Source organism: Oryzias latipes, chromosome 5 (assembly GCF_053564925.1).
Source record: "Oryzias latipes strain Hd-rR chromosome 5, Olatipes_Hd-rR_3.1".
In the NCBI taxonomy this organism is placed as follows: domain Eukaryota; kingdom Metazoa; phylum Chordata; class Actinopteri; order Beloniformes; family Adrianichthyidae; genus Oryzias; species Oryzias latipes.
The window spans coordinates 22,734,951-22,789,327 of record NC_136241.1 but is presented as its reverse complement, the minus strand read 5'-3'; the positions used below and the strand labels follow the sequence as shown (position 1 = coordinate 22,789,327).

General features: G+C 40.4%; 4 protein-coding genes and 1 long non-coding RNA gene across 8 annotated transcripts; 1 reads left to right on the top strand and 4 right to left on the bottom strand.

Annotated features, from left to right (window-relative positions):
* Positions 1-613: 613 nt before the first annotated feature.
* Positions 614-4,935, bottom strand: LOC110015143 (fibronectin type III domain-containing protein 11). Its single transcript, XM_020703372.3, has 4 exons — positions 4,829-4,935; positions 4,627-4,670; positions 1,670-1,800; positions 614-1,532 (listed from the first exon to the last, which is right to left on the bottom strand). Exons 2-4 carry the CDS (start codon positions 4,637-4,639, stop codon positions 744-746), a joined length of 933 nt encoding a protein of 310 aa, XP_020559031.1. The 5' UTR covers positions 4,640-4,670; positions 4,829-4,935; the 3' UTR covers positions 614-743.
* A 425-nt stretch (positions 4,936-5,360) lies between these two features.
* LOC144992191 (uncharacterized) lies at positions 5,361-6,123 on the top strand. The gene is made up of 3 exons (XR_013656063.1): positions 5,361-5,660; positions 5,771-5,897; positions 5,986-6,123. It is a non-coding gene; the product is annotated as an uncharacterized LOC144992191 (long non-coding RNA).
* A 2,028-nt stretch (positions 6,124-8,151) lies between these two features.
* On the bottom strand, positions 8,152-29,204 carry LOC101162116 (3'-5' exoribonuclease HELZ2). Of its 4 annotated transcripts, none has more exons than XM_011475228.4 (20): positions 29,064-29,204; positions 25,138-26,597; positions 23,679-23,856; positions 23,441-23,548; positions 20,527-21,035; positions 19,797-20,435; positions 18,340-19,138; positions 18,155-18,227; positions 14,648-18,002; positions 14,461-14,546; positions 14,188-14,325; positions 13,961-14,122; positions 13,723-13,867; positions 12,672-12,788; positions 12,394-12,586; positions 10,400-10,549; positions 10,119-10,328; positions 9,430-9,586; positions 9,151-9,318; positions 8,152-8,425 (listed from the first exon to the last, which is right to left on the bottom strand). In XM_011475228.4, exons 2-20 carry the CDS (start codon positions 26,493-26,495, stop codon positions 8,325-8,327), a joined length of 8,646 nt encoding a protein of 2,881 aa, XP_011473530.1. In that variant the 5' UTR covers positions 26,496-26,597; positions 29,064-29,204; the 3' UTR covers positions 8,152-8,324. The 4 variants fall into 4 exon arrangements, with proteins under 4 accessions (XP_011473530.1, XP_020559022.1, XP_078803638.1 ...); XM_020703363.3 differs by lacking the exon at positions 29,064-29,204 and adding an exon at positions 27,962-28,085; XM_078947512.1 differs by lacking the exon at positions 29,064-29,204 and adding an exon at positions 27,736-27,873.
* A 7,658-nt stretch (positions 29,205-36,862) lies between these two features.
* On the bottom strand, positions 36,863-40,137 carry arfrp1 (ADP-ribosylation factor related protein 1). Its single transcript, XM_004068920.5, has 7 exons — positions 39,837-40,137; positions 39,396-39,483; positions 39,215-39,297; positions 38,993-39,074; positions 38,858-38,928; positions 38,618-38,718; positions 36,863-37,532 (listed from the first exon to the last, which is right to left on the bottom strand). The coding sequence occupies exons 1-7, from the start codon at positions 39,927-39,929 to the stop codon at positions 37,445-37,447; spliced, it is 606 nt and encodes a 201-aa protein (XP_004068968.1). The 5' UTR covers positions 39,930-40,137; the 3' UTR covers positions 36,863-37,444.
* Positions 40,138-42,223: 2,086 nt separating this feature from the next.
* LOC101159095 (acidic mammalian chitinase) lies at positions 42,224-45,746 on the bottom strand. The gene is made up of 12 exons (XM_020703361.3): positions 45,652-45,746; positions 45,506-45,565; positions 45,340-45,366; positions 45,045-45,249; positions 44,880-44,936; positions 44,490-44,655; positions 44,294-44,418; positions 44,079-44,202; positions 43,812-43,994; positions 43,243-43,359; positions 43,026-43,158; positions 42,224-42,754 (listed from the first exon to the last, which is right to left on the bottom strand). The coding sequence occupies exons 2-12, from the start codon at positions 45,528-45,530 to the stop codon at positions 42,498-42,500; spliced, it is 1,419 nt and encodes a 472-aa protein (XP_020559020.2). The 5' UTR covers positions 45,531-45,565; positions 45,652-45,746; the 3' UTR covers positions 42,224-42,497.
* Between the last annotated feature and the right edge of the window lie 8,631 nt (positions 45,747-54,377).

The window sequence follows — 54,377 nt, the reverse complement described above, 5'->3', positions numbered from 1 at the left end:
TACTAAATACAAGAGAATAAACTATTATAACCTGCTGGTTGATTATTTAGGCAATTATTTTAAACCAGATAGGGATTTTTGGCCTCATTGAAGTAAGCAACAATTTTGTTTGGTTTGATCTTTCTTATCATTCACCCAATATTTTTACTCTTCGTCTATTTATCTTAACTGATGTTTGCTTCACTGAAGCTCCACATCTTTGTGGGTGATACTTGTTACATTGCATTGCGTGTTTAAATACTGTGCTGAAACCTGTTTGCATCTCTGACACGTAAATTGTTCGAGACAAGGCTTCATGTGAAGCTTTGCTTTGAAAACAGTGCCATCTTGTGGTCATGGTTGCATCAATGTGACGCTCCGGTTCCCGCGGAAACCCTGAATCGCTGAAGGTGATGATGTTGTACCCTGTTCTATTTTCATAACATCTGCTGCAGCAGATGATGGCAACCATGACGACAACAAGGAGAAGGAAAGGGAGCGCCAAAAGCTGCAGAGTCAAAAATGTTAGAATTTGCAGACCTTCATGCTATCAGAAATACTACCGAAAAGTTGTTTTATTCATGTTTTATTTTGAAAATCTCTTTTTTGTGATTGAAAGTTGATGACAAATTGGTTCTGGGTTTCTTTATTTTTATTTTTTACAGGTATTTATGAAGCTGACTGCCCACTTTTCCTGACTTCCAAACTGTCAGAGTCTAAACCCTTCTCAGGCGATCACTGTGGCTTGTCTTAAAACTTTAGGGTCATGCATTGATTGGTATCCCTTTAAGTCTTTGTTCTGCTGTGGAGCTCAAAGTCTTCAAGTGAAGGGTGTCGGTCCAGGGTACGTGCACTAATGTAAAGTTGGTGATCCTCTTCACAGTGAATGAGTAGTAGGTGTCTGGCTGTAGGTTCTGGACACAATGTTCATAGTTGCAACAGACAGCCTCCCTCCACAGCTTTCCTCCAGGAGCAGCACTTTTTACCGTGATTCTGAACATGCGTCGTGGCTCCTCAGATTGCTCACCTGCGATGTACCAAAACAGGCAGACAGACGTGGGAGTCAGCAGTGACTTTTCCCTGTGGAACATCACCGGACCTAGGGTGACCACTGACATTTGACTCTGATGGGTAAGGGAGCCCCTCGTGTGAAGGAGGAACAAGCTGTTTAGGGTCAGTGGCTCAAGGTTACTCGCCATTCTTGCCTCAAAGTCTCTAAGATGCAGCTGGATCTGCTGAAGCTGCTGCTCTGCAGCGGCTATCTCATCTGCATCCACCTCAACCTGTTCACACTTTGCAACAAAGGCTTCCAGGTTCTTACGGCTGGTGATGATTTCCTGGAAGAGCATTTCTAAATAGGCCAGAAGGAACACTATCTGTGACTTCATCCAGTCCTTCACATGCTGGAGCCTGCTGGAGCCCAAGTGAGACCCCAACATGTTGATGGACATTGAGGTGGATTCCTGTTGATTTTCCCATGGTCTCACATCCTCCTTCTGGATGACAAAATAGTAAGAGCTTCTCTGCTTGAGCAGCAGTCTTTCCTGCATCACCTGAAAAACAAGAATGCATCACTTTAGTAAAAAAAATGTGCTTGTGACTCCAAGTTGACTTCAGAAAGGTAAGGATCAGCTCTTATAAACCACCTGAACCTAAAGGTAAAAACTCATGGTCTGTGCATGACACTTACTGTGAAGGATGAATTGTCCAGCGTGGTGCGGAGCAGCTCCCAGATCCGGTTCTTCAGATCAAGCAGACTATCCATGTCAGCAACAGTCTCCTCCTCTCCGCTCTGAGGTGACAGAGCATGGGCTGGACAACCTGCAGCAATCAAGAAGCAGAAATCAGGTTTTTGCAAAGGAGACACAACCACTTTGCTACCGTTTTGATCACTTCCATGATGATGCACTTCACTGAAAAAAGAAGAATGTCCTTGTCCAGGAAAAGTCAAGTGAAATATGGATGTACATACACGGTACAGTAATTAAAGATGTAAACAAGAACATTATAGTTGCTTAAGCAGATTAGGGAATTTTTACGTTGGATGTAAACTTGTTATATTCCGCGTAATATAACAATATAACAATAATCTGCAAATAAATATTGTATCTTGTGAATAAACATGTAATGAAAATATGAATGAACAGATCAATTTGTGCAAAAATTAATATTTTACTCTACATATACCTATACAAACACAATTATGGGGATTTGCTCGTAAATGTGATAAATATCACAAAACTCTCAGCCTGTACTTAAACCTATTAAACCATTCATATCACGTTCACAATTTCTGAAACCCCTATCCCATCAACATGATCCAAACTTTTCTTAACAACTCTAAGGATATAACTTGGTCCATCTTTTCTGCTCTGTAGTTCATCATCATGGCTCTTCCTGCTAATTTCAAAATTCCATGAAATCCCAGAAATATTATTGACGTGAAATGTTTTGCTAAGTTTCCAAACTTTTATGTAAAAAATAACTCATCTGTTTGTATTCATTTTTTAACCCTTGTGCTATCCTAGGCACTTTAACATTGGGGGTTGGGTCATCTAGACCCCCAGACAGTGCGCTGTACCTTTTTTCTTCAGTGATTTGTGATCTTCACTGGTTTCCATGGATTACATGAAATCTTTCCACCTTTATCCACCTTTGTCATGGTAGGGAGAACACGTCAATGTAAGGGTAGGGTCATCTAAGATAGCACAGGGGTTAAAATAACTACTTGCTGTATTGAAAGAATGCAATATTTGTTGATAATGAATTCTTTGTAACACACTTACACCATGTTAAAAACGTGTGGATCAAAAATGTCATAATTGATGCTAGGCCTATCTATAACTCATTTAAAAAAGTTAAATTCCAAAATAATTTTAATGCAGGTTTTATTAAAGGTTTAAAAAAAACATCTTAATTCCCCAATATTTAAATTTTCTGTCATGGTTTTGGTATATTGGGAATCACAAAGTTAAAGTCCCACTTTAATCATCTTTTGACCCATTGTAAAACCATTACCAGTGGTCTTTTGATTACAATGATGCTAAAATAAAATAAAAAAAATAAGTACCTGGGTCATTTTCTACGACCATGTTTCTGCCGAGCTATCAAGCCGTACAGTTTGGAGTCAGATGCCTGCTCGGACTAGTAAAACAAAGACATGCGTGGATCTATTTAGTGGATGCTTTAGAAAGGATTGGAGCAGGGAGCTTGTGTCCTGCGGACCGTAACAACTATGTCACAGCTAGTAAGCTTCTACTAATGGCATTTTATCATCTACTTGTGATTCACAACAATTTTAATAAATAAAATACTCAAGTTTACACCAGTTTAAGCTTAATTTTCATTATGTCCGCCATCATCATAAAAATGCAACAAGAACATGCTAAAAACAACAAAAACACAATTTTCCTTTGAGTGGGTCTTTATACCAGTCTGTATGTAAATATATTACATGGAAATGTGTTAATAAGCGCATCTAAAAATAACCCCATTAATCTGCACATGAATACATTATTTTAAAGATAGACATCTTAATCTGAATATCAATATGTCAATCTAACTCAACATTCATTAATCTGTAATTATCCATAATATTTCCTACATGCTTGATTTGTGGATTTTTTTTAAACCTGGATAATCTATTTTGGGGTCACGGGATGCTAAAGCTTATCCCAGCTACTGTTGTGCAAAGGCGCGGTTCGTCCTAGAGAGGTCGCACACATTCTGTCACCTCTCAGTTCAGTCAAAAAATTAACCTATAACTGTGGGAAGAAGCCAGATTGTCTGGTGAAAACTCACACATTCATGGGGATATAGCAAACTCCACACAGAAAGGACCTCGCAGGGATTTGTACTAGAGTCCTCTTGCTGTGAGGTGAGGGTGCTGACCACTTTACCATGTGCAGCTCTATTTTGTAGATGAAAATGCTGATTTGTGCATTATTACCTTGATACCAGTCTGATGTTTTTTCCTCCTGCTGTCAGAGGTATTTCTTAATCATAGCAGATTTCACGTCAACATGAGCCAGGATGTTGACCTGAGCAATCAATTAAGTGATAGGAATCGTGGAAAACCAGAGTTCATTTTCAGAGTTCTCAGTTATTTGTTCCTTGACCTTGATGGCATGCCCTGTGATTTTGTGAATTTTTGTAAAGTTGTTAACAAAAAATTTGAAGACTTTGTATATTTTGATCACCACATGTGTTTTACAATGATAACTCAGATTTTGTGGCATGTGATTACTGACATAATCTATTTTCTTTTTTTTTTAATGAGTATTCCTCTGCATTTTAACTGTAAAGAGTTGGGGTATAAAGATTATTTGACTTAATCAATGAATCAATTTATATTCCTACGATCCAATCAGATCGTTCTGTCTGAGGTAAGTTGTTAATCAGATCAAATTGACCTATCACACTATAAAATAGATCGATTATAACCAATATTGGAAAATGCCAATTGTTTTGAGGCCTGGTAGGTTTATTTCACTATAATGTAAAAATGATTAAGTGACATCACAGTGGACAACACACATGTGATGGAAGCAAAAAATTATCAAACCATCACAACCACCAAATTATGATATGAATCAAACTGTTGATAAAATTAAGGATTATTTATCCTCAGGAGCATAACAGACATACCTGAACTTGTCATCTTCGTATCAGTTCCTCTCAGGATTTCTTTTCTTTTGAGTCAACATGCAAGCAGAGAGCAGTTTTGGGTTAAACACAGTTAAGCTGACAAGTTAGCAACAGTCATTGATGTGAGAGTCAGATTCAGTCTGATGGCTGAAGACAGAAGCTATGGAGGTAAACATAGAAGAGCCTACTTATAAAACCTTACCTGTCTGCTCTGTTGTTCACTCCAACTTCTGCTAACAGTCAAATATAGAACCTTCATGCTATGGCAACCAAACTACTCCTGGCTGAATCCAAGAGACATTTGAATGACAACATCATTTGTTCTGGCTCCTCACAGCTCAAGTAAGAAGACAGTTGTTCTGTGTGTGGGGGGAGGGGGGCATTTAAGGTTTTGATATTTTTGATCCAACATGAACAAAATTTTTTATTTTTATTTTATGTAACTGGCCAAATTTCAAAACATAATCAACTAAAAAACAAAAATTAGTTTTCTGTTGAACTTTAGCTCCTTCCGTGTAATAATATGTTTGTATGGCAAATCAAATAAAACTTTATTTAAATGAAGTGCTTCTCATACTTGCGTAGTTTGAAGCACTTTACAATTCAAAACAGACACAGAAATTCAATTAAACAGGACCAACCCACCCTTTACCCTTCCTTCTCCTTCCACACATCCCATGATGAACCCACGCAGGATGATGAAAACTTAAGGTTAACGTCTAACTTGGGAATCTATTCATACCATGGAGCCAGCTCAGCCACAGGAACATCACCACAGTGCCCACCCAGACCGAGACATCCACGGGGTCCACTCCACAACCATGAGGCTGTTATGTTGGACCCCAGCTACCCCAGACGAGCGACAACCTCTTGACCAATCCGCCAAGCTCTGGCATAAAGAATCCCATGAAACACTGGGGCTAAAAATCACAATCAGGAAAAAGGGTTAAAATTAAAAATGTCATGGCTACAGAACACTTTCGAACCCAGATGCTGGAACCCAGAAGAAACACAGCGGGAGGCGAGCGTGGCAGGTAAGTGATTTAATAAGAGGATCAGGAAACAGAGCGTGGGCAGGACAGGATGGCGGTTTCCAGAGACAGGAGGCAGAAGTTGGCGGCGTCACTGGTGGATTCCTCCGTAGGCGGTTGCTGGCGAAGGACGGATATTTGAAACGGCAGAGGCTCGAGGTGGGACCGCAGGAGAGGACAGAATGGGGAGTCCGGCTGGAACTGATTCGGGCGACCACTCGTGGTACTGGATTCCTGGAGGTGAGTAGAGAGAGAGAGTTTTTAGTCGTAGGTTTGACGTAACGAAACAAACAATAGCTTGACTTGAATACCAACTATGCACCATCAGGGGCAACGGACTGGCGAAGACTGATGATCCTGTGGCTCCTTATGAAGGCAGATGAGGTGATGAGATAAGTGGTCGCAGCTGGGGAGAATCAGCAGCCAAGCGGAGAGGAGAGGGGGAGGAGTCTGACAGAGGCACCATATCAAAAAATGTTGATACATACAATGAAAACTAAAATGAAATAGATAGAATAGAGGAAACACAAAACCCTGAACCCTAACCCATAATAAAAGTATTTTAAAAGAAATAAATATAAGTAGATAGGTAAGGTTATCTAAAAGCCAAAGCAACATGGTGGGTCCTGAGCCTCTTCTTTATCCCTTGTGCTATCCTAGTCACTATAACATTGGGAGTTGGGTCATCTAGACCCACAGACAGTGCACTGAACCTTTTTTCTTCAATGATTTGTGATCTTCACTGGTGTTCATGGATTACATAAAATCTTTCCACCTTTATCCACCTTTGACATGGTAGGGAGAACACATCAATGTAAGGGTGGGGTCATCTAAGATAGCACAAGTGATAAGAACTTCTAAAGTCTCTGGCCATTTTCAGGTGTGGTGGGCTATTAGGGATGCAGGGAAGGTGGGGGGAACACCGTGAAGAGTTCACCAGCCAAGTGCAGGGTTGATGTAAATTACATTTAAAAAAAACAATCCCACAATTATTTTTATATTGTGTTTCTTCCCCCCTATATTATATACAATTGGTTCAGCTGCTGGCAATGCTGTACATCATGGTAAAGTTTATCCAATCCTTTTTCAGCCAGTTTGAGGTTCAAGTATTGTAAAGTCTATTAAAGATAGATTTAATAGGACAGGCTACTATGTCACAGTGATGTGTGTTTTGACTGTGTTCACAGTGAGACTGTATGAATTGTTGAGCATTGGCTGATTTAGCTGATGTTGTGAGGCATGTTATTACAGATAGAATGAAGTCACAGAAAGTCAGGGCACAAAATGCCCATCACTGCCTTTAAGTCAATAGCTGAAAATGTTGAAGACTTTGCATTCATGTACGCTGTAGGTATTTCCTGACGCCTAACCCCTTGTTTTGAAGGACAAGTCCAGGGTTAGTTACAGGGCTAAACTGAAGGGCCAAAGTTTAAATTGGGAGAGGGCCTACAATTTATCGATGCATGTGTGCTGGATTAAAAAAAATACAAAAACACTTCCTTTACTAATTCTTGATTTATTCTAAAACTTGAACCTTGTCTTTATAATTTTTACATCGATTTAATCTAAAAAGAGTAGTCGGTCCTCTTATCGTTACTAAAGCTATTTTTTTTTCTTCAAGTTCAGAGAAACAGTAGATGGTTGAGCATTTAACAATCATTTTTTTTTTATAAACAAAACCGGGTTTTGCCTCTGAGCGTCAAATGGTTTTAATATTATAGTTCCAATGTTTAGTTTATTTTATTGCTTGTTAATAGTCAGGTATTTGTACTCTATGATTGTACGAAACCTTGAAAAGCCACATACACTAAACCTAAAACATATTATCTCCTCAGAACAAAATTAGGCACAAAAAAGACAAAAAAGGTTGCTGCTCAAGACTTGCAGAAGCCAGCTGAGGTGGGGCAGGTCAAGACGTCTCTGAAATATCTGCCTGTTTGAATGTCACAGAAAGTCCACTCACCTTGAAAGTCTGTTTGGTTTTGAAATTCTGAGTGAAAGGTTTAAAGACGAGGAGTTTTGTCTTTTTACAACACTTCTGTGTCAACATATGAAAGGAAAAATAAAAGTAATAGAAAACAAACAACTTGTGTTTTTTTATTCATTATTATTTTAAAACTTATAAATTTGTGATTTTATTCAAAGTTTCAATTTCATGACTATGCTCATCTTTATCTGAAAGCTTGTGATCACAAAAAACACTGAATTTTTACAGAGTTACATGTTCTGCAGTTAGTCCTGAATGACCCTTCGGCCCACGTTTTTTATAAAATACATTTTCCATGCTTTCTTTCAAAATGTGCAGGTCAAAACTGATTAAGAGGGAGTCATCTTGACTGCCACTGAGGAGGTCATTGTTGAGCTTTGACAGTTTGGACAGAGACATTTGAGCACACTTAAGAACTTCAGCAGAAATGAACACCAATGGGGTTCAAACTAATATCTTTTTGGACACCATGACCCAGATCCCCACTGAATGACACAAGCATAGTAATTTTTTAAGAGTTTAAACTTTAATTAAAATCTGTGAGAGCTGATAAAAAACATAAGAAACATTTTTAAAATCCAACACTCTGTCTCAAAGAGAGGAATATCTATCATTGCTGGATGACAAACATCTTCATTCAATGAAACTTGGATGGAGAAGGCTGGAGATCAGCAACTGTTTTAAACTGAGATCTTGTCTGCTTCGGTCACGGCATTTCGACATCGGTAGTGAGCCAGGAGGGCTCTCCATGTGGAGCTGCACGCCAGCAGCTTCTGGTTTCCTGTAGGAGAAGAGACCAGAGTGTAACTATTTTGACAAACACCCTCCCTCATCTTCAGATCAAAAACCTATGAAGCATAACCGTGGGAAGAAGCCAGAAGCACAGCTGCTTGTGAACATTTTACTACGTTTGTGCTACGTTTACAACGGTGTTTGGAAAGGTGCGTTCGAGTGACCACTTCCAAAAAAAAGTCTATGTAAACATCCACATATGCGGATTTCAGGCATCCCAAATCAAATTTTTATGTTTGTTTTTGGGCTCTATGTAGAAAAAAATGCATCAATTGAGCGTAGGTTGGAAGTTAAACCAGTTTAACGTTGACCAATCAGGGGATTGGATACGATCATGCCGTATGATTAGCGTCCTTTTTAAAACAGAGGGGCCAACTGGTAGAAAATCGATCATGAAGAAGAAATTAATAATTGTGGTCTGTGTCTGGCTAACATTAAATTACACTCACTTCATGTATCGGAATGGAGCTGTGAAAGTAAAAGCCTGGAGCAAGATTCAAAAGATCTGCACCACTTTGACTTTAACTGGGAGTACATGTGCTAGAATGCGGTAGCATATTTGAACGTATGTTAAAAGCGCGTACAAAAACCCCCGTTCAGTGCGTTCTTGAAAGCGCCACAGATAGTCAGTATGTACGTGTCTTGAAGGGTGACATGAGGAGTAAAATGTTATGCTTCCCTGCCTCACCCACACGGTGGGGGGAGACGTCTCACCTATGATGCATAGGCCTTCCTTGGCTCTGGTGATACCCACGTTAATCTGGTTGGGGTCCCCCACAAAGCCTATGTGTTTAGACAACCAGCCCCCGTCAGGCTCACGCACGATCTCTTTGCTCGAGAGCGAGCACACCGTTGACAAAATGACATATCTCCATTCACTCCCTAGAAAAAAAATTGTTTGTATTTTTTTTTGACAACCCAAAGATAAAAACCAAGTTGGAAACATGTGTTTTCAGAGGGAGGGATTTGTTGTGAAGGGGCACAAAGACCAACCTTGGCTTTTTGTGATAGTGGTCACAGTAATTTGTTTCAAATTGTTCTTTCCAAGCTCCTCTCTGATCTCAGACACTTGAGCATTGTAGGGCGACAGAACCACAATGCTTCTCTGCTCCACCTTTGCTTTGTTCACCAACATTGTAACGATCCTTACCTGCAAAACAGACAAGTCAGCTCTTGAGAGACACTCAACAGGTATGGTCACCTCAGTAAGGCACAATGCATTCCTGACTGTTACTGTAATGTTGATTATTTTTTAAATCAAGCATGTGCCCCAGTGTTTGTCCTCTTGAAGCTGAATTCTGTCTTTAGTTATTGGACAGATCCAGAAGTCAGCCTTTGAAATTAACCAAAAACACAGAGGACAAACTTTTGGCAAGGACATCTGAGACTGGAGTCTGCATAAATTGTATTAGCAAATAGGATTTAGCCACTTGTGGGCACATTTGATAAAAGCATTAATCTTGTTTAACTAAACTCAACCTATGTGAGGTTAAAAGACAGTGTCTTTCATTTAAAAACTCAATGATACTATGTGACAGAAGTGGCTTGCAGGGAGTACCTCTGAGATACCATAAAAGACCCCTAAGCCCGTCACCATGACAACATAGTGCATAAAAGGGCCGGGATGTAAGGATTTAGGATATTATGAGCATAAAATGTAGTGTAAAAAAGCAGAGCAATACCACTTGGTCTCGCTCCTCATAGTTGGCTTTGGAGTTGTTGTTGCCTTTGGAAGTCTTGACCACCAGCTTGATGGTCACCCCTTCTATGTCACCAAAGACCACAGGCATCACTTTGCCGTCAACACGCAAGACGCTAGCGGCCGGCTCCACTGCAGTCTTCAACTTTCCCTCATAAAATTTCTCTGATGGGAACTCGCAGATGTCCTCGTGCTGTGAAAGAATACCATATGAGGGTGTTCTGTCACCGTGCAGGTCGAAAGGTGCAGGTGGGATCATCTCACCATTCTGTACTGGGTGTCCAGCATCACAGCCTTCTTCTCACTGAGCTGGTTGAAGTAGGACTCAAAGAGAGACCTGCTCATCCCAAGTTTCTTCACGCTCTCATTTTTCACGATGGGTCGGAGCTGTTTATGGTCTCCAATCAAAACAACCTAAAAGCATGTGAAAAGGTAAGTATATGGGGTAAAACAGCCACAAATGTTGAACAAGACACGAATGTCATGCAGTCCATGTGTCGCCCACTAAGGGGCTGACAAAGTGACAGCCAATTCTGCTTATTAGCCAACTTCTAACTTCTAACTAAAAGACAAAAAGGTCTACATAAGGAAAACAGTGGGATATAAAGTCATACTGCTGTGGCAGTACAGGGTGTTCTTCAGCTGCTTTTGTTTGATGAATCCCTGTGAGGGTTAGGGGGCTGCTGCAGCCTATCAGGCTGTAGGGCGAGGGCAGGGTACACCCTGGCCAGGTTGCCAGCCTGCTGCAGGGCCATATACCTACACACACTTTCAGAGTCACACCTAGGACAGTGTGCGGTAAATTACTTCTAAAATGTAAATGATCACTTTACTGGATGAAATTGTAATTCAATTACTTTACTTATTACCTATTTGAAAAAGCAATTCACCACTCATTACTTTACTTTACTTTTGTTCCGCTCATATACAAATTCTCAAGGGAAAAACAGCACAAGCAACATCCATTGTCTTTATTACCTTTATTTTTAAAGCAATGTTTTTGTGCAAAGAATGAACCTGGTTCAAGGCAATATTAGAATTCAGACAACAACAAAAATGACAAAAATAAGTTTAAACATATGTGGTCTATCCCTCTGCTCAAAGTGAGATGTGGAAAAAAAACTGTTATGTCGATATCCATGAAGTTAAAATTATATCTATCAAATCTAAACTATGTCAATTTTTTCGTTGACTTTAGGTTTTCCATCAAAATGAGTTGCACCAGTCTCTCTCTCTACATTTGTCTTTTGTGCACAGTTGCACACTGTTGCAAGTCTGTTGAACTAACCCCCCCACACACACACACGGAGCACATTTAGGACAAACTCCTATTGACAGATCACATGCAGCTTAGATGGGGGGGGGGGGGGGGAGTAAGGAAGAGAGAAAGAATAGGAACAACCAGCCCAGAGGAGGAAACTGGCTCGTGACACCAAAGAGCAGCTCTAGAGTCATTTCATCCTAACAGACACATCACTAAATGGGGCGGGTCTCTGCTCTGCTGCTCACCAGCTGCTCCTCGGGATGAGAAGAGTCCTTGCAGCATCTCTTTTCCTCTCATCTTTGAACCAGTTTGGAAAGCAAAGTGACTGCAGCAATGAGGCCATGTCTGTGCTTTGACCAATCCCCAACTCTGCATGCACATGCGTGCATGTGTGCGCCAGTAACTCAGATTTTTTTTCTTCATTAATCTCTGTTTCTGTTCATTTAACCAAGAAAAAATGTCAAAGCCTAGGAAACCTAAGTAATGAAGTAACGAGGGTTTCTACAGTCCAATAACTATAGTTTATTACAGAAATTTGAACTGTAATTCGTTACGTTCTCTGTTACCGGCAAAAGTAAATAAATTACATTAATTCATTACTTTGTAATCAAATACCCCCATCACTTCCTAGGGACAATTTAGAATGATCATATTTTCACTGTGGGAGGAAGCCACAGTGCCCAGAGAAAACCCATGCATACACAGGGAGAACATGCAAACGCTTAACAGAAAGGTATTAGCCAATGTTCACAACCAGGGTCTTCTCGCTGTTAGGCTAGAGCGCTAGCCACTACTTTTGGTTTTGGTTTCACTCCCTGGTCATGAAACGTTCTCAGTGACAAAGTTAGGTTTTTAGAGTGTTCAGTTAAGTGGATGGAGATTTAACTAAAGTCCTGTAAAGACTTCTAAGGTTATATTAACAGAGGGGAGCCAATGCAGACTATGGACTGGTCTGTGTTAAAGATGTGCAAAGACTGCAGAGTGAGGACAGCACCTTCTCCGGTTTGTTGCAGACAAGTGGTATCAGTGCCTGCGGTTCGGTGGCCATTGCACATTCATCAATGAGGATCTGGCGTGCGCTGACAGACCGACTCAGGCTGGGAGTGGACGACTGTGTGCACGTGCACAATATGATATCATGCTGTTCAAGCTCATGCACCCGAGCTTTTTTAAGAAGGTCTTTGTATCTATGAGTAAAAAAACACTTCACACAGTTAGAACTGTCATATGACATTTACATATGTAAAGCGTCAAAACGGCGCTGTAACTTACTCCTCAATTTCTTTTTGAGTGAAGTCTTCATTACGTCTAATACGTTCATCAAATTTTCTGATGTCATCTGCATGAGGATTTGGATTCTCTCTCATGCGGTGATGAAGAGTGATGCTCCTGGAAAGATTTCAAAGATTAATGTTTTGTTCCATTATAAAGCCTGGGTAAAGTGCAGCACCTATTCTGTTCAAATCACACGTCAGCTCGACCATTGACAGCCTGTCAATGTGCTTGACAAGAGATTTGACGCAACAAGGCCTCGTTTCCATTGGTTATGTGATTTGGCGTCTACTTGATTCACTGCTGAGCGACACTTCTGAATAAAAGAAATCGATGCAGTGTCGAGAAGGAGGTGTCGAGCTTGACATCTCTACTCTGACCCACGTCTGCCAGCCGCCTACCTCTCCATGTGTCCTCAGTAAAGTACTACACTTTGATCCTCCTGACTACGGCTCCTTGTTACATCTACAAGTGGATGCATCAGAATGGAGCAGAGCAGCGACCTTGTAGATTGCTGTTATGGGTTCTAGATCACACCTACAAGCTTTTTCCAAATTCATTTTTTTTCATCTGTTCTTCCTGATTCACAAATATATAAATAGACAAATACACAGAAATGCAACTTTGATCTTAATTTTTCATGAGAAAATGCCACAAGAACATGTTAAAAACACAAACAGGATTTTCATTGGAGTGGGTCTATAAGGAATTTGCCTGTGGAGGCATTAAGCCATTAGCAGACATAATACTGTGACTGATGGTTAAGTGTTTGTGTAAGACTGATTACAACTCAAATCATGTGTTTTTGAACCTGAGTACATTTCCCTATCTGCTCCAGATAAAACTGTTACCTCCTAGATTTTTGTTTTATGCATCAGCACTCTGTTTTTTTTTCATGTTTTTTACAACAGATATTTTAAAATAAGTCATAATAAAATGTGCTAGGATTTGTTTGTTTTTTTCATTCAGCTTGATAGTTGTTGTAACAGTGTACCATATGTAAATTATCAATCAATACATAAACAATAATTAAGTAAGTATTGTACTGTACCTGAGCTCTGGTTTAGAGCGATCTTGGCGGAGGGTCTTTGGTGAAAACTGGAGGGTGCTGTCTGGATAGGGGTAGTCAAGCATTTCCACATGGTGACTGTAGACCCTGAGGAGCCTGAGGCTGTCCTTTAACCTCATCAAGTACTCTGCAGCATTCAAGCACAGTCAGCATTGTAAACTTCTCTAATGTCATGCCATGTTAAAATACAGGTCAGCTTACTGCACATAAAGTAACTTGCCTGCAACAACATCAACAGACTTGTTGGATGGGCCACAGTAGAGAATGACTTCTTTTTTGTTCCTGTGTTCGTCGTATGGGTCATCAAAGATCCGTGGGGTTTTAGAATTCATTTCGAGAAACCAGTGCACTATGTACACACCAACCACTGTCTTTCCAGTTCCTGCAAGGAAATTGAGCTCAGACTTTGCACATTATTGTCAGATGTTAAACCAGCATTGCTCTTACCAGGTGGCCCTTGAATAAGTGTAAAGGGTTCATTGATGGCTGTTGTCACAGCCTGACTTTGACTGTCATTAAGCTCCGGCAGGTCGCCTGGCAGTTTTTTTCTCTTGACTTGAAATCTCAGCATACTGTATTGTACAACTGCAAATACCAGGTAAAAATGATTTTTAAAAATACCATCTGTTTTCTTAAAACTTAAAGACAACTTAAAAATACCTCTTCTGACATATCAAACTGAAATCGGTTTGATTATTCTAAGAGACAATGACTGATTACCTGGTGTCTTTATGCGTTTCCGGAGAATTATACTCTTGACCAGATCACATGCTTTTTCAAGGTTGACAACTGCGCCCTCTTTCCGGCTACAGTATAAAAACAATAGGGACATCCATTTTAAAGTGAAGGAACAAACATTTTACCTTTAAAGAAATTAGGATTCCAACTGATCTGAAGTGAAACTTACATGTCTGGTAAGAGTTTGGGGATGATTTCAACTGTGAAACAAGTGTTGCTCTGAAAAATACATTTCGGAATGTTTTCCATTGGAAGGTGATTAATGAAGAAGTCTACTTTGCTTCCAACTTTTTTTTGGTCTTTTTCTTTCTCTTCCACATAGCTTGTGACTCCATGTGCCACCCATGTGAATTGAGTTGGGTCTACTTGTGTAGAAAACTCAGAGGCAGCAGTCAGCTCTAAATTTCTTTTGCGAATGCAAAGAAAGCAATGTCTAAGGCTGAACTCAAATTCTCTGGTCCACAGTTCTGGTAGAAAGAAGGTTCCTGTCAGCTTGTCACACTGTGTTTGAGAGAAGCTTATCTCCAGGTCCTCAATGATAACACTCTCACAATCATCTACAGCAGTTGAGGCTGATTCCATCTCGCACAATGGTTTCCAGATCTCTTTATACTGGTTGATATTGTTGTAAAAATACCTTGACGGATCATTTGAAGGTTTGGAGAAGCACACAACGGGTCTATGAACGTGGTCTATACAGATCTCAAAATGTTTTTTGATGTGCACAAGCTGAATTGTGGGCATGTGATAACCTCGTCTTTTTTCAGATGTCATCTGGACCTGAAGGCGGTCCCCTGGTTGCAACTGGAGGTCCACATTAGTCCAGGACTCGCTTAGCTTTTTTTCTGTGGAACAAGCACTGGTCTTGGAAAGGGGTGTGGGAGGCTGTAGCATGGGGTTTTCCCATGGTTGGGTGTTCACCTGCAATAAGAGAGACTTTGCACAATCTAAATCTTGATTTTCAATAGCCTCCATTGCATCTCTCCATACTGCCAGAGGAATCTTGACGCATGGACCACAGTCCAGTATTGTGTTCAGGTTGAGCTGGACATTTGAGGACTCTGCGATGTAGATGCGTTTTTTCCACGTGAGAGTGACAGCGTGATTTACTTCATTAAAAAGAGGCTGGTCCTCTAACTGCAAGTCTGCGTACATGATTGACATAGTCCTGTGAAACACGCTCATGTTGAAGGGAAATGTCACTTCAAAACCGTCTCCCTCTTTATCAGTATGAACGATTAAAGCAAGCTTTGGGGAACTTTGATGTCTTGTACTGACTGTAAAGGCCAGCTCCTCAGCTTTTTGCTCATAGGCTCTGGCTTTGGTGAGGCTTTCCTGAAACTGACTACACATTGCTGTAATCTGATTCCGGGTGTATTGACAATCCTTGTCGCACATGACACAGTGCAAAAGTCTTTGCAAGATGATATCCATGTACCGTCTTATCGGTGATGAGGCTTGTGTGTAGTATTTTATGTTCAGAGAGTAATGTCCAACCGTGGCTTCTTTGCAGGAGCTTGAGCGGATCACATAAGATTTATTGGAGCACCGCTTGAACTGATTGATGACTGGCTGAAGCAGAGGATGAATGTCATCTGCAGCGACAAGGTCCACCATTTTGTCAAGGTCGTTTTCTCTGGCAGCTGCTTGGATGCATGTCCATACTTTTGTGAGTACCTGAAAGCCTTCAAGTCTTTGGGTTGGTTCGTCAATTGGAACTTTGGGCTTAACATGAAAAGAAAGGGGGATCAGATGTTTGCATTTCTCCTTGAATTCCTCCACTTTGTCAGGATCTGGTTCCTTCTGGCAGCGGAGGGGTGTGCATAACCTGGTTTTCATGGAGTCGGTCAAATACTCAGATGCATGTTTGTTATATAACACACTTAGTTCTTCAATCATCAGATGAGCTTTGCGCCTCCCAGGCAATCTATCGTCATCAGACTGAGAATAAGCCCAGTCTTTAAGTCGAGTCCTTCTTTGGGTTTTGGCGAAACAGTAGGCTGCAGTCAAACAGTCTTCCACTGTATCAAACCTGGATCTCTCAGTGTATCTTTCGGTGATGATTTTCTCTGCCTCTTCGTATGACAGCTGCTTGTCAGAGTTAATGAGGGAGAGATGAAATGTGGGCTTTTCAAGGATTGAATGCGTTTCTTTTTCTACTCTGAACATCAGGGAGATCACCCTGCAATCCTGGCCTGACAGAAGACTGAAACATCCAGTGCTCAAGTCTTCAGGAAACATGTGAGTAGGTTTTTTCCCTCTGTTGTAATATGTAGAACCCCGTTTTTCTGCATAACTATCCAGATCACTGTTTGCACCCACAAAGCTTGCCACGTCTGAAATGTGAATTTCCAACTCATAAATGTTTCCAAGATCTTTGACGCTAATAGCGTCATCCAGATCTTGTGCATCAGGTGGGTCAACAGTGAATGTAATTGTACTTCTTAAATCATCACGTCTTTCAGTTACATCTTTTTCTGTCAACTCAAAGCTCTCATATGAAGGGACTGCAACTCCAAACTCCTTTTTCAACAGCTCATCATCACTTTCTGGAAGAATATCTGTAACTCTTCCAATAGGATAAAAACATTGTTTTTTCCAGCCCAAAACCTGGACAACAAAGATCCTGTCTCTGACTTCGTTTGAATGCTTAGCGTGTAGAATAGTCCAAGTCCCATCACTCTCTTCCCAAACTGGAATGAAGTTGCGTTGTTTTTTGTTGATACATATGGATATCTTGGGTGCTCTTTTATCGATAGGTATCATTCTCTTTAGGACAAATCTGCTAGAAGAATTCACACTTCTAGTGTGATCTTCTTCCTCAAGAAAGCACAATAGTTGACGGGCGTTTTCGTCTTTTCTGATGATACCAACCACCTTTCCCTTTGATGAGTTTTGTTCCTCTCTCTCTACCTGGACGACCACCTCATCTCCAGTGAACGCCTGTCTCATGTTTGCTTGACCCTCAATGCTAATACGTTTCCATGGTTTTTTGAATAGTTCGACATGGCCTCTGTTGTACACCTCCCTGATGAACTTTCCCCGTATGTACTTCCTTGGTTGTGTTTCACATAATTTAATAAGCTCTTCTACGTCGCTGTGGATATGTTGCGACTCACTTGACTCTTCGTCTGAACTGCTTTCTGTTTGCTGCTGTTCATACTCGTCTTTGAGTTCTTGAAGAATGGCATCATTGAGAATATGGCTGTCATTCACAGCTTCATGCTTTTGAAATCTGACAGTTTCCATAACATCTCTTTCAAAGAAGTCTTTGGCATAATGCTGTGGTACAACACTGTTGTTGCAGATGCAGTGGTCTATGAAACTTTTCCAGATTCCTGAACATTTTCCAAAGCTGCAAAGGGCAGCAGCATCACCAACTACAACCACCAGAGACTGAGCCCTGGTCATTGCAGTGTTGAGCACACGGGCATCATTAAACAGGGGCAGACCAGGCAAATGTGAAGATTGGAGACTGTCCCGGGTTTGCACAGTTGTCATTATAACTGCTCTGAACTGTTTCCCTGTGAGCACACAAAGAGAGTTGCATTTTAAAGACAGATGCAACAGGAAGGCATAGTAAGTATGGTTTCACTCTACCATTGTTTATGTCAGTTTATGTTTAACATTGTCATGGAAACAATTGTAGTAGAACCAAAACCACAGGAAAAATTACCTTGAACATTTGCCAGAGTTTCAACATTAATTTCAGGGAAGGTTTTTGACAACGCTTGTCTAATTTTCCAAACCTGTAAGCCATTAAAAAAAGGAGAAAATGATCAATTTGCTTTTGCGTGAGCAATAACCTGCAATAAATTTCTTCCTTGTAAAATGTAAGGCAAAAGAGAAGATTTTTTTTACTTGGGCGCCTTCTGACAGGATGCAGATAGATCGTTGCTCCATCTGCCCCCAGGTTGATGGCCACTGTTCCAAAATGTCTTTCACCACCTTTGCCACTTCCACGACTTCTTGCATGTTCCACCAAGACATAGAAAATCTGTCCAAGGCACAGTCGCCCCTAACATGGTGAAATCTCAGGGCATGGTTATTTGCTGGAGGTGAGACATCTCCTGCAGCTTTGATGACATTAGTTTTACCAACATAAAAATGGGTGGAGACGAACTCCACAATTTCTTTAGTGGAGCGGTAGTTGTCGCTGAAAATGATGCGGCTGCTTTGGGCAGCATCACAGAGTTGGCCTTGATAGTAATGGAACAAGCGTGTAAGAAGTGTGTGATCTGAACGGCGGTCATCATCCACAGAGAAGAGCTGGGGTCCCATTTGCATGTGATCTCCTGCTAAAACAATCCTGGTGTTTGACCCAGCAAGGTCTAGAGCCAGCAGTGCTTCACACTCAAGCATCTGAGAGGCCTCATCAATAAGAATGTGGGTGAAATATCCCTCTGGAAGCTTGAGGTCATGAAAATGTTTTGCCATGCTTGTAGTTGTTACAACTATGTTGTGGGCATCCAGATCATCTTTTTTGGGAGGAAGAAACTGGTGTTTGTCTTTAGATAGAAGACAGTATTTCAAAGTGATCTCATCTGTGGTCAACAAAGCCCTTCCCTGTTTGTTTGCTTTAATACGAAGCGGCTGCAGTCCTTCCTTTTCGCTGCTGATGATTGGATGGAAATGGTCTCTGATGTAAAGATCAGCCGAACTGAAACATACCAAAAAAGTCACATAAAAGTTTGGAATTAAACACATCATAAACCTAAAATTGAAGAAAAAGCAGTAGGTGGTAGGAAAGAAAGGGGTATTTATCCCTCAGGTTATGTCACTGTCATGTGTTGCCTTTTGTTCTCTGATCACCACTGCTTATTTTGTTCGAATAGACCCTACAACAAAGAGAAAGCCAGGGAAGTAGAATTTACAGCAAATAATTAACATTTGCTTGATGTTATGATGTTCCTTGACCACAGAAATTTATCTGTCAATCCACTTTTAGAACCCCTTGAATCCCTTTCACTCTCACTGGGCTGCTGGATCTAACCCTGAAATGGGTCTGTCACACTCACTTTCCCTTGCACACCTAGCAGCTGGAAAAACCCAAGGGCCTTCACCAGGCCCATGGGAACCAGGGTCTTTGCGCTGTGAAGCAAGAGCACTAACCACTATACCACCATACAGCCAATTCCACAGAAGTCCTTGCCCTCATCAACTTGACAATATGTTTTTGAAAAATTAGTAATGCAACTGTGTGAACTACTTTCTTAAAGAAAGCGTCTGGGGATAGATGGATGTATGGATTAGTGTATGGATATATACTTTGGATGAAATGTAACTCGAACAGACCATTTTTGAGTGGAGTGTGTTACCTGTTGGTGTGGGTGCAGATCAACACTTTGTTTTGAGGATGCTTACAAAGCTCCCTGGTTGCTGTAGCAAGTGTAAAGGTTTTTCCTGTTCCAAAAGGCCCATATATGAGAAGAGGTGCCACAAACTTTTTGCCGTTGCAGTCCCCCAGAATGAAGTCAACAGCTAATTGCTGCTTTGGGTTCAGCTTCTCAAAGGTTACATTGCCAACAGGAACCCCACAGTTCCCAAAGTTGGGCAGGACTCTAGTTGTGTCAGGAAGAAGATCCACCGCTTTGTGCCATATGCAGAAGCTGTAGCGATCAAGCTGAAACTGCACCTCCATTTCATACGTCTCACTGCTTTTGAGTGCTAAATCAGAGCAGCATTGCTTGGACAGTCTCAGATGGATCTGGCTTTCTTTGGTTTTGAGAGGCAGAATGCTGGCTTCATAAACCTTGGTTTGTGGATGGTCTGTGTTTACCGGGGCAACTAAAACTGAGTTGATGCTTTGCTTCAGAACCAGACCTTCTGGACTATCCACTGTCAACTTGCAAGGAACTGAAATGACACCAAATAATTCCCCTTGAAGAGGAAACTCCATCCCAAACTTAGGATGCATCAGTTTTTCCATTGTTGTGAGTTCTCCACAAATGTTCAGTCTATAGTAAAGAAGAAAAACACAGTGGGTATTAGTAAACGGATGCAAATTCCTAACATGTATATGAAAAAGGATGTAAATATGCATTCTACCTAGAAACAATCTGGTCCTGTGCTTTCTCCTCAGCAAAAAGGAAGTGATGCATCCACTCCTTGTAATTCTTGTTGTTTAAAAGAGGTTGCTTAGTTTGGGAGTCCTTGTGGAAAGAGCTCATTTGAGGAAGCTTGTACTCTTTTGATAACTTCTCTTGCTCTTCTTGTCGTGATAAACAGGGGATAATCACTCTATTCTCTCTGTGCCAGCGCTCTCTTTTATGAAACATAGCACCTGTATTCCAGCTTGGTGGTTTATCGTCATCTAAAGGAGGGAGGCCTACTCGCACCTTGAGTTTTCTTACGAGCACTGGCCTCATGTCAAAATCCAGCACCAGCCACTGCTCATACAGGCCTGGGTGGCTGCATGTGAAGGACACAGTGATGCTGAAGCACATGTCTTCACTACAAAACTCCTTTCCTGGTAAGTACATCGCTGAACTGTTGTCACTGAGGCTGAAGGCAGCTCCAGGTTCTTGCTTCAGGAGTGCCACGTGCAGCAGCTGTCTCTGTGGGAAACAAGAGTGAAGCTTTATCATCCAAGGCAATAGATAAACAAAATGAATTACACATTTGGGAATCAGACCTTCCAATCAACATGTCCGAGCACAGTGCAATGGGATAAAATGCTAAAACAAACATGTTTTGATTTGCTTCAGCTGAGAGGAAGTCACTACAATGGATAGTTCAGTCTTTAGGCTACGTTCACACTGCAGGGCTTAATGCTCAGAAGTGACCCGCATGCGCAGAAGAGTACTCAACGGTGAATGACGTCACTAGTTTGCGGAAGTGGCTAACGTTAACAATGGATGTCAACAACAGTGTTGTCAACAGCGGAGCTCTTTTTGCATTATTACATTTATTTTCACAAATTTTGCGGGAAATTTTTTATAAAAACCACCCGCTTGCGATAAGAGCCCTCGAGTTTGGCCTGAATAGAGCTGTCACCCCAAATATGAATCAAATCGGTGGCCTCGCTTCCCTCCCACTGACTGGTCTCAGCAGCATCGTCCGCCGTCGTTGATGTTTATGTTCTCGTTCCTGCCTACTTCAACGCAGAATTATGACGTTTGTAGCGTATCAATGATGTACGGGTCGGACACATGTGGCCTGGCCGTTCAGACACAGGTCACATTTCAAAAGATCGGATACGTATCGGATTCAGTACCACATACCCAAGTGGCCGGGGTCACATTTGAAAATATCGGATCTGTATCATTCAGACTGTCATGAAAAGATCAGAAACAGGTCGAATAGGGGCATTTTGTAGGAACAAATCATTTTGTGGGAACAAATTATGTTTTAACCATGTCAGGTCACGGGCTCCGTACTTTACACCTCTGCCCCATAGAGGATTCTCAAGAAGGAACACCATATTTTGTGTTCTGTTCCAGTGAATAAACTCAAGCTACAACCTAACGCATCCCAGGCTGATGAGATGTTTTTTGCCTTTTTTAGTCAGAGGTGGGCTTTCAGTGCATTCAAGCTTTTCTCTGCCGGCCTAAATCCTTCCAAAACATTTTCTCTTTTCCTCAACTATGTAATTATTAGTTGGGAGGGGCTGGTGCTCAAAGTGCAGGTTTTTAGAGGAATACTCAGAAGTTTGTGAACGGATCAAAATACCACTTTGGGTTTTTTTTTCGGGAGGAATGAACATTACATACTACACAATACACTTAATAGCCAGGAAAAAAAAGATAATTTTATACAGTATAGGCCCTTTAAAGGAAAAATTGAATGTTTATAATTTTAAAAATTTAACATTTTTCAGACTTAAGGGCACATCAAGTTAAAAAAGACCAGTCAAATAAGTCAAACTTTATTGAACTCATTCACCATCACTTCATGAGGCACCTGACTACAATACCCATAATGCCACAAAAATCTGTCAAGCTTCATAGTTTACCAAAGTCGTACTAAAAGACAGAATTTTGAGCAATATTTACCACAGAAAATCCATTTGAGGTCAGTAACCACAACCAGAATTTATACTGAAGGTGCACTGGATCAAAAAGCAGTCTGTGTATTAAAAAATTCAAGGACTTTAAGTTATGGTCCGAAAAATATAGTAAGGGTCACTTAATTCAGTCTGAAAACAATACTTCCTCGGAGCACAACAACTGAACCAAAACAGCAACTGTAGCCGGTGATCACGTGATGTAGACAGATTAGGAATAAAGGAACCAGCGAGTTGCGCGCAAATGTAAAGCAACGATTGTCACTTTATCAGACAGAAAAAGAGTCCAACTATTTGTTAGAACGTTTATTTTAACACAGCTGAAAACACTTCTTACATGTTCTGCTACACTGTTTTGTTTTCTGTATCTTGTTACACGTCACATGCCTACGCGCTGCTGTGACATTTTCCTAAAAGCTACCTTGTAGTTCATTAAAAAGAATGCCTTAACACCACAACAATGAGACAAAAAAACTCATTGAAATGTGGTTGGATGTATGCAGGCTCATTAAAAAAAGATTTACGTGGCACACATTGCTTCTCACTGTTTTCCAGACAATCTAGATGTCATAAACACTTAATAGCCTACCTTCATACCCAACATCTCCTCAGTACTGGGGTCACTAGCCAAGGTTTAGAACTTAATCTGGGAAGAATTAACCAGACTCAGTCTGGAACAAATGATTTACCCAATCTGAATGCACCCTAACTCTTTCTTAGTCCCTCAAGGCTCTATCATTGTGCCTCCTTGAACTATGTATATTTGCTGTCTCAAGGATCACTTGTCTGCAAACATAGACTTTTTTTTCTTTTGAATGCCAAATTTATGTTCCTGTTATGATTGCAACTTTTATTTTTATTTACCTTAAGCCATAGATAAACTTTATGTTTAGCTTAGCCACAAGTAATCTTCTTGACTGCATTTCTCCTGGGAAGCATAGGATCATTCAGTCTTACCTCTGTCTCAACTTTGAAGGTCCACCTCAGTGGTTCATCCGTGTTCTCTCGCTCCACTGTTAGATCTGTATCACAGAAGATGCTGACATCATCTACCTGTTCAGAAAGCTGAAATAAAGAAGATGAAGAGCAAGGGTTTGGTTTAATTGGAAAAGGACTATTGAGAGCTAGCTGGCGTCCTAAATGAAACATCAAATTTAGCTGCAGTTCACACACTATCCTAAAGCTGTATACTCACAACATCATTGCTGTTTTGAGTGTATTCCTCCAGGAGTCTCTGGTTGTAGGACAAAAAGCCCTGAGTCTCAATGCTGCTCCTCATCTCCTTCTCCTCTGCAGCTCGCATCATCCACTCCTGCAGCTCCTCTTGGGAATGAGCTTTGGGACAGTTGTGGCCATACTCGCATGTCTGTGGTCTGAGATAAAAAGCTTGTTTATGATTTTATAAATATGACTGAGCTGTCAGCAGCCCCATTCTGAATGTTCACCGGGGGCACGGTTTCCAAGTGAATACAATTACAACACAGTATTCCTTATTAACAAATAACACTAACAACTAACTACTACCTGTCTAACTAATGAACTAACTATATAGGTGTTGTAGAATGACTATGTGTATGTATGTCAGCGCTGCGTGTGTACAAGGAAGGAGCTCGCACAAGTGTGTTGGGGGTGCATGTTGATTCTTCTGCAGCAGACCGCTCTGGAGCTGCAAGCGAGGCTTCACCTGTGCTCTCTGGTACAGACATCTCTCAGAATATTATATATTGCCCAGTAATGAACGAGACTGCAGACACTTTATCACTTTTCCGGTAGCCGTGAAGCCTGACACCCATGAAGAACACGGGGCAGGAGGCTCCGCCTTTGTTTATACGGACACATAACTTTGCGCTGCGCAAAATAGTTCCCAAACAAAACATGTAGTGATATTCATGGAAATCCAACAGTGCGCGTTCGTGTTTGGCGGCCGTGTCGCGCACTCAAGAATGCACGCAGCTTGTAATGGAAATGAAAACAAAGGAAATTAATAATTAGAGCGCAGTAAATGTGTTGTATTTCCTCGTGAGAAGGAAACTTCTGTTGTAGAATGAGGATGTGTATGTGCTGCTGAAACCGCGCGCGCAAGAGGGAGCGCGTGCAGCGTAGAGGGTGTGAGAGCCATGTGCAGGGAGTGAAGGAGAACAGTAATAAAAGGTTTCCTCTAGAAGCCCCTGAATTCTGTACACAGGACTAGCATAAAAAGTACATTATCAGCAAAGATAAATGTGTTTAATGTGTTTATTATAGTTCCAATCACGCACTATATGCAAAACTTAAAAAAAAAAAAAAAACTTTAAAAAAAACGTGCGGTGATGCGTTTATCGTCACACCCCTTGTCCCAACTGCTTTTACGGCTATTCTGTGGATGAAAAATGGGCAAACCTGTATGGGGCGTGTCTGTGGCTCGCACGCAATAGCAAGATTCGGCATTCACATGGAGTCTGTAAGGGCCAGTACTCAAACCTTACTAATGATAATTCTGGCAAAGGCACTGTAAGACAGCATCACCCATACATCATAAGTGTGGGCCTTCCAGGAGGTGAGAGGTTTCAGGGGGTTACTATCTGTTTTTTAGTTTCGCATTGTGAAAATAAAGATTGAGTTGGTGGATGGATGGATGGATGGACGTGTGGCTGGAAGGAAGGAGTCAGTCATACCTGTCGCACAGCCAGAACTCTTCACTGTGGCCGTGTGGAGGTCGGCGCTTTTTCCACCTGACAGTGGTGTTGTGTGCGAGGAGCTGGGCGTGTTCCTGTGTGGCGCAGTGCTGGTAAAAACTCTCAGGGGAGGTCATTTCTAGCAGGCAGACTTTGCAGTACATGGTGACCTGTTTGGACCGAGCAGACTTCGATTGACTCAGCTGCAGCAGGTGAGGCCGAACATCGAGGCCACTGTGCTCTGCCTTCCACACGGCCATCTCCACCTCACTCTGGGCTGAGAGGCAGTGGCCAGGCGGGTGCCAGCATGGCTTCCCCGCTCTAATGTGTCCGCAGTACTTGAACGTGCAATTTGGTCGAAGCGGGCGAACCTGGTTGTATTCACACTTGGTACCAGTTTCTAATGGGTGGTGAACTAGGACTGGATCCCAGAGGTGGGATGCATCCGCAGAGCAGAAGTTACTCCATCGTTTTCCTGCTTGCGTTTGAGGGCGGGAATGGAAGCAGTCTTTGCATAGCTCCATGAATTCACCAGAAAACTGCTGCAGAATCTTCTTCGCTGCGATTTCTGGAGTCAAGGGCACACCTTCCGACTCAGACACCAGTCTTAGGAGATCAACATGAAGGATCTGTTTCTCTTTAGTGTAGTTCCACACGGCAGCTTCTTCATAAGTCCTGGCATAGCTGCATCCCTGACCCAGCAGATGCTTTGGACAACCAGATTCCTCAGTATAGTGGTCACATACTTTGTAAAGGACGTTTTGACCAATATTCCCCCCCGTGGGCCTCTCAGAGACAGGCCGCCAGACTTCGGAGGATTTCCCTTTGGCCAACAGCAGTTTTCTTTTACACTCATGTACAACTGATTGTATTTTGTACGTGATCTCCTTGACTTTGATGGCACACAGATCACAGACAACTTTCAGTTCCAGCTCTGCAAAGAGGTCCTTCCCCAGCTGCTCCGGGGGCTGCTGGGGAAGGCTTTCTGGAAGAGCCAGTCGGTTGCAAAGCAGCTGGTGATTGAACCCATACTGCTTCTCAAACATCCACACTGCGGCTTCCTCTGTGCTACGTGCAAACGTACAGTGCTTTCCATGCCATGTGCAGCCTCTGCCCTCCTGAAAGTGCCAACAAACCTCGTAAACTCTTGGGACTGGAAATGTTGGTCGTGGAGAAACAGGCCTCCATACTGTCCCTCCTTTAGTCTTGCAGAGAAGAATGCTCCGTTTGCACCGGTGTTTAAACTGTCCTTTTAAAGCAAATGTAATTTCATTCTTCTTGATACAACATTCATCGCAACCAAGCCGGAGGTCATGTGTCATTGAAAGAGGCGAAAGTGTGGAGCCACTTTCTGCCATTCTGATACCTTCATGTCCCTAAAATCAGTAAAAGTGCACAGGGAAAGGTGGCCTTCACAATGCTGTGTGCTCAGTTCTGGAAATTCCAGCGTTGTCTGTTACCTGAAAAGACAGAGTGATTAGTATAGTCTTTGATTAAGATAAAGCAAAAAGTAGTTTTACAGATGAAACACTGACGATGAATAAAAATCAACACAGACAGTATCAATTGACTCTACACATCTGTGCTTGTTGCTCCAGTTGTTGTGCTTACTGTATTAAATGGCATGTACTAGATCCCTTTGCATAAATTAAGCATCAAACAAAAACAAGACTAATAATAACTACGAATGCAATAACTCACTTTCCCACAATTCAGTTCAAACTTTGGTTTTTGGATCACGGTTTTGTTTCGGTTTGATATATGATTTGTATAAAACAACTACTACACGACCAACACCAACCATAAACAAGAGGTTATATTCCCTAGTAAAAAAAATTGCTTACAAAAGAAATCTAATGATAGTCTTATTGTTTTTTCTTTTTTCTTTAATTAATAAGCCCCTTAATATGGCACCAAAATTGCATGCTAAACAAATTACCAAAGAAAACAAACAATTTGTGATAGAAATGTATGCCATTCATTCATTTATTCATCTTCTAAACCCGTTTTGTCCGTTTCGGGGTCTCTGGGCTGCTCGTGGGCGAAGGCAGGGGACATCCAGGACAGGTCGCCAGTCCGTCACAGGGCCTCAAATCACACACATTCAAATGTATACTATCCTCTACAAAATAAAAAAATTATAAAATGACAATAAAATTTTACTAATAAAATATTAACTAGCCAGGATTAGAAAAAACAAATAATCTGCCATAATAGACAGATAGCAGAATAGACAAATTATGTTACATTCCAGACACCTCCATTCGGGGGTGGGTGTCACCTACATTTTTTGTTTTAATACATAGCGTCCAATAAATACAATACTTTCAATATTCCGTATGTATTAATCTTCCACATTTATACTTACATATTCTATGTAATTCCATACCAATATGCCACCATTCATCACCAGTCTATTTTGATGTTTTGTTTTTCGCTAAATTTACTTTCTGTTTTTACTTCCAACTGATAGCATTCTATAAACAAAACGGTCGTTTTCTCAAACATATAATAAGCGTGTGAATTTTTGAGTTTTTCAACTCAAGGAAAAAATGGTGAACGTGGAAAAAAATGGTCTTTTAATCTGTGATCGCTTACAGTTTATCGTCATCGGATCTCTTTCTTTTGTAAAACTCTCCTGCAGTGCCCTCTGAAAGACAGCAGGTGGCGCAGGAAACTCTGGGGATTGCTGGTTGCTTCCATGGTGATGTTTAATCGTTTCATTGTGCGTTGTTTTTAAACGTTTAAACCCGCTGCTGCTGCCACGTCACATACTGCTCATTGTAGTACATAATTTGGGGGGGGGGAGTAACCCCTCTCTTACTTTTTCGGTCACTCATTCCATAGCTGTGGGCTGGCTTTTTGAGCACATCTGAGAAAGTGCTTGGTTGAGAATACGCAGTGAATGACATGATCCGATTGGCTGCGATGATCACTTGACACGTAGTCGCCGGTAGGTAGGCTTTCGATTGTGAATTTAATGCATTCCAAGAGGTGGAAACAACTAGCACGCTTACCCGTGGCATAGTGGTGAAATTTCAAAAAAGATGTCAACTTCAAAGTATTTCCTGACAGACTTCAAGTTATCAATATAAGAGAATCTAAATGCCCATCTCCACCGTCATACAGACATATCAGCATCTTAAAAAAAACTGTATTTAGAACATTTATGACACACAATAAGGACCACAATACAATAAACTGTACATGTATATATATTTTTCTTTCAAATAAACGCTGGGGGGGGGGGGCTGTAAAAACAACAACAAAAATAAAAGTAAGGTTATTACAAAGCTGAGACAGGTGACAGGATTTAACTGTTTTTTTAGTAACAAATAGTGTGTAAATAATGTCTTATTTAGAAACTTAAGTCAAAGAATCTTTCATATTGTATTGCCAAATTTTGTTTTATGGTGTTAATTTCCATCATATTTAGGCTAACTACTGTTTTTTTCTTTTTATTTAAAAGTAATTATTTTTGGTTTGACCTGTTCTCTAAACGCTTTATCAAAGCCCTCTCCCAAATAAAACAGCGAAAAGGTTCTGATCGGTCATTATTATGCAAAGAGAGGGGTAGGGGGTTTGTTTAAAAACACCTCTAGTATTATCAATGACGTGATGCTTTAAATTGCAAATCGATGTTAATATTATCTACTTGTTAGTAAGGGCTTCCCATCTTTTCCTCTTTAACGAAGAGAGGGGGATAGAAAGGATTACTTTGAGGACTGGGACGCACCCTGTCCACCACCGACCATCAGAAAAGAGCAGCTCACGGGGAGACCCACCGGGCACGAAATCGCTCTGTCTGTTGGGGGTTGGTGGGGGGGACACACCCTGTTTTGTACGCCAGCGTAACAACATGATGAAGACATGCTCCGGTGTCCGACAATAAAAGCAAATAAATAAATAAATAATGAAATACTCACCTGAGTGACGCGCGCTCGTGCGCTCCCTCTCTCTTTCTAGAGGTTTAAAAATGATGTCTTCCTCTGTCTCCCTTTTAAGCTCCAGTTAAGTTTCGTTTCTCATATTGAAGGAAACTGGCGTGCACGCGGGCACGCACACGCGATTATCATCAGGATTAACTAGCCTGCACTACTTTATGCTTGTTTGCTGTTCCTGTACTTCATTCTTTTTTTTTTTTTTTTTTTTTTAACTCAGTGAACTATCGAACCAGTTTTCAAAGTGTCTGACTTAATCGTAGTCTTGCTCGCCAGTTTTACTGAAGAGAATTCGTCTGGCTAGTAGTCTATCATCAAAGCAGCTCCTGCTGGAGCACTGAGATCTGCACAGATGCAGATTTAGCTCTCTATTGTGACATTTTTTTGCACAACTATTTGTTTGTATGCACACCTGTCAGAGGTTTAGACACACAGTGGCTGCTCCTTGTTTAGGCAATCACATAAAGTCTGATCTTTATGATGACCTGTATGACTCAGAGTTTCCAGAGAACTGGCACATTTTGTCAGCTGCAGTATGCGTGAAAGAAAAACAAATAGCCTTTATACTATTTTTCACCCAAAAAAAAGGTGACGGAATGAATGTGTGAATGAAGGAAATGAATAAACAAATGCAGAAAACATACTGTGTAAAATAAATCAAATAAAAAGGAGAGGTGAGAGGTGTGGTTCAGATGTACAGAGGTCAACATGCACTCTGGGCAGGTCCCACCTGTAATCTCTATTTACCTTTGCTCCTTTTCTCCATCCTCCACCCATCATGCTCCAAACTCGATTAATTGTTTTTTCTGTTAAAATCAAAGTTCTTCAAAAAGCACCTTAAAAAAGTGAATAAAACATTGCATAGCAACCTATACATCTGTTCCAATGTGTATAGATGATCAAAGTGGAAGCATTTTGGGTCTTGTTGCTGTTAGTTTCACCAAGCAGCTCTCAGCTCAGAACCTCAACAGTTCCTGCAGTTTTGTGGAAATTCAACCTGGATGCCTTCAAGCTTTCATTGTTTTCTGCCAGAATGTTTACTCAGCTCAAACATGTCGACGTGGAGCCACGTCTTGTTCATCAGCAGATCAATCAGATAAGGTTTAAATGTATGAGTCCCATCTGCTGAAAGGTGAAACAATGAGGCTACAATGATATCTGACACAAAGAACCAGAATCACTAGACCTCGGAAAAGGAAATATTCAGACATTCACGAAGTTCCATCCCTTTTTGCTCTGATCAAGCAGTCAAACGTCCAAACTTATCTTTAACCAGAACACACAACTTCCGTCTTCTGCACGCTTCAGTGATGTGAGCTTCCTGTTTAATAATACATGCAAGAATTACAAGTTAGCGAGGCAAAGGGAAGGGCTTCACCAGAAAATGAAACCAATGATGAAGGGCATTTCTTCAGAAAACAGGACTTTAGCTGCTGGACTCCAGCCGCGCCCCTTCACCGGGCTCATACAAGGTGGTCCAGAACCATCTTTAGAAACCGTCAAAATGTCAATAAATTTCTCCAAGCAACTCTTCTTCAGCAGGCCAAAGGAGATAGACAACAATGAAATGGACAAAAAGCATAGTTTATGTCATCATTGTCATTTGCAAACATTCACAGAACGGTTGGATTTTTGAACACACACCACGTTTAAGCACAAACAGGCACACTTACTGCCCTTGTTTGCATGAAACTACATAAACACATCTGTGCTGACCAAGCCCCCACCTTCTGTTCCTGAACTTGATGCAACCCAGGAAATTCCAAGAGATGCAGTTCCAACAATGACCACTGGGGTCTGCTTGCTAGAAGGGAGCAATTCTCCATCGACTCTGAGTCTGGTCCTAAAAATCAAAAATTAACCCAAAAAGAAATCAATTAGCAGTCTAGCTTTAAGGATCGAAAATTAGAAATGTTTTTAAATGTTTATTGTTTAAACATTTAATTTACTGTTAATTATTACATGTGTCTGGAGGAATGTTTTTAAAAAAATCATCTGTTTTGATTTTATTACAGTTCAAATTTGCACAGACTTTGAGGTTTGGTCATTGGACTGAGATGAGATGGGGTTAGGTTGAAAGGAATTTATTAAATCAACTTGCTCCCATCCCAGAGGTGATGAAATTGCATGCTAAATATTGAAACCTTTTTTCAATGACTCACTGCAGTCTCAATGGAAACCAAAGAGAAGAAAAAAATCACAGCAATACAACTAAGAAGGTGGAGTTTGAAGTTTTATTGCTGACTTGTGAATTTAAGTCTACTGTTCTAACAAGAAACGCAGCTGCATTAGCAAAGAAAAACTTTGGCTTTGTAAAAAATTACTGTTAGAAAAATGTGAGTTTACTGAATATATCTTTCTACACTGTTCATTGTTTTCTTTATTCATTCATGTTTTTACCCTTTATTTTTAATTGGGGTTGGGTGTACTGAATCATTTACCATTTAATTATCGGTTTCAGTTTTTTGTTGCCACCAGTTTGTTTGGGATGCAATAATAGTGCACATCAACCTTGTAAGTAAAATTAATTCAGAGCTAATTAAGTGACCCATGCCATAACTTTCAAACCAAATTGGTGATAAAACTTTGAAGTTGTTCAAAAATAGAAAATCCACATTATAATCCAGTGCCCTATAAGTACAAATTCTGATTGATCTTATTGACCATAAATAGATTTTCTGTGGTACACAGAGCTCAAAAATATGTCAAAGTGTTTTAGTAAGATTTTGTTAAACCGGGAAGCCGCACCGCTTAAAGGATTGTTGGAGAAACATGGGTACGGTAGTCAGGAACCTAAATAAGTGATACGCACTGTCCCTCAACTATCATTGAATGAGTTAAATAAGGTTTGAGTTGGTTTGATTTGCTTTTTTATCTTTACTCCTTACTTACTTTTTACTTTGCAGTTACTTTTTAAAATTGAACATTTTTATTTGTGATTAACCAGAGAGCCACAATGGTGTGGCTCCAGAGCCTCATGTCACAGACTTCTTACCAAGACATTTATTGACTTCTAGGAGACTTAAGTGAAAATAAAACACAAAATTATTCTCCTAAAGGGTAACACTGAAATCAAATACTGGAGATACAAAGGCATAATGAAGTCAATTGTTAGCCTTCTTCCTATTATGTAGCCGACTGAATGAATGGTGAGGCCTATCTTACTGATGAAGGCCACCACCAGCTCCCCTCATTCCAGCTGACGAGTTAAATCTGTCCCTTAAAAAAGGGCAAAGAGATTTTAAAGACATTTCTGGCGACACTTCAGAGTCTGCCTTCAAGGGCACAAGTGGCTTGATTGAATTTAAATTCGAATTCAAAGTTTTTCTGTAGAATGAAACTCTTACTTTGCTATTCACTCTGAATGCCATAAACCTCTAAGTTTAAATAAAAAAAACAGAAGAAAAAAGAGACATAAGGATATTTATAGGATTTATATTATATTATATTTAAGCCCCAGTGATTGTTTCACAATACAGGATTATTACATACAGTATAACTTTGCATAATGTTCCTTATACTTTATTTGAAACACTATCAAAATGTTACTAATGTGTCTGGGAAAATCTTATCTTTTGTTTGTAATGAGGTTTGTCTTGCAGTTTCTGGTGGATGCATCGTCAGATGGACCCTCTGGAACCCTCCAATGTCAGGAACTGGTGGAGCAGGAAAACTGAGTAAAACACAAAACGTGACAAAAACTCAGAAAATATTGGTAAAATCAAATATGCAATCCCCAAACCCGGTCTGTCACAGCTGTAAGTGATTGCTGGGAACCATTTGCTGCATTAGATTTAGATGTAAAAACTTGCACATTTTTACGACAGGATAAAGATTAGCAGACTATTCCTGCTGTGACAGAACTGGACAGTGCTGGATCGGTACACACCTCTTGTAGTAAAACTGACAGATTTTTATAGACTATTTACAGATTATGGCTGGAAATTCACCATCGACTGAGGTTCCTTGTTCTTCATCACATGATCTTGCTTGTAAGCAGTCTGCAGCTGTTCTATAAATATTGGATCACTGAACAATGCTTTAATTCATCTTTTCCAGTTGCTAGAAAATGAGTTGTATGAAATCCATCTTTGAAGGCAAACAAGACAGCATGAATGATGGGAATGAGCCTCACAAACTAAAGATGGAGACGGAAATTGCTATAACATGCAAACTCCCTTGTGCTATCTTAGATGACCCCACCCTTAATTTGATGTGTTCTCCCTACCATGACAAAAGTGGATAAAGGTGGAAAGATTTCATGCAATCCATGGACACCAGTGAAGATCACAAATCATTGAAGAAAAAAGGTTCAGAGCACTGTCTAGTGGGTCTAGATGACCCAATTCCCAATGTTAAAGATCCTTGGATAGCACAAGGATTAAATGGTCGAATGTAAAGCCCAACTTTGATGAAAATCTTGTTTTTGGTGTTTTTAACCTGTTATTGTGTAATTCTTCTCATTATGGAGGACACATATAAAGGAAAATTGAGCTTACAATTTGTTAAGAATAGTTAGAAACTCCCTTTTAACTTTTTATTACACTACTTCATTCATTAAGCACGTATTATCATCTCAAAATGATATTACATTTGAAGACAGCACAGTAAACTATTTTCTCACACGTTTCTTCCCACACTCCCTTTTTCTTGTGTGTGTGGGCTCTCGGCCTTGGAGCACCTCGCCTGCAACAACCTGTGGGCGTGATTTTCACATCATTGTCCAGTGTATGATCTTCTGAATATGCAAATTCAGGGTTCTTATACCAAGGCCATCTTCCTGAGCCTCGGAGATCAGACTTTGAATGCATCATGTTCATCTGTCTGTCTACAAAATGTCTGTGCTGTTTGTACAAAGTAAAACTTCCTCAAAAAGACAAGTATTTGTCTCTGAGTCATTATCAATTTGTTTCTGTGTGCAGGAAGCTGTGGGTAGGAACCTAAACTTTCCTATTTAGAAAAAACAGTTTCCTCACACAATTGCACTTCTGAGTATTTAATTAAACTATTCAAATCTTGAATGCCATTGGAAAAAGCTTGTAGCTGTAACAGGCAGTAAAAGCTACAATCGGCAGGCTCCCTTCTCCGCTCCATTCTGATGCCTCCACTTATAGATGATTAGATCCATGTACGTCTTCCATGTTCATACAAAATATGTCCTAGAAAAGGACACAGGTTTTTAAATTTTGGCTAAAAAGGGCATCATCATAATTAAAATACCACTGGGAACATTTTTACAATTGATCAAGACATGATTGGACTGGGACTTTGAAATGTTAATACTGGAGCATCACCTTAAGGTGGATGAATTTGTTGCAACTAAATATTATATCAATTTATATATATTCAAAAAGGTATTTCAGGAAATAAAAAATTGACATTGTTTATTGTGAACGCTCTAAATACAGAGATTTTAACAGATTTTGTCTCTTGTGATTCTTTGGGTTAAGAGCGGATCTGTGGTTTGTTGCTTTCTAATTGTGGGGTTTCAGAGGTTTTGCTAAACTCTGAACCTTTTGAAAGTGGCAATATCCTTCAAATATTTGTGTGGGTGTGAAAATATAGGCAGATCAGCAATGAGGCGAAAGGAAGGCCCTGCTTGGAAGCCCGGCTGGGATCTTTCTGTGTGGAATTTACATGTTTAGCTTCCTCCAACAGCCCATAAACATGAATTCTATTTTGTTTTGGTTATTCAAATCTTTCCTCATGTGTAAATGTGTGATTATGTGGCCCTGTGGCGGACTGATGACAGGTCAAGAGTATACCCTGCCTCCGCTCAACAGTCCTGTGACCTTAAAGAGCAATCAGCAGGTTTAGAAATGAATGGATGGTATGAAAATACATCATTGTGTGATCTTATATCCACTGATGGTAAAGAAAAAAAAAAAAAAGGGCCCAGTTGAAATTTTTCCTTCCTCTTCCTTCTGTGAGATCATTATCAAAAGGACATGCCAAGCTCAGACTTCTCTCCCAAACAAACTCATGTCTTACTCTGGAGCAGGTCGTGTTAAGAAAATAAGTTGGCATGGTTACTTACAAGCTATCCTGATTTTTGGATCACAATATTCTGGTTATTCACTAACTCACCCCTCAACTTGTTCCAGCTATGTCACAAAACCTGCTTTGAAATATGTGTGCGTTTGTGTGGTCGTCCATAAGCGCAGATGTATACGCAGATTTTGCAGCAAATCCATTTCTTTAAATCCTCACATTAAATAGTCCCTTGAATACTTTCAGCACTGGTTCACTCTTTTTAAATTCAAATTCGTAAGCAAATTTCATTGGCATTGGAATTTTAAAGTCACAGTGAACTGTCTGCACAAACAAAAAAAAAAAAGATAAAACATATGAATAGAAATACAAATTTGTCAAGCAATAATTTATAAAAACAAATAATTCTTTTAATGTCTTATACTCCCTGTATACAGGGATAGTGCAGCTTTTTACACTGAAGTCTCTTTTTTGTTCAGATTGCACTTTCATTCTCACTCACTGGGGGAAAGTCTTCAGACAAGGAACCAGTCTGATCAGTTTGGAGATTAGGATGGAGCCTTATTATCCTTGGGTGCTTCAGAAACACATCACAATGAAAGGTCCATGGTCAGACTTAGCATGGCTTTTTTTTCTGCAGCCCTATGTCAGCTGATACTGTTTTGATCTGTACCAAAAACTTAGTGGTACCAGAACCACTACCTACCTGCTGGTGAAGGACGCCCCCTTCTGGTTAAACAAGCACAGGTGTAGACACACTGATGTTTTTTTTAACGCTCAGCAGGATTAAAACTCTCATTTCTAGAAACTCAAACACCAACAGTTTTCAAACTCACTGTTTACTAGACTGAACTTTGGGTATTTTCACTTCTTCAAAATTACATTTATGCTTAGTCCACATACAATAACACTTGCCCCCATGTTCCTACTTCCAGTTTGTTCAGTTTTAAACTTATGGTTGGTTCCAAAGCAGAGTAGGATTTTGATCTGGCAGCTGCAATTCAGGACTAATCACTGTTACTTAATATGATTTTATATCTCTTTGGAAGCATTTTAAGTATTTTTTTAAAAATAATTTTACTTTATCTATTGTGTGTATTTCTAATTGATGTTTTTGGACAATCAGATGTCCTAATAGGGATGAATCTACTATCTACTTTCATCAAGTTATTGTCCTTCTGCCATGGACCTTTTGCCATCAAAGACATTTATTCAGAACCTTTCTAAGATATACAATCTCACCAAGTCTCCCATCTGAGGTGAAAAACATCATGAGCATAACTAGCAGAGGTGGGGAGCAGGACCTAATTCCCGCTCGTTCCTACATACTTTGCTCTGAAATGTTCTAATTGGCTTGACGCACCTCATCCAGGTAATCAGCGCCAAATAAGGCAAAGATATCTGGAGCACATTCACTGTCTGGCCTCTTAGGCCTGGAGCTGCCCACACCTTAATAAGCATCACCAAGTTCCTGTTTTGTTGGAAAAATCAAAGTCTCTTAAGCGTCCCTGTCAAAGTAAAAACTGTTTCAGAAGCCTTGCCTGAGAAAGTAAGCTCCACCCTCAGGATCACCAACGAGAACCAACAACAAACACCTGAGCTCTACTGTGTTTTTAGCTAAGACATATATATTTTGATCGTTTTAAAAGAACAGGTTTATTACTAAAATTTAGTGAAGCAGCATCAAAGAGTCGTGGTCCTCCAGAAGGTCTAAATAACTTCTGAAGATCAGATATGTGGATGAATAACAAGCAGATCTCAAAACAGATCTGACTTTCTGACAAAGACAACCATTTATGAAACTATTCTTTATTTCAAAACAAACCGTTCACAGACTTCATATCTCTTCAAAACTTCACACGTGGATCCAGCAGATGTCAAGTCCACGGGCTCCAATTCTTAGACCTGCAGGTCCAGGACTGTTTTTAGAGAGACCTTCTCTGTGGCTTTCAAACACAGCTGGGGCTCAGGAGGCAGTCTTTATGTCTGATGGTTCGAGATGTTTGAAACAAGAATCCTGCACCAGTTACTACCATGAAGTCCATCAGACGAGAGGGCCTGCTGCAGGAGAAGCTGGAGCTTTGGTCAACAGGAAATAGGGGGCTGGATCCTGGTCTTAAGGAGAGCGTTGAGTGCAGGGATGAAGGCCGTGTGCAGACCGGTGAGGAAATGTAACAGCGTCTGTTCACAAGAAGCTCCAGTTCTCTAGGACCTGTATGTAGTCTGACTGGAGCAAAAAGTGAGTTTCGGAAATGGTAGGAGATTCAGGGGCCTCATCTCTGCTCACTCTGTCATGAAAAAGAGAGCGGAGTGAATCTAGACGGCCACATGGGCAAAAGAATCCAGTCTGTTTGGTCCAGAGAGATTTCAGTGTCTTAGGTGATGTCCTTCTGTCGGGGTGGCCGGTGGATATTCCTGACCACACACTTTACCATCCACTCAATGCCTTCGTTCACTCCGTCCCTGAAGAAGCAGAGGGTTCAGTCAGAATAAAAAGCTCTAAGCATGTTTTAGATGTAAACATTGTGAAGCTTTTTGCAGGCAATTTTACACGGTATTCGATTTATGTCACAATATATGGTCACTTTGAAATCAGCTTTTTATTATAAGTCTCTGTATTTAAGTACACAAATGTGAACATTTTATGAAAATTGACTTTAGAAGAAATTACTGTTTATATAATATGGTATAGATCTTTTGATGCCAAAAAAGTGTGGGCAGCCCTGACTCATCTCCTGCTCCACAAACTCCACCATAAGTTAGAACCAAACAGTTAGAACTATCTGATGAACCTGCACTATCCAACCTTTTATTTATTTAGGTTTAAAATGAAAAATGTGCCGTTTTTTTGTTTTATTTTCTCCAACGGTTGCTCTTCATCTTTTTTTTTGTGTATTATTTTCATGAAACTTTCTTCAGCATTCTGAAGCACATTTAGTTGCTCCGATGAATCTTCCATTCACAGCACCTAAAATCCAACTCTGATCATCTTTTGATCCATTTTGAAAGCTTTCCTACTACTCTTTTATTTTGATTTTGCCGTTTTTTGCCAGAATAAAAAAAAAAAAACAGCTGTTTTCTAGGACATAGTTTCTGCAAAGTGGCAGGAGTTCAATGGAAATGAATCTCCGAGTTGTAGACTGTTGGCGAGGAGTAAAGTTACAAACTTTTTCCAGTGAAATCTTTTTGTCTGCTCCTAATTCACAATAATTTGAATAAAGAAATATAGAGAGATTCAATTTGAAACTAAAATTTTCTTTGTGCCCTCCATCATGAGAAAAATGGTACAAGAACATTTGAAAGACGCAACTTTCATTAGTCTGTCTTTCCTTTCTAAAAAAAAAAAAGAAAAGAAAAGAAAAGTGTTAACCACATTTCACATTAAATCTGTAGCTCTTATCTTCCTTTGTTTAAAACTAAGATCAGTTTAAACCTTTTTAATGCTGTTTTAGTGGCAAAAGAGTAAACATCACAAAGGGCGAATCCTGCCTAACTATGAGAACAAAGGAAATGACATCCCGCAGACACGGGGGAGGCAGCAGTGTTACCCAGTGAGGGCTGTGCACGGCTGAACCAGGCAGTCTCTCTTTCCGATCTTTGCAGCGCAGTCACTAAAAGCCGTCTTGATGTCTGGGACCGACAGGCAGTCCTGAAGAACAGACAAGGACAATATGGGAGGCCAGAATCAGAAATGTTCTGCTCCGTGTTCGAGTCTGTAGTTAGGTTAGCTGTTATAAACCTGAGTAAGAATGCCTGAAAGTAAACCCAGGAGATAAGACGGGTCGTACCGGAACATCCTGCTTGTTGGCAAGCACAAGGAGCGGGACACCTTCTAACGCCTCGCTGCAGATCATTTTCTCTGTAGGAGAAACCGGGTCAGGCTGTGGTTCTGTCAGCTGGGTTCTCCACGCAGCGTCACTCACCAAACGCCTCCTTGGATTCCGACAGACGCTCTTCGTCAGTGGAATCAATCACGTAGATGACTCCGTGGGACTCTGCGTAGTACTGCACACACAGAGCAGATAGCAGTTCAGCCTCAGGATGCAACAGAACCACAACATGAGGAGGTTCTTCTCCTGCAGAACCAGGAAGAAACATGATCCAGACACAGGAAGAAACATGATCCAGACACAGGATAAACTCACTTTGTCCCACAAAGACTGGAGCTCCTCTTGACCTCCCAGATCCCAAAACATGAGGCGAGCTTTGCCCACATCGATGGTACCAACTAGAACGGGGAAAAGGAAGACTGTCAGGCCGGACCATTCTTTCCAGACGTGGTTCCAAGAACAGGGAATAAGAATCAGAACCCAATGATCCACTTACTGTTCAGGCCTACGGTAGTAGTGATCTTGTTTAGATTCATACCCTTATAGTTCTTACTAAACTTGGTTTTGGTTTGTTCCAAGAAGGTCTGTGGAGACAGAGAAGGTGAGCGGCACAGAACCGATGGGTCCGGATAGTCAAAGTGGGTCTACGTCACACTCGTTTAGGAGAACTGCTAAAGTTGTTTAGTTTTCATAAACTCAACCCAATTGTCGGTTTCGTTTCTGACTTCTAAATCCAGAACCACTAAACGGTTCTGTTGGACCACAGGTTCCTCGCGCAGGTATAAAGGAAACTAGCCGGACAGACAGACAGAGGCTGTTACTTCTAGAACCGGTTCTGTTGTCACACCGAAACAACACTAGTAAGTATGTTTAATGTTACTATTTGATGCTTTTTCAAGAGCAAACCGGGCTTATGTACCCGGATAGAAACACGAACCGTTTTCCCGGCGTTGTCCAGGCCCAGGATTAGGACGCAGAACTCGTCCTTTCGGAACATGAATTTATACAACCCCGACAGCAGCGTGAACATCCTCGAGGCCGCGCGCGATGTCTGCTAACTTTAGCTTAAACTGGACCTCATTCAAAACCAAACCAACACCTGCGTTCATAAAAAAATAAAAATAAAACAAAGAAGAAGAAGAAGCAGAACAATCGGGACAGGGCTTTTCCCGACACGGATCCGAAGCCGTCGTTTACACCGGAACTTCTACTGTGTGTACGTGGAGCCAAAAACACGCAAAGTATTCTGGGAAGTGAAGTCAATATCCTCCTGTGGGCATGGCTGCAAAAAAAGGACGTTTCCAAGTTAACTATAGTTTCAGAAAAGTAAAGTACATTCAAACCCTTATTATTTATGGGTGTTTTTATGTTGACATTTCTAAGAAGTGCTCAATCAAAAAAGTAAAAAGAAAAATAAATAAATACATAGTTACCAAAAGATTTTAAATATGATTTCAGTGGGAGTAATTGGCCTGATTGCTAGAAAGTGTACAACAGGTTTATTAGAATTAGAAGTTAGAACCTATTCGATCCATATATGCATGTATAACCTTACTTAAAAAGTCAAAGGAACACAATCTTTAACCCTTGTGCAATCTTAGATGACCCCACCCCTACATTGACTTGTCATTCCTACCATGACTAAGGTGGATAAAGGTGAAAAGATTTCATGTAATCCATGGACACCAGTGAAGATCACAAATCATTGAAGAAAATTGGTTCAACACAGTGTCTAGTGGGTCTAGATGACCCAACTCCCAATGTTAAAGTGCCTAGGATAGCACAAGGGTTAAAACAACACCCCTCTCCTCCTCCGCGGGTGGTTTCTCACCCAAGCTCGGGTCCGGGGATCTTGAGGGTCTTGCGCAGTATCTTAGCTGTTCCTAGCACTGAGCTTTTCTGGACTGAGATGTCCGATGTCTTTCCACATATCTGTTGCAGTCACTCCACCCGTTTAGGGGTTTCTGCACTTAGTGCTCCAATTACCACAGGCACCACTGTCACCTTCACTTTCCATGCTTTCTCCAGCTCTTCTCTAAGTCCCTGGTATTTCTCCAGTTTCTCATGTTCCTTCCTCTTGATGTTACCATCACTTGGTACTGTCACATCCACAACAATGGCTTTGCTCTGTTCTTTGTCCACCACTACAATGTCTGGTTGGGTACCATCCTGTCACTCTGTATCTGGAAGTCCCGCAGGATTTTTGCTATCTCATTCTCTACCACTTTAGGAGGTGTTTCCCATTATGACTTTGGGTTTTCCTGTCCATATTTTGCACACATGTTCCAATATATTGCTCCATCCAGCCATATATATCATAAATAGGCACATTGATCGACACATGAGCAACACACAGAAGAGCATTGGTAGTACAACCAGAATTAATCCATGTATAAGGAGCTCTGGATTATAAAGTGCACTGGTGTTTATTTATTAAAAAAAGGCTTTTAAGTGCATCTTATAGTGCAGAAAGTACAGTATATTTATATTGTACTTTAATACCCTCTTAGAAGGCCTAAAAGGCTTTACAGTTACGGTGAACCATGCACACACAGTACAACACTGGCACCAACCTATAACAATGTGGGGTTCAGTGTTGTGCCCAACGACATTTTGACACATGGTTGGGCAGGCATAGTGGGAAAAAAATCTGCATTCTTCCGATTAGATTCCAACCGCTGCACTTCTGCGCCAAAGGTCCATATTTGAGCTCTATCAAATCAAACCAGTTGAATTTAAAGACCACCACCTATCACACCTATCAGAGTTGTGATGAAGTATACATGAAACTAATAACATCAAACTAGAAAGGCCTCTGAAACATGCCTCCAGCAGCTTTGGAAAAAAAAAGCAACATTCGGTATTTCCTGGTTTGAAGCAACACCAGGAATGGGATGAATTATTGTGTTAAGCCATATCTCCAAGAGATATTCAAAAAAGTTTCATATTTGCTGTTTTGGCTATATTTAGAATTAACACAATGAACGATTGGTTTTAAAAAATATTCTTTGTTACATCTCAAGCTCGCATCACAGTCAAGTTTTCCTCAGGTCAGGGTAGTGAGGGTGGTAAAAGCAGGCCAAGTGTTCAGTACTCCGGAACGGTACAAGCATGATCACATCACTTTAAGGCCAATTATTCCATGGAATTAGTGATTTGCTGTGTGTATATTCCTAATTTAACTTTAACTTTGAACACCTGCATCCATCCTTGGAGTCATGTGGATAGATAAGCTATGGAAAACTAAGTAAAAACTTCCCTGACATGTGAGCATGGGCATATGGATGCTGGAATCTCTGACACATAAATGAAACCACCCCGGTCTGCGTCTTTCCGATTCACTTTATTTTTGAAAAACGTTTAAGCACAGCATTTTTTGCTGAGAAGAAAAAGATGTACTAATACGTTTATCACCAGTCACAAGAACTCTTTGATTTCACATCTTTAATAAAATGGAATATATATATTTTTATTTTTCAACCGTAATCTTTATAACACACTCCACAAAAATAAAAATTTTCTATAGGACAATATTGAGAGACTTATTCAGAAAAATGTTGCACACAAAGCAGTCTGGCTGATTTTGCCTTTTCCTCCCTCAAGGCCATGAGCAGCACTTGCAGGAGTCGTTGTAGACAGATCCGGCCCCACACTGGGTTAGATGGGTGATTCCACCAGCACACATGTAGAAGGTGGCACGATCATCAGGATTGGGGTACAGACCATCAGGTTTGCCATTGCAGAAACCAGATCCAGGAGCGTGTGTGGTGGTTGTGGTGGTGGTTGAAGTGGTGGTTGGGGTGGTGGTGCTGGCACCAGGTTTTGGAGTGGTTGTTGAAGGCAGTGGTGGAAGTTCTGGGGATGTAGGGGGCCGAATTTTAGTTAGAGAAACTCTGCTGCATTTTCTATCACTTAGCTCTAACACTGAGTCTCTATTCTGACTCAAATTGAAAGCTAAGATGAGTCATTGCAACAAAAAAATGATTCAAAGAAGGAGTCCTTTTTTACAGAAAGCAAATGTTCATATGCAGAAAACATTCAAGAAATTAACAGAACATTCAGCAAAATACCAGTGAAATTGAGCTCTTACTTAACCTTTGCAAACCACTGAGGGTTTATGACTTACCAACATTAAGAATCTTGCGCAGATAAGACAGCAGTGGGTAGGGACCGTCACCACAGAATTTGCCTGAAAAGTCATCTAAGTCAAGGGCCCACACAAAGGCACCTCCAAAGCCCTGATCCTGCAGGTAGCGGACCTGTAAAGTGAGAAGAAAACAACTTGGGTAAGTGCCTGTTTTCACACTGTCACATACAGAGTGGATGCATGTAGCCACACCTACCTTTATGTCATAGCTCTCCTTGTTGTCAAATCCTACCCACTCGTTGTTTTTGTAGGCATAAGGGACAAGCTGGTCGGTGATCCATTCCATTGTTGCTCCATTGAGGAAATTGCAGATCTGAACAAAAAAAATGTATAGCAATTAGAGTTAAACTGTTCAGCTCTCCACGTTCCCTTTTTCCAGGTCACAAAACCTAAACTACCTCTTGAACAACTTTTTTTCCTCTCTGACTCCAACTGGTTTCTTCTGTTCAAAGGGAATTACCACTCAGTAGTCTACCATTTTCCTGCATGGCTTGTAGATTACACCAATGGATCTTCCATTTAATCTCTTTTATTTAATTTGTTCAATGTATGACTATTCAATACATTGACATTTTGGGTAATATGACCTTTTTAGACTGATCGCAACTGAAGTAGTTTAAAAATATCTTGAAATGAAAATTGACATTATCTTCAAAAATGTAAATGCAAACTGTTGCTGATCTTATTTAAAATAATGAAGTGGATAAAACAATAATAATTAAGACAAGTGTGATCATTAAATTGAATTTACTGCAAGCAAGTTACCTCATAGTAGGACCAGAATCCTGCTTCCCGCGTGTAAGGTCCAGCTGATGCGGGTCCATTAGCTGGCGCTCCAACACCAGTGTTTGAGGAAGTCAGTCTAAAGGTACGACCATAAGATGCAAAGCCCATTCGCAGCTTCTCCAGTGGTGTGCCATTATCTTTCCAGTACTTCATAGCATAGTCCTGTTACAGTGATGGCAGAGTTGAGTAAGACTCATGGGTTCAACGTCACAACATTCAGTTTGCTTTTAGTACCAATTTTCTTACAATGTTGAAGTAGATAAGATCTCCAGAGTCCTGAGATCCACGATACAGGGGGCTGTTGTGTCCAGTAAACTGCTCCCAAGTTCCATGGAAGTCATACGTCATCACATTGATGAAATCCAGAACCCTAAAAAGGAGAGGACACAAAAAAGCAGGGAGATGTTTAAAAAATGCTGATGCTTGTTGTTTAAAGTAATCTTTTACAGCACCACACTCACTTGGCAATTTCAGCGATCTCATATCCTCCATCGATGGTTCCTTTTCCCGCAGCGACAGCAGCTGTCAGCATCAGACGGGGTTTTCCGGAAGATTCGGCCTCAGCTTGAAATGCAGCGACAAGTTCCTACAACAGAAAAGGAGCTCAGTAAAATCAAAAAGACAGAATGAGTGCTGGTAAGTGAGCTCTAAACTTACCTGACAGAGAAGAGTAAACCTCTGCTTGTCCTCAGGAGGGCTTCCACGAGCACCAGGATATTCCCAGTCCAGATCCAGACCATCAAATCCATGAGTCCTCAGAAATTTAATGGTGGACTGGATGAATTTCTGACGGTTTCCTGGTGTGGACACCATGATGGCAAACCTGCAAATTAAAGGCTTTCAGAACTGAAGGAACTACAAGAGTCAAACAAGCTGCAACCATGATCTACAGTTCCAGGTGTGAGATTAGTCAGATTATAGAATATTTAGGTGGTAAAACCAATAATCATCTGAATGGAAGATGAATCAGAGCAGCTGGTCTTTGAAGACAGCAGTTTTGACTGAACAAGTCTACCTTTTTCTGTTTAGATTTAATGTATTACTCACTGTCCTGAACCAAAGTTCCATCCACCGACAGCTAGCAGAGTCTTAAGGTGAGGATTTCTGGGAACACAAAGGTAAAGGTCACAAGATGTCACTCCCACCTTTCAAAACCAGGTAAGACCAACAAAACCTGTTTCAATTTTGGTGCAGAAATAGGCTGCCTCTTACTTGTTCTTGAGGTCATTGAAGGCCTTGTAGAGGATGTCATCATTCCACTCGTAGGTGACCAGCTCGTTATTGTAGTTAATGATGGAGAAGGCATAGATGAGGGTGGTGCACAAGAAGGGGTCAACGTTATGTGGCAGGAACTTGCCATCACCAGGCCTGTACTGAGACCAGTTGGTGAAGTAGCACTCCATCCGGCTGGCAGACCCTTTGAGGAGAAAAGGAAGATCAGAAAATCACACACGCTGCAAAACTGAACAGAGTCACAGGTTTTCAATCAAAATGTGTTATAACCTACCCAGGTAGCACAACATCAGGCATAAGCCTTAAGAAAACAAAAAAAAAATACATGTTCTGAGTAAAGTCAATTTTATATAAATCATCAATTTATATTCTTATAGTTTATTTAAAAACATATAAAAGCTTTATAAGGAAGCAAACAACTCAAATTATTTCTCATTTACCTGCAAGAATTGTGAGCTTGCTCATCTTAAGATTTTTTTTTCCCAACTTGACTGAATGAACTAGATAGGGACAAAAAAAGGTGAAACAGTCGGCAACAGAAGACCGTACGGTAAAACAAAGAACAGCTCTTCTGTTCTAAACTCACCCTTGGACTTCAGATGAAAGAGTCAAAATACAGCAGGAGCTGTGGGACTTTTATACATTTGTGCAGGGGGAGGTAGGGGACCCGGCAGCCTTTGACAAATTGGCACAAGGCATGTAATGATTATTAGAACTCTTTTGATAAGATTCTGAAAAGATGCATGTAGACAATTATTGACTTTCTGCTTGAACACGCAACACTGGGTAATTTAGTAATTTAGACAGTATCGCTTATCATGACTTTCAAAAGCCAGGATGACCTTGGAGATTATCTTGTCTCTGCTTCCTTAACAACTAGTAAACAAGTTTCACTAAATATGAAAAACAAAACTTTTAGATGGCAACCTCATGTTGTAAAAATTTACCCGTGCATATTTTTGTATAATCTATTCTCCTGGGAATTGTTTCACTGTACGGCACTTTTTGCTCAAAAAAGTACAATGCAGTGGTCTGGGGTCATGTAATTACTTTAAATTTCGCTTTTAAGATTTGTACCACTCCATTTAGTTATTCACAATATCAACACAATATTGGTAGTGGAGAGAAAAACCAGATTAGTTTGCTGCCAATCACTCTGACCACAATTTCAGTTTGAACATGATGAACGCACAGCTGAAAAGAATGTCTGAACGTTGTAGTCTCAGACCTTCTGTTTTGAAAGCAACAGCGATGTGTGCATTAACTGAAAAACTTTCTTTTAATGGTTAAAATTCATTCCTAACATGAAAAATAAAATACGAGGATGTATAATTCCAAAAACGTTTCCATATGTCATCCATGCGTTAGTGAAAAGCTTATTGTTGGTCTAAAAGCCTCAAAGTCGAAGATTTTCCTTTGCATGCAGTTATTTCTGAATTTTATTTTAATGTAAAAATAATCACAATTTCCTTAATATTTTTTATGCCTAATTATAGTTTTAAACCATGGGTGACAATACTTTTTACCAAGAGGGCCTGATTTGATAAAGCGCAAATGTGTAAGAGCTAACCAATCAGGCCTACCCTTCTTTGAACTGTTTTAATGACATAAAGTGCAAATGAATGGATTTAATGAACATTTTATAACAATGGCATAGTTTTTTTTTTCTGCACATAGAACAAAAATACATGTTAATGTGTTTTTACCCAAATTTCTGTCATTTTTTTCAAACCAGTCAGATTGTCCTAGATAGCATATCTCTCCAGGCAGTCCCTTATTTCGCTGAAAAAAAAGCCAATTTCCACTTATCCTCAAAAGCAGCGGCCCTCATTTTATACTTTCCATTTTATTTACAGGCCATTTCAGAAAGTGTGACAGTATGGTCAAGTTACTGTTCAAAACAGCTTAAAATGTAATTCACCCAACCACAATCGTACACACGGTTGTTAGAAAGTGCTGGGGGCCACATATTATTGATTTTATTAAAGGTGCAAGGATACTGTTTGAAATTTGAACGTGGACGTACCTGTTTTAGACAATATCGAAATATGTTTAAGTATTTACTTAGTACTTTAGTAGTTTTCGACAGGAACAGTTTATTCTTACTTGGGTCAAAATTTGAATTACTTTTTTGGTCTAAATTCTATTTAGATACTATTAGTAAATTTTGGATATTCTATTTGTCTCTGGTCTTCATGTCAGAGTGCCACAGTTCATCATATCCAGGAAGCAGAAACCAAACAAGTGTTTGCCATATTTGCAAGGTTTTTGCAAGGTCAGATGAAGGTCCTGTGCACAAACGACTCACAGTTGCTTTTATTCTGAAAGGAAAGCTGTTTCGTAACAGCATTTAGTTTAATCATCCATCCACCTGTGCAGGTCCAGAAGCCGATTGACAGCCTTTAGAGTTTGCTATCAAGAGAGCTCTGTAATGGCAGGCTGGGAATTCATCTTCATAGGAGAGATTTAGAGGTGAAGTCATAAAGACTTATCAGTTTGATAACAGATACATGTACAGTTCCACGCAGGGGTCTGTGCCCCCCCCCCCCCCCCCCCATTCATGCTTTTGTTCTTTTCATGTTATGTCTAAATTTGTCCAATTCAACATGTATGAATTGCTTTTTTTAAGGACTCTGAACTTCCTCCTGTCACTATTTTTCAGTCTACTGGTTATCTGACTTTATGGCCTCCTTCACAGAATGGTTTGGTCTGCATCTAGAAAAAAGCTGAATACTGCATGATCTTGAATCCTCTGAAGATGTTCCAGGTCGGCTCTAAAAATTAAAAAACCCTGTTGTTGATCCAAACTACTTACATGTCTTTCATTTTAGACAAAAATTAAAGAATCCAGAACTGACAAGGACAGTTTTTACATTAATGTTTTATGGTTTGATAAGACAAGAAATCTGTTTATAAAACTCCTCTGAAGTTTTGTTTTAATCAGTAAGCCTTTGAACCTTAAAAGTTATGTAATAGCTGTATGTTAATAGAAGCATCACAAAAAAATTTAACAATAAAAAAATAAAGAAAACAGATCAGTATCATCTGTTATGAAACAGGCCACATTCATACTTCATGTAGTCTTATAGCTATGACTATTGTATCTCCACCTTTGGCCATGGAGCCACTCTGACCCTAGCACCAGTCACTGATAAGAACATTGATGAGGATAACATTCAGTTGCAGAATAGTAAAATGATTATTAATCTTACCATTAATCAGTGAGGGTAAAACTTTAAGACAGAAAATCCCACCCCGAGCTATACCTCATTTCTTTAATTTGAAGGGACAAGAAATCGTGGGGAGCTCTATCCAGTGTTTTCGTGGGGTCATCCATGGACCAGGAAAATGTAGAGAATTGTGTCTAGAAGGGCATTTGAAGTAAAATCCAAAGCTTAGAGACAGTGAGTATTATCTCTGTCTTTAAAACTCACTTTGCGTATTGGTAAATCATTGCAGCGCATTGGCTTGCTGTCAGTAGTCCATAATTAGTAAGTATTGTCACCCCCAATTTCATTTTAGTCACGGTAAGATCACATAGCAGGTATCTGAGCAAATGATGCATCCGTCTTCAGATGAGTCACCCCCATGAAAAAATCTTAACTATTCAACAGAAAGCTCACATCTGGTGGTGTGTGACACAGCTGTGATTGGATAGAGGCAAAGCAGCCCCTTTACAAAGCATTTAACCAAAACAACTTAGACTTGGGAAGAAGTGGTTCAGTGTCTTTCCCAAGAAGGAAATGAAGTCCCACTCAGATCATCTTGGGAATGGTTTTAAAACCAAGGCTACTGACTCAACAGCTGAGAGACAACTGCTCTATCTCTGATCCAGTGGCGGCTCTGCAACCCTTCATTATTTTTATCCATGTTATCTCAAGGCCCCACAAATAAGGCACCCTAATTACTATTATTACAATCTGAATTGTTGCAATTCAATCTTGTCCAGATTCATTCAATGAAGGTAGATTGTCTTAGCTGAATAATCCTGGCCTGTGTAGGTGAAAAGTGCAATGGCAAAGAACGTGTGCTGTTGATCCCTAGTTGAGTCAAAGATCCAGATTAAAGCTGTTGAAGGGGACGAGTTTCCTCTATTGGAAATGTCTTTTTGATCACTGAAATTAATGCTTTGATTATTGCAAATGGTTCTTTCAAACAACTGATAGACAAAAATGTTGAGACAGGATGCAATTCAATGGAAAATTGTTGCTGCGCTGAAGACTCAATTTGTTAGATTGAATCGAATGCTGTGATTGAATAAAGACTTTCTTACAGATTTGTAAGCCAAATTGTGCAAAGAACAGGGAGATAACTGAGCGAGGCTGTAGAGAGTTCTTTGTATACATTGCAACACTTCCGATGATACACTAAAACAAAAACTGGGCCATCCATCGTGCTGGCCTACAAACCCAATGACGTGTCTGTGCACATGACGGGATGTGACATTGGGATGTGACCTGTTTGCGACTTTCAGAAGAGCTAATGAAACCTGTGGTATCAGCTCACCTCTGGTCTTATCGCCACTGCTGCACAAACACTGTGTCTTGTTAAAGTTTATCTGGACTTAAACGATGGAGGAGAGAGGCACAGCTGTCCCTTATGATGTGCAATAAATGTATAAAAGCAGGACATCTGCACGTTTTATTTTATTTTTAATGCGTGTTTTGGATACTTGGATGTTAAATTCCTCCGTTAGAATTTGAAGTTCATTTTTTATGGACTGTCTTCTGGTAAGATGTTTGGGATCTTCCTTTGGAATCAACAAAGCTTTTAAAGTATATCTATGTTTCTTGCTGCACATTCATAGTTATCGACAAAAATAGGCTTTGGGTGATAAAATCAGTTTTTTATCTGGCTGCATATACAGTTCTACTGTTTAGAAGGCAAAAGCTGCAGTTAACGTGTGGTCTACGTACAGTACAGTCCAGTACAGTGACACAATAAACTGTCCCAGTGGGAGGCAAAGGGGTCGGAGTGGGTGAGGGGAGGCAAGAAAGAACAAGCTTCATGGGGTTGTTCTTCTCCTGGCAACAGATAGACTCACTATATCATGTGTCGTGTTGGCAGATAGCTTATCGAGGCTATTCACATCCAACAAGAACTCACAACCAGATAAAACACTTGTGTATCTGATTACATGAATGAATGTATAGTTCATGATAAAGTAATGAACAGCCTAGCAGATTAATGGTAATTGGGTTGTTGGCGTTTTAAGAAAATTAATGCATTTAAAGAACACAACAAATAGAATCAGAATCAGAATCAGAATCCTTTATTGTCATTGTACATGGGGATACAATGAAATTGCAGCAGCTTTGGAGTGATTAAGTTAAATAAAATAAAATAGAATAGAAATAGAAATACTGTATTTACATGTCTTAACATCCTGTTCCTGACCGTGTACCTTGCCTTTGCTCCCGCTCCTGCACCTGGCTGTGGATTCTGCCTCTGGCTCGTCTCTGCTCTGTACCTGACCGTGTACCTCGTCTCTGCTCCTGCTCCTACACCTGGCTGTGGTTCCTGTCTCCGGCTCGACTCGCGCCACTGACTGTCCCCCCAACCACGGCTGGATGAAGCTCGTCTGCTGGACTTTATATATGTAGTTGTAGAGTTAGATAAGTTAATTCTTCTCTAAGAGTTCTGGTAAATCGCCTGTCCGTCCTGGGGGAGGATCCCTCCTTCATGTGGGCACTCCTGAGGTTTCTTCGTTTTTTCCGGAATCTGTTTTTTTTAGGAGTTTTTCCTTACCGCGAAGGGGGGTCTAAGGGCAGGGATGCCAGTATAGCTTAGTCAGTTTGTTAGTTCATTTTAGTATTTTCCTATTTAACTCTTTGTATTCATGATCCTTTTGAGTTCATGTTTCACTTCGAAGCCCATCGAGACGACTGTTGTTGTGATTTTGGGCAATACAAATAAAATTGAATTGAATTGAATTAACAAAAAAATGAACAATATGTACAGAAACTTTTAAATGTTAAATATTTATGGACAAAATAGACTGGAATGAGATGAGTTGCTGTGAGCACAGCATAATAAATATTGAGTTATTGCACAGTAGCCCGGTTATTGCACAGAAGTCAGGATATCGCACACATTGTAGTAAAAAGTCAGAGTGAGGTGTGGTTGGTGGAAGTATGGGTATTCCTTATGGTAATTGCCTGTGGAAAAAAGCTGTTTCTTAGTCTGTTTGCGCTGGTTCGGATGGACCTGTACCTCCTTCCAGAGGACAGCAGGGTGAACAGAGGGAAAGCAGGATGGGTGGAGTCAGTGATGATGTTAGTCACTCTGCTGAGGCTGCGTGACTGGTATATGTCCTTCAGTGAGGGGAGAGGGCAGCCGATGATCCTCTGTGCCGTCTTTACCACTCTCTGGAGGCTCTGCCATTCTGCTTCAGTGCAGTGGGAAAACCACACTGTGATGAAGAATGACAGGATGCTCTCGATGGTTGAGTGTTAGAAGGTTACCAGCAGCTCCTGGCTGACATTGTTCTTCTTAAGTCTTTTCAGGAAGTGCAGGCGCTGCTGAACCTTCCTGCTGATGGCCACGGTGTTGATAGACCAAGTGAGGTCAGCCGAAATGGTAGTGCGCAGGAGGGTGAAGCTGTGGACCCTCTCCACACAGTTTCCGTTGATGTAGAGTGGGGGTGGATCTGCTCTGTTTTTCCTGAAGTCCATGATGATCTCCTTGGTCTTGGTGGGGTTCAGGATGAGGTTATTAGCCTGACACCACCTTGACAGTTTCAGGACTTCGTCTCTATAGGCCATCTCGTCGTCTCCAGAGATTAGCCCCACCACAGTAGTGTCGTCTGCAAACTTCACTATAGTGTTGCTAGTGCGGGCTGGTCTGCAGTCTGCTGTGTACAGTGTGTACAGCAGAGGACTCAGAACACATCCCTGTGGGGAGCCTGTGCTCAGCATCCGGGTGGAGGAATAGTGGGGACCAAGTTTGACTGTCTGTGGTCTGTTTGTAAGGAAGTCCTTGATCCACGAGCAGGTGAGTGGATGGAGTCCTAGGTCAGACAGTTTGCTGACCAGAATGTCAGGAATGATCGCATTGAAGGCTGAGCTATAGTCCACAAAAAGCATCCTTGCGTAGGTGTCTCTGTGTTCCAGGTGGCTCAGCGCAGTGTGAGGGTGATGGCTATGGCATCGTCCGTTGATCTATTTGCTTTGTAAGCAAACTGGTGGAAGGGAGTCTTTGATGTGTCCCAGGAGCAGCCGTTCCAGGTACTTGGTGATGACAGGGGTGAGTGCAACTGGACGGTAGTCCGTGAGGCAGGCTGTGGATGACGACTTTTTGGGTATCGGGATGATAATGGATGACTTCAGGCAAGCAGGGATGGAAGCTTGAGCTAGCGACAAGTTGAAGATTTTTGTGAAGACCTGGGAGAGCTGGTCGCCGCAGGTCCGCAGAACCTTCCCAGGAACTCCATCAGGTCCAGCTGCTTTCCTGGGGTTTACTCTGCTGAACATCTGTGCTTCGTCCTGTGTCTGCACAGTCAGGGGTTCAGAGCTGGAAGCAGAGTGAGGGTGTGGTGGTGGGACTTCTAGCCAGATATGATCAAATTTCTTGACTAATTGGGTTTTCCTGTGACATGTAGACATAGTCCAATGTTCTTTTTTGATCATGGCAGCATAAAGTGCAACTAGATTTTTTCTTAAAAAGCATTGCGTTTCCAACAAATATCAAATTTTGTATTTTTATATTTGTAAATGGATGAATACATTCAAGGAACTAAAAGTCTTACAACATGTGGAACCCAGCTCTTTGCTTTTAAGCAAACCACTAGTGTCTTTTCACGAAGCAGTATCGCTTGGTCTAGTTCACAGACATGTCAACTTCTACACTAGCAAATAAACTTTTACAAACGCCAGTATTGTGATGTTGCAAATAATACATCCTGAGATGTTATAAAGGATCTAAACATTTAAAATGATCAATAATGGATACGATTTTGTGGACTGAAATTTTCTTTTTTCGAGCCACATTGCACACATCTGAATACTTGTAAGCCTTTGTGGGCATGTAAACAGGCTCAATAGCTCTGTGTGGGGATGGGGGTCAGCTAGAAACAAGCCAAAAAAGAAAAAGTGTTGGTCAACAAACAAACAAACAAATTAAAGAATAACTGAAAGAAGGCTTGAGGAAAAAAGTAAAAACTAAACAAATGAAAGAACAAAATAGCAAGGGATTAGTAGTAAGTAAAAAATGAATTACCAAATAGGAGAAAAAGAAAAGTAAACAGACAAAAAAAGTAATTAAACAAAAGGAGCTCATAAAAAAGAGAACAGAATGAATAAAAAGAGGAGCAAATGAACAATTGAAAGAACAAGCAAAAAAACAAAGAGAGAAATAAATAAAACACTGAACAAAATATATACATAATATAAAAATAGCAAAAAATGAATTAATAGATAAACAGCATGAAGAAAAAAGACCAGTTTTATTTTATTTTATTATTTTTTTTTTTAAAAGAAAAGTTTTAGTATTTGAAAGAAGATAGTGTAAACTATTAAATAAACTGTTACCAAACTACTTACTTGACTTTAGACATTTCAAAATTATTCATCTAAAATCTTGAATTAGATTTTTCTGAAAGGTTGATAAGGTTAATTATATTATTTTAAAATTTTGCTTTCCATTTCACTTTTTTAAATAAAATCTTTAAGTAAATCTTTAACTTATTTCTGGAATCCATCAATAACTAAAGTTCAAAGACATTTTTTTGTATAATCAATATTGCTTTGTTATCTCTGGTTAATGTGTTCAATAACAAGCTATTTTTCTCAGCATTTAAAGGTTGCTGTTGTTTAGCCTTTACTTGAAAAGTAACTACATGAACCACGTGATTTTGCTAATTATAGTCCAATATCTCACCTCTCCTTCACTGCTAACGTTCCTGACAAAACAGTTTGGTCCAGAAATGTAAACAAAAGAACTTTTTGTAGGAGTTTTAGTCAGGACCAACAATATTTCATATCAATAAAATAGCTCTGCTGAAGGTAAACAATGATCTCCTCTTGGCTGCAGAGAGTTTCTACAGGTTTTTCTTTTACTCCCTAGTACTGCATTTGAAACAATCAACAACATTTTATTAAACAAAAAAAAAAAATAATGCTAGAAGGTTCAGGACCAATGAGTTATATAACTAGAGTAGACACGCCCACTTTAGAAGCCTGGACGACGGTGGCGGAGCGCGACGCCATCTTGGTAAGGTCGACGACGCCCACATGACAATGATTTCTATAGCCTTTGGTGGCAGGTAAGTAGCTTTTATATAATTTATATATATTTATATTTCTATATACTTAT

Excerpts from the sequence above, each read along its gene's own strand:
- arfrp1 (XM_004068920.5), bottom strand. The coding sequence starts at position 39,929 with ATGTTCACGCTGCTGTCGGGGTTGTATAAATTCATGTTCCGAAAGGAC. Across the intron at positions 38,719-38,857 it reads CCAACAAGCAGGATGTTCCG|GACTGCCTGTCGGTCCCAGA; the intron begins GTACGACCCGTC and ends TCTGTTCTTCAG. Across the intron at positions 37,533-38,617 it reads CCGTGCACAGCCCTCACTGG|GGACGGAGTGAACGAAGGCA; the intron begins GTAACACTGCTG and ends CTGCTTCTTCAG.
- LOC110015143 (XM_020703372.3), bottom strand. Across the intron at positions 1,533-1,669 it reads TGGACAATTCATCCTTCACA|GTGATGCAGGAAAGACTGCT; the intron begins GTAAGTGTCATG and ends CTTGTTTTTCAG.
- LOC101162116 (XM_011475228.4), bottom strand. The coding sequence starts at position 26,495 with ATGGCAGAAAGTGGCTCCACACTTTCGCCTCTTTCAATGACACATGAC. Across the intron at positions 18,003-18,154 it reads AACTCTGGCAAATGTTCAAG|GGAAACAGTTCAGAGCAGTT; the intron begins GTAATTTTTCCT and ends GTGTGCTCACAG. Across the intron at positions 8,426-9,150 it reads GGAAGGCCTATGCATCATAG|GAAACCAGAAGCTGCTGGCG; the intron begins GTGAGACGTCTC and ends CTTCTCCTACAG.
- LOC101159095 (XM_020703361.3), bottom strand. The coding sequence starts at position 45,530 with ATGAGCAAGCTCACAATTCTTGCAG. Across the intron at positions 44,937-45,044 it reads TTCAATGACCTCAAGAACAA|AAATCCTCACCTTAAGACTC; the intron begins GTAAGAGGCAGC and ends TTGTGTTCCCAG. Across the intron at positions 43,159-43,242 it reads AGGAGAGCTATGACATAAAG|GTCCGCTACCTGCAGGATCA; the intron begins GTAGGTGTGGCT and ends CTCACTTTACAG.